Raw genomic sequence first — 72,089 nt, forward strand, 5'->3', positions numbered from 1 at the left:
AGTATGAGCATAGTAACAACGTTCGCTTGCGTTCTTCGCAGGAGGGAGTGATGTGGCTGTGGTTTGGTGGGGGTTCAAATCCATAACGAAAAGACAAAAATCAATCAATCAATCAATTGGGAAGCTTCAATCATGATAACTAATAGAACTCTCATCCATCCAAGAGCATTTAGCTATTCAATACATAACGAAAAGCAAAAATCAATCAATCAATCCATTGGGAAGCTTCGATCATGATAACTGATAGGATTCTGACCCGGCCGTTTTATCTTGCTTTTTACATCTGGTAGGCGTCCAAGACTATGAGCATAGCAACAGCAAAACAACATTTTCCCACGGGGCTTCTGTGGTAACCGTAAAAGGATATGTACATAGCAACTAAAGAGGAGTAGGGGGGTGTCGGTGTTCAAATAAACCAAAATTTTCCCACGCGCTTCTGTACTACCCGTAAAAGGCTATGAACATAGCAACTAAAGGCTTGTCGAAACTTGCCACCGAATTCCCGGAAATGATACCGAATTCTAAGAACGGGAGGGATCAAATTTCAGCCATAGTGGGGTACATCTACTGATGCAAACAATTTCTTTCGTGTGTCTGACTTCTTAGGACCCTTCTTCTCTTTTTCTTATCGAACAGTACGTAGCTCTTTTCGTAGTGTTTCTAATAGCAAAGGACAAATCTCTCTTAGCACCGATGAACCAAATGACTCCAAGAGCACTTTTCACACCTCAACAAATAGATTCAGCAATTCAAACAGGTATGTGTTAGCACTACTGACTATTAATCCTAGGGTCTGTTTACACCGCTGAAATGTGAGTAGTGCCCTTGGTGCCATCGGAACACTAACCAGTGTTGAGCGTGGCTTGCACAAATTCAAAGATCAAACTCCATACAGGCCTAAATAGCTTAAGTTAAGCTAAAGAAAGCCTACGTAGCAAACGAATTTAAATAGGTCTACTGTGAGAAACTGGAATTTAAATTTAAGAATAAAATTATTTACAAATTTGATAGCTGGGGCAAAAGTCCGCGTTCGGATTCTTGCCCCACAAAAAAATCGGACTTTTGCCTCATTCTGACTTGTTTTAATTACAATGAAATGCTGACGTAATAACTGTTACCGGGAAAAGGGAAGATAGTGTATATTGTTACTCAAGAAGTGTTTTCATATGAAACAGCAATAAAATAAGTCGTCATATGAAACAGCAATAAAAGACTTCTCCCACGGACTGTAGTAATATTTTCCATAAAAACAAAATATTACTTCAAAGTAAGACAAAATGTAATTTACCTCATTGTATTAACAAATTTCCCTGCACACCTTCACTAACATGGACAGTACACCGCCGCCAATAAATCTTTCTGCAGCACAAGCAGTGTTGCATAACTCCAACAAAAAGTACCCCAAAACCCGAAAAAGGACTTTTGACCCCTGCGAACTTTTGCCCCCGGACACACTACGCCAAGAGCTAAAAAACAAAGTTATAACATGCATCACAAATGGAACATATTTCATGTCACCACAATCCACTTTCAATATCATTACATAAATCCATTGCGTTCCAGATGCCATTTTCCTATGTTCGTGCTGTAATACCAGCTTTTCATTTACTGTTGAAAGTCTGTCTATACAGTTATATGAGGCATAATTGTTGTGCACGCGTGGGGTGAGGAGAGCATTTGCATTACTGATGCATTGTGGAACATTTGGATTGAAAAAGAGAAATTTTGATGTTCTGAAGAGATTTTATGCTGCTTCAGATTGGCAACACTGACCAGATATTAAAGAGTTTTTTTTTTTCGATCTCGAAAAACGATCACCAATTTGCTAATTGTTTATTATCAAAATAAAGACACGTGTGTCTAGGACTGGCATCTACTGAGACAAGACTTTTTTTTTCTGTCAGTAAGTTTCTGTCGCCTAAGGAAAAATAGTAGAACTAACCAAGCCCGGAGCTATGGAGGGCCTCCCGCCCTAAATTTTTCGTGGCCCCTTCAGACCTGAATATAAAAAACACAATTTACATATTTGTAAGAGAATTTTTGATGACTTGACCCCCCTAATATATTCATTGCCCCCCAACCTTTGTAGCTGGTTTCGGGCCTGGAACTAACTCATGCCTTGTATCCGCTAAAAAAAAAAAAAAAAAAAAAAAAAAACTCCGGGATTAATACAACCCTTAATAAAGGTTATCTTTTCATGACAGCCCCATGGATTCCACTGATGTTTTGCAACGGAGTATTTTATGGTACTCACATGGATGTCATTGGTCCGCAAAGTGGTAAGGGAAGACTTGGAGCCGTGCCAACCTAGGATTGCCAGATTTTGTAAATGAAAAACCGGGACACCAATCTTAGGCTATAAGTTCAGAGTTCTTACTTATTTGGTTAGAATAAATTAATAATCTGTGTTTTCCCGGTTACTACTCACTATTTTCAGTTATTTATGTACACAGTTAATATAAATGATCCCCCACAAGGAATGTATATAAAATGAGAAAAGGTAATGCAAGAAGAGCCACCTGGCGTTTCTTTTTCCGAATTACGATTTGTTGTATTTAACAGGTCGTAAATATTGCGCCAATTATGACACAACCATCTATTTATGATTGAAGAGATACCTTATTTTTTCTTTGTTGCGTCATTACCCGAGTCAGAAACACTACCCTAAAAGAAATACAAATAGGTCTATACCATTTAGCGAAAAAAATACATGTTCGCTAAATTCAGGGCGGACTCTCCAAAAGTTTGGCAGAAAAAAAATCAGTATCAAAATTAAACAAGACACAACCTTTATGTGTTTACTTCAACTTCTTGTGCTTGTGTTTACTTGTGCTTGTGCTTGGGTTTACTTCAACTTCAACTTCAACTTCTTGTTAAGGAATTTTATTACTGAAAATATTTACTTCACTTCATTTGCAAAGATATGTATAGTACACCCACTGGACTAGATAAAACGCTTGATTGTAAATTGTGGCTCAGAAGACGACAGACAGGACGAAAGAAACAGTTTAAATGCGGTTAACACGCAGCGGAAGTAGTTGTGCGCTGCCGATTGAAGTATAAAATAACTAGTTGTTGAAATTCTCATCCGGAAAAAGATATTGAATATTTTTTTAAAAATCTTTTTTCCCCTCTTGAAGCGAAACAACCCATAGAACGAAAGAATGGGTGTGATTTTTATACTCCCTGTTGTTTGTTTAGTAAAATTAGTTCGCTACACAAATCTTCCGGAAGCCTTATGTTCTACGTGACATATTTTACAAGATCTTGCAGCTTGAGTTTTTTTCTCAACCTGAAGAACGAAAATAGGGACAAACAGGCACGCCTTTTTCGCCTCAAGCCTTTTTCGTGAAAGTTAATTTTTTCATTGAAAACCGGGACTGTCTCGGAAAATCGGGACGTATGTCAACCCTCTGTCAACCCCTATCTACGCCACTCACTCTTAGTTATAGTGGAAACGTTCTAGGATAAGTGTTGGGATCCTACTGGCATTTTCCAATAACAGTTTGGCTCAATTAAACGCAAAATTTGCTATTTAGCTTTCGATAATAGATTTAGCTATAATGACTTTGTGTATTATTTGTGCTGCATTGCGATTAGCAAATTTTGGGAAGACTGGTACGGAATGAGCTATTTATTTGTACAGACCATGCAAAAGTTGTCTATCTTTAATTTTACTCCAAGGTTAATATGGAATGAGGTCCATTCTATGGTTGGCAACCTTGATTAGAAGGAGGATTTGATTACGTTTGGCAAGTAAAGGTTTGGTGATTGAGTTGTGTTTTTCTGCTTTCATAAAATCAGTAGTAAGTAGAGCGAAAGTATTAGGCTTCAGTTTTCTTTTAATTTGTTAACGTATCATGAAAGAATACAACTGGTTTTTGGTGGAAAATCAGCAGCTATTTTAGTTTGAAAGTAATAAGTCATATTCTTCGGAAGAACGACTACCGAATCAGGAAATCACAGCTTATTTTTAGGGCTGACTGAATATTAAGGCTTGATCGGGCGTTACTCGGAAAAGCCCGTAAGTGTATACGCAGAGCTTTGAATATCTTCCTAAAGATAGAGATCATCTCATGTTGAACAATAAGTCGAGTAGGCGTAATAGGTTTCGACGATTTGAAGTTAGTTGCTATTATTTACTGTTACGAATGTTAGTTCAAATGTTATGTAGGTCGTCTTAAATTTGTTTGGATAAACTTGACAAACACGACTCAAACTGTTTAATCTGTAAGTAGGACCACTTGAAAAGGGCATAGTGGAATAGGGTAGGGAATAGCAGTCAGATTAGCTTCGAGCTACGAAAATTTGGACCTGTTTTGTTGAAATTAATCGAGTGTAATATCCCATCTGCGTATGAATTGCAGCGGGTATTCGTGCAGTTTTACTATACGGATCCATAGTATAAGTAGTAGTAGTAGCAGGAACGGGTTAGAAGACCCGCAGCGGTTGGGTTCTGTTCTCAATATAAAATGGGAAAATTAAAGACCCCCAATTTTTTCCGTACATTTTACAATCTGTGGATCCATATCGTAAAACTGCACCAGGGTATTATCGAATAAGATAAGAGGGGAATAACAGTAGGCAATATATATTAGATAGACTGTTGAATCGTGCACTGATTATCTGTAGTTATTATTGTTAAAAATGATTTTGCGGTCGTCGATGTGAAGTCAAAACACATTTCATTAAGTTGAAGTTAATGGGGCGGAGTAACAAACTTCTTTTTCTAGTTTTTTTGAAACATGTATTGTATTACTAGTAGCGGCACGTTTTGGAAAGGTGACGTAAAGTTGTTAAAGTCCCCCACTTGATTGCGCATAAGTTAAGCACAAGGTTAGTGAAATAATCCAGTATTGAAAGTTGTTTGCATGTACTTAGACTACCACAAATTTCAGCACTTCATGTAGCACCTGCCTCTTTCCCTTCATCGTGTGTATTACTCATCTGCTTCGTCTTGCTGTCAATCTCTAGATAGTTATATCAGTCACCAAACAAATGCCTTCTTACGAACATACCTATTGAAATGGAAAGTCGCAAATGGAATACAGCCTTTGAGGCATTAAGTGACAAGTCTTGCAAAATTCTCTTGATAGCTACGCTTATGGTGGCGTGTCTTAGCTTCATATATGCCTTATGCGAAAAAAAAAAAGTGACGGATAGTGTGTTAGTTTGTAGAAGATTTGATGAAAATATTTGAAATATACATATATATCCTTCCCCCGTCCCTTCATTATCTGTGCCAAATAGAGGTAATGACATACCTCCGCTTGCAAAGAGATGAAGGAGTAGGTTTTGCTCTGCTCAAGGCAGCTCTGGATGATATCCGCATGAACCCGTTTTTAACGTTATATTACTCATTATTGCTGTTTTAAATATAGCTGCGTTACCTACAATTACTCTTGTTTCATTTCCATCTTTCACTTCCAACTCCTAACTTCTATTTTTTTTTTCTTTTTATTCTTTCTGTGCTTTTCCTTAAATATGTATGTGTCTATAGTGTATTACTGAGCAAAATTAGTACCTTTTGAAATGTTAAGTGGGCCTATGTTTAGCAGAAGGGGTCCAGCTCTTTTCTCTAAAAAATGTTACAATTTTGGTAATTTCTGTTCATATTTGGTTAGTTTAGGGTAGGGTTGGTTAGTTTAAGTTAGGTTAGGCTAGTTCAGGTTACGTAAGGTTAGTTTAGTTTATGTTATATTAGTGTAAGAGTCTCGCATAATTTTCCAAAAAAATGACAGCATTTCGCTTATTTCTACTAATATTACGTTAGTTTATGTTAGTTCAGGTTAGCTTACGTTAGTTTGTTAGGTTAGGTTAGATTTCGTTACGTTATGTTACGTCTAAGTACTTGCATCACTCATTTCTCCTGTAAATTTTGTGTTTCTTACTTGCTTCTGGACCCCTTGTACTAAACATACCCCGTTAAGTGTTGCAAACTACGCACTGTTGATAACTTACGAAAACAATGCGTCCTTACCTTCTCACTGCTTTGGAGGATATAGCTTCGATACTGCTACTAAAAGTTCGTGAACGCTGTCATTTTTTTTTTTATTATTTTTTATTTTTTAATTGTATAGATATTCTGCCTTTGAAGTGTTGGTTTGCTTGGGGATATAATTACGGTCGGTTCTTCACATTGATTCAGTTGACTTCAGTGTGTACTTGTATTCTTAGCAGGAAATATTCTTACTGCATTAGAAACAGGGTGGAAAAAATCCTGATTTTTTTTTTTTAATCATTTTTGTTATTTTGATTTTTTTAGAATTTAAATCAAATCTTTCTTCTCGCGTAATACAAGTCACGAACTGAAGTTAAAACATTAGGAATTAATATTAAATGTTAATCATGCCATTTAAGTGAAAGTATTGCGCTTGAATTTTCAATTGATTGCCAGTCCTTAACTTATTTCAATCCCAAATAGAGAAGCAAGGGTTCAGGAAAAAAAAGTATTTTTTTGGGGGGGAGAGGGGGAAACTCGGTTTTTTCTGCTTCGCTTTTTTGCTTGGGAAATTTTGGGCTTTTTTTTTTTTTCAAATTCTTATTTAAATTGATAAAGCAGGTTTTGTTTCAGTTTTCTACAATACAAAAACTCATTTAAGTAGTAGTGGATGCAGATAATAATACGAAACTTCGAAAATAAACATGAATTTCGAAAACATACTTCAAACAATTTTAATATTTATCATGAATCCCAAAAATTAATCCATGTATATAATAAGTTGCAGTTAAGTTTTAACTTTCATATGCATTATAAGCAATATTTTTTATTGTGAATTAAAAATACAAAAACAAGGAAAAACTGTTATATGACACAGAATTTATTGTACTATGTGTGTGAGTTCAAACAAATAACACATTGGGAAGATAATAATATATTTACTGAACAAACTCACAAAACAAATTTAAGTTGCGACGCCGTAACCTTCTAAAAAATAACATGTTTTTTTCTTTGTTCATTACGTATATCAAGTGGCTTAAGTGGTACAACGTTAGCTTCGCATTCGGGAGGTCATGGGTTCGATTCCCGCTGCCGACCATCCTGACGGGTTTTCCAATGTTTCCTTCAGTCCTACCAGGCAAATGCCGGAATGGTACCTACTAAAACAGGCCCTGACCGATACCTTCTCAAATCCTTTCCATGTTGTTAGATATCCAGTTTAAAATAGCCTCTGAGCTGCATCTGGTGATTGTTAAATAAATAAATAAATATTCCCTCGTCAATCTGTTATAGCCTATAAGTTTATTATGTCTGACTTCCTAGACTTTCATAAACATTCGTACTAGAGTAACAATGAAAAATAATTAATGTTTTATTACAATTCAACGTATTACTTTTAAAAGATTGAAAAAAGTGCCACATTTGTGTGGGAAGCTCAAAAATCACCTAATTTGTTAATGCACCTCTTGCTTCCGCCTTTGCTACCCCTACAGAAACTTCTTTGAAATGGAACAGAAATGTTGAAAATGTATTTTCTATTCATTTATTACATACGTAATAATCTGTTACCACCTATCAGGTGCTTCGGACCTGCAAAATCGGTAACGTCCCAAAATCTGTAATGCACTGACTGTTCCTTAAGCTTGTTTAGAGTCAGGAAAGTACTGAATTTTCTGTTCATGGATCATGCGTAATGTTGTTCATCTGAGCGTTTGGTTTTCAAGGCTTTGAAATATATAACCACCATCACGGTTTACCCAGTCCTGAAGGTTTCTGAATTTTCAACAGGAATTCAGCATGTCATTACTGAACTTTCCCTTTAAAAAAAAGGAGAGAGAGAGAGAGAGAGAGAAAAAAAAGAAAAACTACGAAATACATTTAAGTCAAGCACAACAAACATGAGTAAGTGGTTAGCTTTTCCGCTTCTATTGGGAAATCCGGGATTCAGTCCCGCATTCGACCATTCCGACAACTGCAAACACTTTTCTAAATCCGTACTGATTATTTGTATAAAATAGTATTCAAGGTTGCATCCGGAAGATTATTGCTACATCATTACATAGCTGCAGTATAACAGAAATGTGGAAGTATGCTCTGACGGATATATTGAAAAACATAAGTTTAACTATGTGCTAACTAGAATACTAAGCTCTAAGAAATGAAACACGAATAACTAAAAATGAAATGATCTAAAGACGAAAAAAATGTCGATAACTCAGAAGTTAAAATAAAGTTACTCTAAAATTGCTCTCAAATACTACGTACTTAATGCTTAATTCATAAAACATGTGCCCCATCCATCGTGATGGTGAATTCTAGAGGAAAATATGGCATTTAGGTCATGAAATCTTGTTTAACTATAGAGTATACTATAAGAAAGCTATTTAGCTAGAAAAATCATGAAAATGAAAAAAGCCAAAATTTACGTTTTTCTCCTAAGAAACCGGCTTTTTATCTAAAAAAAAAAAAAAAAAAAAGAATCATCAGTTAAAAAAAGCCGGCTATTTTGCATCTCTAATCCCAAACAATGTTTCTTAAGCACTAAGAAAAAAGTACGGCGACGTTTATCAACATGATACTTTTTTTTTCACAAAAGTTACTCATATTTGGCAGAGGCATACCTAAAAAAAAAATTGGAACTAGCTTGCGGCACGAAATACATATAAAATTTCCCTAAATCCCGCAAATTTCGCCTAAAGTTATAAAATCTAAAATAGATTTAAGTTTTGGAGAGGGAATCGGACCCCATTATAAATACGCCCCTATTGTCTGGGAACAAACATACGCGCGCACAAAAAATTTTCGTCGTAAATGTCCATGGTGATTTTCTCGTTGGAATAGTTAACGATTTAAAAACCTTATGTTACGAAGATAAGAAAGCAGAATTCCTCCGTTACCCGTTCAAAACGGGATTTTCCCTAATCATCCTCTGCATGAAACACTCGTTTTCATACTGTGCTGTACATACATTTGCATTTTATTGTATTATGATTATCTTCCATAATTGAAATAACACAACAGAGGCTGGATTTTACTTATTTTCACTTTAAATTAATTTATTTCGGAGTTTGATTTAAATCAACGATTTTTATTTAAAAAAATCAAGTGTTTTAAATCAGACTGATTTAAATTAATCCACCCTAATTAGAAAGTGTTTCTTAAGGTAAGAGTTGCATTAATGGATGCAAATTCACTTTAGGAAGACTGAGTATAAATACAGCGTGTGGACATACTGTATGGCATAAAATACAAACGAACATAAAAATACAAACCAAGTTGTGTTAGGTGGGCACTAAAAGGCACGAGTGCTATCTAACCAAATCAAGGCAAGTGCGTAGTAGAGAAAACCGCGCGGAGGTGCGTCCATAGGAAACAGCGACGGAGGGTATACGTATAAATGAGAATACTGGAAAAAATATTTAATATGGCATAAAACAACATAACCTACATGTGGCAAAGCTTTGCGACATTTCCAGTTTTAGTGCAAAGCTACATTGGGGTGGGGAATTCATTTTTTTTTTTTTAGTAGTTACCATATTAAGATATTAAGACATTAGGATTGAAACAGACACATTACGCTGCTTGCCATTTACTTAATATCGGATCAATATGCGAATTCTTATAGTCTGCAGTTTAACTTGATTTTTCTTCCTAATTACTCTACTTGCAATGATTATGTTTATTACCGTTTTTGTTAGTTTCATTCTAACATTTCGTCCGATTCTGTTCATCTTTTCATAAATTTTGTATTTCAGGGTCGCTACCTGCGACAGTAAACGCGAAATGCATTAGTAATTAACGAAAGAATATTAATCCTTAAGCAGTCATTTCTGTAGAGTATTTAAATTTATCCAACATGGAAGTTAGTATTTGGTGCAAATATATGTGATAATACACGTAGAATTTAATGTGCGATGGCAATAGCAAACCATTACGAAGGAAATTAATGCCACCAAACCATTCTTAAGAAAATTTTTGGAGTAAAATACGACACCGAAAGGAAAGAAGATAGTTAAGAAAGGTGTAAGATTTAAAACAATGAGATATAAACCATAATGGAAAAAGCAGAGAATCAACTTCTATGGAACTTGATTAGAGAAAAATGAGAAAAGTTTAAAGTAGGGAAAACGTACCAAAGAGGATAGAAGAAATTGAAGATAAGTTGTTAGTGTTTGTGAAAGAAGTGATGTTGAGGAGTATAAGTAAGGGAAATAACTTAGGTTCGAGGAGGAGTGTTGAAGGATAAAAAAAGAAAAGTACTTAGGAGGATAAGAAGTGAATAAAGTAGTAACAAGAGTAAATGCAATACGAAAGAAAGGAGAGTGCGTTCAGTTAGGATATAAGTTTAGAGTAAAGGAAGAAAAGTAGTTTTTCCGGTCAAACAAGCAATTGGAAGGGTCGTCCACGTATTGCGTAACGCGGCAAGGGAGGGAGTTTACGTCTTCGTTATGTAACTTTTTTTTCTGTATTTATTATTATTCTCAGATTTATTTGCGATCTTCTAAACAAGTAATTTTATTCAGTTCTTTTTTGTAAGTAAAGTAGAAGAATACTAATTTTTCGCACGGGGAAAATACGTTTCATTTTGAACATAAAGGGCACCAAAACGGTCACTATTCAACATAGGAACCCCCAAAAACTATGAATTCGATACTAATATCGGTCATTTTCATTTTTTTTTATATGTCACCATCCGCCCTTAGGACTACTAATGGGAGCTAAATTTGGATTTAAACGGCATAGGGAGTGTCACTGTTCACCTCAGCGACTGCGAAAGCTGTGGATTGACACTAATATTGGTCATTTTCGATCATTTTTGTGTATGTCCCCCTCGTCCAAGTTTAGGACCTGAATTTTGATTTAAACAGCATCGGAAGTGTCATTCCTCTCAGCGACACCGAAAATTGGAGTCGACATAAATATCGGTCATTTTCAAACATTTTTATATATATCCCCCTCCCCAAGGTTTCAGCTTCAAAATGAAATGATGAAAACCGTCACTGGCCCGAACTTCATCCATGTTGAAAATTTGATCAAGATCAGTCGGGCGGTTCAAGAGTTAAGTTACAGTTACAAGTTACATCGTCACTTTCCTTTATATATACGGGGTGTTAATGAACTATACCGACAAACTTTAAGAGGTGATTCCTCACATCAAAATAAGAGAAAAAGTTCATATGGACCTATGGTAAAAAGTGCATAGTTTCAGAGCTAGGGCTGTCCAAAATCGCGAAAAAGCCAAATTTCAGGAGGCCCTATTTCGAATTCGAGAGACTGTGGATGGTGGTCCTTATCAGCGCAAAGTAAGTCATGCACACACAATCCAAAAATGCATATTTCATTAATGTTCAATGAGTGTATTCCCAGCAGCGTGAACCAGACATGCCATCAACGAATTTTGAGATATGCTCTGACTTTATGATTGGTCCAAAGTAGGTAAACGATAAGCCTTGATAGCAATGAACACGGAATCCTTCAGCGCGATGTCGGAAGTGTTCAGGACCGTGCTGTCTCTCGTACTCGGGAAAACGTATGATGCCATGTTTTCTTTCACGCTTATAAGTGAAGAAATCGTGAAATATACCGTGCTGAAACAGATATCATCACACGTATTGCGAACACAAAGAAACATGGAGGTGCCAGTTCCTAGCACTTCCGCCTTCCCTCCGAAGCATTGGATTTTCCATTGTTGTTAAGGTTTTCGTCCTGCCTACTTTGGACCCTTCTTGAAATCAGGGTATATTTAAAAACTCTATTGAAAACATATCTGAGAATTACATCCTGTAGGAAATAACCTTTACACCTATGGACAATTGATGAAATATGCACTTTTGGATTGTGTATGCCTGACTTCCTATACGCTAATAAGGACCACCATCCACAGTCTCTTGAATTCGAAATAGGGCCTGTTGAAATTTGGCTTTTTCGCGATTTTGGACAGCCCTAGCTCTGAAACTATGCAATTTTCACTATATGTCCATATGAACTTTTTCTCTTTATTTTGATGTGAGGAATTTCCTCTTAAAGTTTGTCGGTATAGTTCATTAACACCCTATATATACACACACTGCGTTTTATTTCTAAAAATAAAGGTGCCGGTACGCTGGAGCTCAGGTTTATAATGTCGCATACCTTTCAGGGTGGTATTATTATTATTAACAATAAAAATAATGTCCAGTAGCATATCACTGCAGTCTTGTAATTAAAAACTTACGTACATACATATAAAGATACTTTAAAAATGTCTGATTCGTACATTTTAATTTTATAATACAATAAACGTATTGGTAATCAATATTTCTTAGTGATTTGTTTCTTGTTTTTTTGTTTTTTTTCTTTCTTTTAAACGGACGATAGTAAGGAGCAATTGTTTGTTTTAAAAGGCATACTGAATTTCAATAACAACACATTGTTCAAATGATGTTCTTCAGAATAATAATCATGCTACCAAAATGTTCTACAAACCTGTAGTAAATTAATGGATAAAGTTTGCGAAACAATCTATGAGATGTTTTAGCACTTAATCCTTTTTCTAATAATGAATAAAAACAATAAATTGGACACATTAAAGTAGGAATTGAGCAAAGGCTTCTCTGCGGGGAAAGTACAAAGGATGGTTCCAACAGAATTTTTGTAGTGGCTTTCAATTTAGTCGGACTTCAGCGACAGACAAATTTGTTGAAATTATTTCGTTGTGGTAGGTCAGTGTTTTCAGTAAAAAATCTGGTCGGTTCAGAGCCTTTATGGTTTATATTACCGTGCGAAAATGGAATGAAAAAGGGAGGCACGAGGATATACCAGCGAGCGAGAAACAGAAGGGCCCAAGTATATCTAGTCCTTGAATACATTTAACTGACTTCATGGAGGAACAGAGATTCGCACCGCTTTCTCTGGGGGGGGGGGGGGGGGGCAATGAAAACTGTGATTTTCAATAAAGCTATATATTTACTATTTGGGATTTTCAAATTTTCTCGTGAACCCCTTTTTAAGACAATAAGAGGAAATATTCCGTTCTCATTAAAAAGGTACCAGTATCTCGTACTGTTGCGTACCGCCAGAAATAAAACCGCGGCAGTAATATATACAAGGAGTATTTTAGAACAACAACGAAGACGTTTGGGAGGTGATTCCTGGCACCAAGATAAGATAGAAAGTATAGACCAACCTGGGTGCACAAATGCTTCCTTTCGGAGTTACAGGCTGCCGAAAACATAAAAAAATGAACTACAAAGGTTCATAGCGTAGTCGGGTCAAGACTTCACTTACGAACTAATATATGAGCTATCCAAAAATACATGTTCCAGAATCCCTACAAAAATTGTTGCGGAAGTACTGCATGATTCTGAAACTTCGATATTTGGATAGGGCACATACTAGTTTCTAAGTGAAGTCTTGATCCGACTACAGTAGGTCCCATAGTTTGGGAGCTATGGACCTTGTTTATTTTGTTATGTTTTCGGCAGCCTATAACTCCCAAAGGAAGCATTGGTGCACCCAGGTTGGTGTATACTTTTTGACTTATCTTGGTGTTAGGAATTACCTTCCAAACGTTATCGGTGTTGTTTTGAAACACTGTATATAGATAAATAAATATTTCTATTGTTTTGGAAGATTTCGAACTTCAGCCTGTATAAATTGAACTATATAAAAGGGATTCGAAGACGCACTAGACAGCAGCATGACTGGTGACGAACCCTGTTTGTATTACAATATAATGAAACTCCGTTTTGTGGCTACCTCAGCATTGCGTAGTTGTTGGTGATCATAACCACCGCTTGGAAATGCCGTCGCGTTTCCACTTTTATCGCTATTTCTGAGAATATCATTTATAACTTTTGATTTCAATCAGTACCCACTCTTTTCTCCTAAGGAGAAACAGAAACAGAAAACATTTTTTCGTGAAATAAAATTTTCCGTGAAGGAACAATCTACAATTTGCAGACCAAAATTAGATATTAAAAGTTTAGTTCTTCGGATATTCATCTCGTACTGAATTTTTTAATATTTGGATTTGAATATTTCTGAAAAGATCGAGTTTATTTGCATTCTCGCGCTGGTTAAGGACAAAAATTCGGAAAAGGGAAACTGAGGTCCAAAGATTTCGAAAACTTGTTCACAAACGAGATGTCCGTGCTCTTTCACGTGTGCAGCCACTTCGAATCTGTGGTCGACGAGGAAGAAAACTTTGCATCTTCAACATTGGTGAACTTGAAATGCACGAAGCATGCTGAATCGTGAAAAACTGGTGGATGTCAGTTCTTTAGACCCTGTTTCACCTGCGTCTTCCGGCAGTGTTTCCTCTTTGCCATCATCGGTGTCCTAAAAGGATGGGTGTGACCTCCTTTTGAAAACGACAGTATGCAGTTTTGAAGAATTAGGACTGGTTAATTAAACAACTTTATGGGTTTAAAATATTACTGCTCTGTCATTTTCTAATGCTTTGATTTGTTGTTGAAAAAACGCTACAAATATATTCAGAATACAAGCATTGTATAATAAAAAGTTCTACTATTAAAAACAGTTTTTATTGTAATAACTCCCAAAATAACCAAAATTGATGAAAAAACGAAAATCAAAAAGTGTTATAACAAAGGGAGAGGGGTTCGGTCTTGCGCTACAAAGTGTAACAAGGTAGAGGGAGGGGATAGAAATTGGTTAAAAATAGCGTTACTCATAGATGTGGATGGCCCCATAGACATAAAAGAAGAGGAAGAAAGAGACTAGACAGAAACAAAAGCAGTGTCAATAGTCAAGGAAAATATGAACAGAAATTAGGAAATCTTACAAAAGAAGAGTTGAAGAGCTTAAGAAGAAGACGTAGTAATCCAGTAATCTGACAAACTAGGAGTAGTGGTAGTGACGATTGCAGAAAAATGGTATAAAGAAATATTAGAAGAGTTGTGCGGCAAGTCATATGAGGTGATAAGTAGAGAAAGATGCAAGAAGTAGTCAAATAGAAGATAATAGAAATGGGAAGAAAACAGCTTTCTAGAAATTATTAACTGAAAAGGGCAGAAGTTAGAAGATGTAAAGTTTTCAAAAATATGTTTTAAAAAATGAAGCTGAGACGGATTATGGATTGCAGAAAGAATATTTTTGAACCTTTGGAAAGAGAAATAAAGAAGATAGCAGAAGAAATAAGGGGAGGACAAGTAAGTAGTAGGGCAAATTATACAGAAGAAGTTAAGATCATAGCAGAGCAAACTAAGAAAGAACGTTGATATTTAGTGTAGATTATTATGCTATGTTTCCCAGCTTAAAAAGGAATTTTGAATGTGGAGGAAGAAATGAAGGATAAGAAGAACAGTGCATATATGCAGGATGTCTCAAAAATCCCCTGACATAGGGTAACTCTGTTATCAGAGTTACAACAAAATGTAAGAGGGAAAATCATCTGCAAATACGATGTTTTCAATATAAAGTGAAGGATTTTTTTTTTTTTTTTTTTTTATCGGACAATCCGTTTGGGCTGCACACACTTTATGTGCCCCCGAATTTATTTGGGGACCAATTAAAAAAAGAATAGCGTATCATGTGGCACTATACAGCCTTTGCTGTCTGACCATGAAGGAGTATGGCTTTTGTTTCCAGTTAAATCACAAAAGACTCGAAACTACTGCGTTACCAAGAAAATTAGATTATTAGGTGAGACTGATGTAAAAAACTAAGGTCTAAGTTAAGAGAAACTGACTAGAATAATCTTCTTGTAGAAAGTAGTGACATCACAGAAGCCTTTAAAAACTTCCTAGGTACATTAAAAGAATATTTAAATGAGTGCTGTCCAGAAAAGAAAAAAAAATTGTTTAAATAAACCTACTAAGAGAACTCCAAAGTGGTATACGCGAGAGCTTGAAACACATAGGAATAGAGTAATTACTTTATATGACATAGCTAAGACGACAAGATCAACAAGAGATCAAGAAAAGTTTAAAGCTGCTAAAAGAATGTACAGAAAAGAAATCAAGGCTGCAAAGATTGCAGCAAATGAGAAATGGATAAATAGTTCAAAAAATAAATGCTCTGCAGCTTGGTCAATAATAAACAAAGAAATTAGAAACAATGTTACAAAAGATAGAATATCTATACCTCTAAGTGAATTTAATAAATCTATATTATAAAAGAGAACGTACAAATCCTTTGTTCCCTCATCACGCTAATACGGCTGAACCAATTTCTTTCATTTTTGGGGGGTTATTAGGATTTGGACCCTAGATGGTTTTTATCATATCACTTTAATTTTTAATTACCAGTGTCTTGAGATAATTGACCATTCAAGTGTCCATAACGTACAAATCCTTTGTTAGTTCATCATAGGTATAAAAATAAACGTATTTATATGCAACCCGCATGACCGTGTCACTCGGCGGGTTAACATAAATGACAGGCGATATAATGTTAACATTTACTGCAATCTTCTATGGTTTTTATCATATCACTTGAAAGCGAAAAAGTAAAAATTATCTAAGTAACAAAGTTTATTGCGTTCCGGGGTGACCGCAGCGAAGCGGGGTGAACGCTGCTAGTACTTTATAAATATTATGAGTAACTTTGTGATTAATGACGATTCCACGGAAAATACGGGTAACAAAATAGATTTTAGTAGTATGCTACCATTGCAATATAAAAACAAAATTAGATCTCACTTTCAGTGGAACTTCGTAAATGCCAGAACTGTTTATTCAGTTGTCAATAAATTGAAAGTGTCCAGTAGCGAAGACTGGTATGGACTTTCTAATAACTTATTGAAAAAAATTATTGACTTAATAATAGAACCCTTGGTTTACCTACTAAATTGGATGCTCTTTGAGGGAATTTTTCCAGATTGCCTAAAATATACTATAACTGTACCAGTACATAAGAAGGAGGATAAAAATGAGGTTAAAAACTATTGTACAATCTCTTTAATACCGAAAGTTTTTGAACAATGCATCAAAGATCAACTATCAACCTTCTTTGAAGAGAATGAGCTTTTCATTCCTCGCAATTTGGATTTAGAAAAAGTCGTTCCACAGTTAAAGCTGTAGTAATTGTTATATTCCCCATCATGATGGAATTTCCAATATTTATGCAGGTAAATGAGTTGTTCAGCGTCCTTATCGAAATACACACCATATATTCCGAATTTAGATAATATGTTATTATTAGAGATTTAACTCAATTCTTTGTTTACAGTTATTATCTTGAAGAGTAAACTATACTCTAAAAGATGGCGGTGGGAGACGAATTCCCGTCACAGTACACAACTACTACAACAGTAACGTCCTCAACTACTACTGTACAGCCAAACATTCGCTTCGACTCAGCGTATCTTCGCACGTTGCCTGGAATGTTGAAAGCGGGCCAGATTGTGAGTATTACGTTTCAGTTTCAGTATAAATAGATCTAAATGATAAGATGAACTTTCGTTGTTCTCTGTACTTTAGTTAAAAACTTACGTGTAAACGTTTTAGAAAATTTGTAGAAAGCTACAAATGGTTTCGTCTATTTACTGTCGACTTATTCTGTGTGATTGAAAACCTAAGGCTGCTTAATTCGTCATATTCTGTAGTTGCCTTCTACTAAGAAGAAATATATACGAATGGAATGGCAGCTGTTTTCCTTCGTAAGTGATTACTCATAATGTAAATGCAAGTATTTAATGCTATGCGTATGTACGCAACATTGTTACGGTACAAGTTTTCCAGTGGCACATGCAGCCATCGTTTCTTCGTGAAATAAATATTCCTTGTGCAAATTTAATCACACGTTCATTTTCTTTCAGTTTAAGGAATCAAGAAAGTAAACATTTTTGTCTGTATAGTTATCAAGGATTCATCCATTCCATTTGCATGTATTTTCTTACCTTACAGTTGGAGGAAACTACATCATTAACAGTACAGGTAGTATATTGTATAGTCGTGAATAACAGAAGGAACACGATTTTGCAAAGGAAAGAATACACAAAATACCAAATAATTGTGTTTGAATACAAAAGACAAACAGGAAAAGCGAAAGAGTCAGTGGTACGAGAGGCGGCACATGAGGGAAATCACATGGATATAAATTAAAATTTTATTGCTTGAAACTAAGGGAATAAAGGTACACTGATGTCCAAAATGATTGTCGCATATCTATAACTGTCTTCTTGTAAGAATATAATTTGATAATGATTTTGCAGGGTACTTTCAATACTGATACTATGTGTATAACCATGAAATGCATATTTGTGGTAAATTTTATAGGAAAAGAATTACAAATACGAAAATTAGAATGAGTAAAACGAAATGTTGCTAAATGGACAAGAAAGTTTTATTTTCGTTTTATTGTTCTTATTTACTGCTCATTTGACACGAAATTTGCCACATGCATGTCTTTTCCGATTATACACATACTAACATTATAAGAAATACCGGGCGAATTCGTTATCAAATTATATTCCTACAACAACATACTTATAGACATGCGACAATAATTTTGGACATGTCATTTAGATCATTATAAAACAATTAGTACATTAAGATAGTTTTCTTCTTTTAGTTTTAATTTTTTTTAGCGATGTGACTTACCTCACGAGCCACCTCTGGTGGGCATAATGATTGCAAAGAAGTGGAGAAAAATATAAATAAATAAAAAAATATAGTGAACAACTTAAAGGTAGGAAGGCTGTTTAGTGAAAATATTAATAATAATGATAATAATAATACTTCAGTTCATTGAAGATAGAGATGGGAGGTCATTTGTAGGAAAGAATTATATTCCGTAGCGATAGAAGGAACGTTCGGGAAGAAATTGATTGAAGAAGAAAATCAGCTTAGAGAGAGAGAGAGAGATGTAGGTTCAATTTTACACTGAAAGTTTACAATTTTACAAGAAATGGAGCAAAGGAAATTTCTAGAAATAGAACATATATCGGTGAACCATTAAAATTAATTATATATATAAAAAAAATGATCTAAACATTTATCAGAATATATTGAGTATATACATGTTAAAAGAATATAATAAGCATATACATACTAAATGTAAACGTAACTTGCTTTTAGCATGAAATAAAAGGGAATTAGCTTCGTTATTGTCTTGTATGCTTTCGATACAATGGTCGACATGTCTGCTGAATGATACCCAGTAGTGGTAGTGCCATCGCATGTTCGTCTGTCATAGTTTTCAGATGCTTGAAATTAGTAGATGGAGATTTTGTTTACTAAAAACAAGGACTGATGTTACTTCACTATTAGATATCGCCCTGCAAAGACTGATCGGCCATTTGCATCAAAAGGGTACATACATTTTCAGAATTCCTAACTGCATGATCATTCCCATTATATAGTATGATTTCGCTAAAATGTGTATTGTGTATAACACATTCCTTTTTTTCTATACTGATTATTGTTATTTTAGAAGAGTAGTTTTCTTATCCTAAATTTAATTAGCGTTTCAAATTATTTACCTGTATTTTTTCCTTCACTAGGCACTGAATCTGCTAGGCTTTATATGTATAGTCGTATCGAAATTTAAAGATCATTCCCGAGGAGGTTGGTTCAATACAGTTTCCATGACTGGCTTTTGGATTACGGGGATATTATTGGCAATGTACCTGTTCCATATAATAGAAAAACTGTACAAGATCCCGTGGCTGATGTTGGTAAGTGCTCATTAGCTTTAATGTTGGCCTCTAGTAGAAGTGTAAGGTGGTAAAAACGGTTTGATAGTGCAATTTTATGGATTTGTCTTCGTTACTAGTAATTATAAGGTATAAAAAGGCATCTAACATTTGTAATTTGTTTCAGTGTATTTTGCACAACATGTAATCCTAATTTTTTTATTTGTCTTATCTTCACTTGTATTGATTTCTAGTAGTTTACGTTTCACTTCTACGGGCTGCAAGCTAATAAAAATAACTCTTCTGAAAATCGAACCTATGCAGTTTTCAAAAAATAGGCACATGAACCGCTCGAAGTGCCTATAGTATGTATTCCGAGCACGTTGTTCGAACCAGAGTTTATATACAATATTACTCTTTGACAAGAGAAAGAAAAGAAAAATATACAAAATGCCAGGCAGCAGTTCTAGTCGCAGGTAGTATCTGAATATAATGGATGTCACAAAATCTCGTTACTGTTACAATCAAGTACAACTCCCAAGTCAAAACTACAATCTCTCTGTTGTTTTCAAAACGTATCACAGCTCTTAGATTTTATTCGTATATCACTTATTTCCAACGTTTGGCTTGTTGTAAATAAAATAAAATTATTCTACCAAAGACGGCTCAATATGTGCTGTGATATATGGAGTAGAGATTCAAGATTTTAGGAAAAAAATAAATAAAAGCGAAACTTCTTTTAAAATTACGTTTTGTCTCGAAAGCTGTCGGCTTTTTCTTCATAATTTCAATTTGAATTATGAACTAGCAGTGTGTTTCATCTTTCTTTCTGTATTATAACATGAAAAACATCTCGTTTTTGTATTCTGAAGAAAGAAAAAAAGAAAGATTTTCAGAGATCCTTATGGTTGGCGTTCCATAAGAGTAAGTCGTGTTTGTTGTGGGTTTTTCAGTTTCCAGTGAATAGTTTGTAGAACTCTCAATGATAAACATATTTTAATTTAAAAAAATAATAGTAATCACAGCATTGAAAGTGTAATTATTAGGTTCCCTCTCTTCGGAAATACTATTTTATAACTAAGTGTAAATTAAAGCAAATGTTTCATAAGCTAAAATTACGTTTTGCGAGAGAGAATAGGCCGAGTATGTATATATATCATGTCTATATATAGGGTCATCCCGTAAGTAATGTCGTTCGTTTTGATAAAAAGAACGAAAACTTACGTGGAACACTAGCATTAGTCAGGAAAATAGTCTACATCGGACTCCACAATATTCTGTCACCTGTCAGCCAGTTTTGAATCCAGCGCTGAAAGAAGTCACCTGTTTTGGAAAAGTATCCATTTTGACAAACATATATTTAATGTAAAAGCCGAGAAACTGTCTTCAGTCATGAAGAGAGATATTGCTGTTTTGATGCCAAGCGAGAGTGTATGGTAGCTGGGCGTAAAGAGATGCTTTGCGAAAGTCTTTCATTATATAAAAGGAAAAAGAAAAATGTCATTGCGCCAGTGCCAAAACATTTACACCATGACGAAAAAAGTCTCCATTCTGTTTCTTTAAAACTCGTCAAAAAATCGTGACAAGTAGTTCTGTGCGTATGAACCGTAGAATCCACTTATATTTTCCTAACATTTAAATGTAGTGAGTTATTAAATTTTTCAAATTTATTCTCTTGCGCTGTTTTAGCCTTACATAAACCATTACTATTGTTAATGTTTACGAGTCTATTTCCTTGGTGTGTTTAATATGCACTGTTACTTTAATTTAATCTATATATTCCGTGAAAAGTGTGTAGTTTGTTGTGGATATTATCTTAAAATCTATTTTTATCATTGTTTTAGGAGTTCATATATTGTGCCCTGTGGACGTTTTTCTACCTCATTGCTGCTTCGCTGGCTGCTGATTATGGCCGCTACAGTGAAGGCTTTGCAGCTGCCGCTGTGAGTATAGTAGTTGTTTAAAAATAAAGTGTGTTTATTTGGTATATGGGAACAGTAACTGAATGTCTCGTCTAGTAACATTGAAACACGATAAGTAATTTCCATTCTTAAAATGTGCTTCATTTGTACTATTTCCTATGATACGTTATGTTGCAATTAGTGATTGGACGCCACAAAGAACTTGTTCATCTTGCGCTGATAAAGAGTTAATATGCTGTCTTTCGGGGGAGGGAGGAAGGCTTGGCCATTAATCACAGTATAGTGTGGCTCAGTGGTTGTCAATTACTTCAGAGTTCGGAACATTTTCTAATTATAAGGCAAGCTACGGATCCTGCACCCTTAAAATTCTGTATTCTTTTTTAGTTGATGGGTAATTAGCAATATTAACAATTAAATACGAACCATTATTTATGTTATAAGCGTACGACATACGGTATATACCATAGTGTAGATGCGATGAGAAAAAAATCATCTCTCTTTTTGTCTCGTACAATTCTTTCCACATCTATGTTCAATATTTGCTATTTTTAGCTTTACATCAGATCCAAGATCGAGGCTGTTTATATGTTTGTCTTTCAGGAAACAAAATATTGATTTTTATTATTTTGAATGATATATACTACAAAATGGAACTAAATGTCTTTTCATGTATTTTCTTAAACTCAGAAAATCCCTTCACCCAAAACTGTTCTTTAAAAAATAGTAATATTTTAAATGAACCATTACAAGTAACATTAAAAAGTTCTTATTCCTCCAGTGTACCACACCTTACTCGAAAGCTTTTCTATCCATTAGTTTTCAGAATTTGATGAAGCAGGGTAGTCTCTAAAGCTAATTCTTGAATCATTCAGGTGCTCAACGATGGGCCTAATTCCCTTCCAATCTTCGCAAAAATTACGCAACGTAAAACATGATAAAATCAATTATAACTACTGTGCTTATGCAAATTAAGTCGCAGATTTTATTTTAAGTTACGGCAAACCGTTACGGAATGCAGTTCAATGACATGTTGAACATTTTGTGGCAATGCTTCATCGTGGACTCCAGAAATAACTTCAACGTTGGGAAAGTGCTGAGAATACCACGTTCAGCGCAGCTTGCTCACAGCCGTATTTTTATAATTGTTTCCTCAATCCTGTCTTCAGCGCCATTTTTTTTTATACAATTACCTTAAGATTATTCGTACTGAGTGTGTTCAAGTATGCTATACATAGCCAATAGAAGTTAATCAATTGATCACATGGAAAGTTAATATCACTCAGTCGTACTTCATCATTTATCATAAAAATTGCTGTAAAATATTTCCTCTGGATAACCAACGCACGTCTATATGCAAAAATAATTGAGTACATTGGCTTCCAATTTCTTCTCATCATTTTAGAAGATTCTATAATTCAAAAGTCGGGATTTAAAAAGAAAGAAGAAAAAACCGTCAAGTAACTCCTTTAATTTTTGAAGCATCTTCTTTGTAGCCAAGGCATCTTGATGAATACAGTAGTGGTTCCATTTCACCTTAGATGTCACATTCTTCACTCGAGGCATAAGTCCAGTTTTTATGTCTGACCAAAGTATATGGAAGTTGTAGAAATAATGATAACCCATTCTCCAATTGAGAATGGGATGGCCAATGAAATCACTGAAACAGACGATTAGCAATCAAGATATCCGAAACAATCCCCAGATCTCCCTAAATTGCTACTATGCCATAATTCATATTCTATTTACTCTATGCCTGACATAGCACACGCACATCTGTAATCAGTCCCATACATTTTCCACAGAAACAGAATTCTCAAGAAAATCATGCTAAAGGTAAAGATGTACTCCGCTGTACAATGTAGAAAATACTTGAAAACAAGAAATCTGTCATAATTTTGCCTTCCCATATGTAACGCGTGAAAACTAATATGACAGCTTTGTGATGTGGCTACTTTCGTCAATTTACATTGAAAAAATATTACAAGTCTGTATCCTTGAAATAAGAGATTTTATATCAACAGACATAACAGATCCTTCGCTTCACTGTGTTCTTTAATATAAGCACTTTGCTGATTTCGCTAGAAGCGCACTCGGTAAGTACTCGTTGCAAGAATAAGTAGGTCTGCTAGATGCACTGACGTTGAGACAAACAGCTCTCCGAATCAGCAATAACAGACACCCGTACAGAATCTTTTGTTTCCTGTTGTGGATAATTTTCTTTGTAACGAAATAATTTCTAAACCTTGATCTTATTTTAACAAGACGTTTAAAATTACTAGCTGTATAATGAATGTAATAAAAGCACGAAGAGGATACTGGCGTAAGGAGTAACAATACTGTAGTAATAGAACTGTCATAAGCGTTTCAAATTTAGACTTCACAAATAGCTACTAAGTTTGCCGAACTGGCTTGAACATTGACCTACTTAAGTAATTCAAGAACAGAGTTAATTATAAGGCAAGCAACATAGTACTTAAAGCGGCATCTGAACCACTACTCGGTTTCCAGGTAGGAAAAATGTTGTGCTCTCATTGGAATCCCTTAATTACAAGGCGAAAATTAGATTCAACGAACACAGATGATTCGACATATGTGAAAACGTCACCATGAAATTCACACGATTTGTGGCAATTTTGCTTTTTTGTTTACACTATTTTTTTAACACTTGGTTTAAACCAGCTAACCCTGTTGTTGTACAACGCTAGATGTATACTTTTTTACAGACTACTTTTATTTACAGTAACGTTTTTAATTGTGAAACTTTTATTAATATTACTTTATTAACTTTAATAAAACTAAAGTTCAAAAGTATCAGCACTTTACTTAGCATTAAGTTAAAGTTTTTACAGTATGAGCTAAAAGTATTGCCAGCAGATTACAAATATGTATGATATGTTTTAGAACCATTACTCTACTTTTCGTATTTATTCCCACAAGTAAAACAAATAACATTGAATACCTGTATTTTTCAGCTAGGTACATGGTATTAAGAAAACTTCAGTGTTAGTTTTTAATTTTTTAACATTGAACCCATTATCATCCCAAATTCATATTTTGCCAGGTGCTTTACAACAATATTATCTGTTCATGGAATTAATTTCAAAATTTTAAAATGTGTACTTTTTGAAAAATTTTGAAATAAAATTTTGATTTTGATTTTGAAAAAAAAATACTGTATTAGCCTATATGATGTTGTACACTACAGGTAAGGGCATGAATAATGCTGTAAAATGACACCTCAACCAACTCTCTAGCTCAATTAGGAGAGCCACAATTTCACTTCCGAACTACAATGAATATGCTATTTTGGGCAATTTTTTGAAACTTTATATAGTTTTATCTACAATACCGGTTGATATATAAAGATGAAATTTTGTAATTTTTCTGAGTCTATATGATAGTATCCCTATGCAAAATTTCATGACAATTTGAGATGGTAAGGTAAATTTGTTTTCAAATTGTGTTGATTTTACCTGGAACGGCTCATATATGAGATGGAAGAAAGACTACAAGGGCTCAATAGGAGCACCTTACGTTACACGGCGCACATCAAATCAATGTGTGCCAACATCAGTGTGATTGATATAATAATCAGCTAGACTCCGAGGTAGCATTGATGCATAAGTGAGATCTTTAAGATACCCCTCCAGAAAGAATCACATAGAATGATGTCGGGAGACCTTAAAGACAACTGGAAGATAGCCAGTCATTCGGGCTGTAGCGATCAATCCAACAGTGGGATACATTTCATTGAACCGTCCCCGAACTTTCGTAATAAATAAAGGGATTCGTCGCTTTGTTTCAAGGGGGGAATTCTGAATGTTTTTCACCACTATAAGCGATGGTGCCTATTGTTTGTGATCTTATAACGGGAAAACGGCAGAACAGTTCGAAATGAATTTTAGGACGTTATTTGTACCCATCTCGATCTAGGACTTTATCATATAACGTGGATTAGAGGGTGTATGCTAAGGGGATATGGGGGGGGGCTCAGTGGTAGAGCGTTCATCTCCGGTGCTTGGGGTCCCTGGTTCGATCCTAGCTCGCGCCGTGTGGAGTTTGTGGTGGACAAACATCGTGCTCGTGAGTTTTCTCGGGGTTGTCCTGTTTCCTCCCACTTCCTTCATTCCACCATTTCACTCATCTCTCATCACCACCGTCTCCTGTAGCCTAACCGGCATAACCATGGGACGTAAAACTTAAGAGATTTCATTTCATTTTTTCTAAGGGGATATGGAGGATTCAAAATTTAGGTGAAAAATAGAGAATCTCACGAGCCCCTAAAGTTAGAAAGATAAAACTCGGTATATAAACTCCTTATTGAAAATAAGCAGACAAGTGTTTAAGCAGCTTCGAAAATTTTGGTTTCAGGGAGGGGAAATGTGTATCTATATTTTAACCCTAGACATGGAATCGACGTTATCTGTTATGTTTAATCGCATCACGGTAAACCAAGTACTCATTTAAAATTAACTTTGGAACATAGTATCTATCTCAAACTGGATTTTTATCTTGTCACTTTGATTGAAGGGGGTGTATCATAAGGGAAGGTTCAAAATTTATGCCAAAGAAGAATATCTAATGGATTTTTATCATAACGCTTTCTTATCTTAAGAAGGAAAAAAAGGGGTTCAAATATTTTCCATAAATTTGTTCTTCCCATGTGAAGACGGCACCTCAACTAGTTAAAAATAATACGACTAAGGTATGCTGTTATGAAATAATTGAAGTGATAGTGATTTATTCCTGCACATTATTTATGTTGATTTGCGAAGATGTTTTCATAATTATGTTGAAGAGTACAGAATAATCTATATATACTTTAATTTCTTTATTATTTACATGATTTATCGTGTAATCTGTTACTGTTTCATGTTCCTGTATCATGATTTATATTTCTTTTAGTTCTTTGGATTTTGTGCCATGCTTGCATATGGAGTTGATGCATTTCTAAAATTCAAAGGCTGGCGAGCTGGTGATTTGGCCCAAGGAGAAAGATCAGTGGCAAAAACATCCAGTACTGTTACTTCACCAGCATACTGAGATGGCAAAGCGGACCATTGTATTTCATATATATACTTCAGAAAATCCATTGCTTTTCTGTTGCGTTGTCGTTTTCAATTTGATACCCTTGATGTTAATACTGTAACATATCCGTATGTCAAATGTAAAAATACCATTGATAAACATTTTTCACAAAATAATTTATATAACACATTTATTTTATAGGTAATTGAATTTGTATATAACTGCATTGACTCACCGTTATGATAAGCACTAATGAGATATATTTTATAATAAATATATTTATGCAAGTTACTGCTACCTTCTAACTTCCAAGTTAGCCTTTTTTCTTTCTTTCTGTAATAGCAGTTACACTGAACAATGTGTTCTAATGACACCAATAATAAATATTACACAAGGGAATGCTGATAAGTCATGAGATTTACTAAGAAATCAGTCATGAAACCATATAAACTTAAAAGCTATTGAAAAGCTGTTGTCTTAAAACTTTCTGCTGTTTTGTCACCTTTTTGTCAGCTTCTTCAGTCCTTTCGACAAACTTTGTAGTTGGGTTAAAACTATTGGTTTGTTGCTACTCTCGCATTACAAGAGAAAAGAAACTTCTTTCATTAACTTTCGTGCTTTTGTTGGGTGTTCAGATTTCCTGTCATGAATTTGAATTTTTCTGCCAGCTTTCCAAACCCGTGAACATATTCTTCCCCCCCAAAAATAATTCCCATAAGACCTCCCAGAAAGTCCTTCGTTGTCGATTTTGAAATAGTGTGTCTGAAATTGGACCAAGCCCCCCCCCCCCCCTCTTTTTTTTTTTAATGGTTCATATAAAGAACTTATCTGCAGGTGTAGCTTAACATTATGCCAAAGACATCGTTTGAAGTTTTCTTCCGGTCCACAGAAAAATTTAACCGCTTTGCGATATAAATTCTTTTGAAGTAAATTCCTCAGTGATCAGCAACAACTTTCCTGTGACTGAAAAAGGTTGATGGCATGCAACCCACTGTAATAGCGTATTTCTAATATAACACCTGAAGTTGTTGGAAGATAGGAAGAATGTAAAATTCAGGACTTATCATCAGCCCCTTACATGTTCTAAAGATTAGGTTAGAATAATATTGTTAACGGTTAGAGAATAACAGAGGACAATACTTATCAGAGACGCTAAATTTGTATGTATTCGGTGGTCCAATTTAAATTGTTAATGTATACTTTTCCCCCCTAGTTTGTTGAAATAGCTTAAGAAGTTTAGAATGTTGTAATATAAATTAATGAATTTAAACAAAGTTGTTGTATGTGGCTGTACCGTATTGTTGGTGTTGATTGTTATAGGGTTGTTGGACTTTCATGTCTAGAAGTTTTGCGTATGAAGTGTTTACTTTAGTTAGTTGCTGTACCCTGTAGAAGTGGAAAAAAGAAAGACCAACTTTTTTAAAAGAAATAATAATTTAATGTATTATAATAAGTTCTAATTATCTCATAAAAATGTTTATTTGTATGATTTAAGGTTATTGCATGTTTTTTTAAAGTTCTTTTGTGTATGATATGTTCAAAACAATTGCAATCTTTTCGGAAATTTAGAGAGACCTGTGTTTGTACCTTAATTAGAATCACAAGATTTAGAGTATTAATTTTTTTTCTCTCTCCGTCATTGTAATTTTTCAAGTCAAATTTTGCGGATTAGGAAAGAGAGAATTTCGTTAGTTTTGAATGCAGTTATGCATGAATTTGTCTCTTCGACAGAGAGGAATCCGAAATTGTTCGCAATCAGACCACTGTTGTTCATTGGTACGCGGTTCGTTCGTTCATATTGTCTCACAATAACAATAGCTTTGAGGATAAGATTCAAATAAAGCTATACTTTTTAGGGATGAGAAAAGGCAGATTAGTTTTCTTAATAGTTCTGAGGTACATCAACTTAAATATTCTATCTCACTTGATTTAAGCAATTTGTTCTCAGTTGTCTTTTCTGTTGTCAGTGTTCAAACAATTTTTTAGGATATGTTGTTCTCTTTTCAACAAGTATTTTGAATAATGTTATAGAAGTTTGTCTTAATTCTTGTACAAGAGCAACTCGAAATCTGCACATAAAGCATTTAATTCTACATATGCATTTTGTGTATTTATGTGTATTGTTTACATGTGTATGTTATTAATTTTTCGTCAAAACAATAAATCTCAGATTTTTTACACATTGGGAACCGTTGGGATTCCTCTCTGTATAATAATAAACTATTGACTGTTGTAAAAGATTAAGGAAACACTTGTTCTTAACATGCATTATTCTTTTTTTCATTATATTGATTTCCGATTATTTTGAACGGAAGAAAATGTATCCAGATTATTCCACATAGCCACATTTTATATATGTTCCGTATAATATAGCAGTAATTCTAAATTCTCCAGTTCAAATTACTACCACAAGCAAGAAGAAATTCACTCATATTTAGTAGCAGAGTTGGCTAGTTTAAACCATATTTTAAACGAAATTTTTGTTTCAAAAAACATTTTTTTTTCTTTTAAATGCCACAAATCGTGTGAACTTCATAATGAAATTTTCTCGTACTCAAACCATCTAGATCATCTACAAACCTAGGAAACATGAATATAAATGGCTAAGTGAAATCAAAAGAATTTTCTGCATATGCGTATGTATAAGTAGTGCAGAGCCAGATTGAACTCAAATGATTCGTATCTTTATTCACTTCTTTTAGCGATATAGAAATTTGAATTAAGTCGCTGTATTTCTACCTCAGTGAACTAACTTGGACTAAATTAGATCTTCTCTACTCTGTAGTCTTTGGAAATTATCCATTTATTTTAATAATGTATTTAACTCTGTGTATGATTTCACTTGTGCATTTATGTATCTTTTTTGTTTTTCTAAAGTGACTCTTAATATTCAGAAGTGTGCAAGATCAGTGACACGTATTTCTATCAGGTATCCTCCATGGATATGTCCGTAGCCTCGTCATTTTTGTAATCAAGGGGTTCCCCGTTCAAGACCCGATGAAGGGCAATTTCTCTCGGGTGCAAATCGAGTAGTGCGTTTGTCACTTTAAGCTCAGGATTGCCAGATTTTTCAAAGAGAAATAAGAAAGATTATCTTACATATGCTTTTACATTGTAAGACAGAATACCTTTGATTAGAAACCGGGGCAGTTTCATTACCATGCATAAAACAGAAAGTATATTACAATTTGCTGTGGGAGATCATGTAGCTCGGATTTCATGTTAACCTGTAAGTCCTCGTTTCATATAACCTTCGTGCTGAGAGAGACGCTACAATGAAACTCAAACAACCAAGTATATTTTGTGAATCTTTGTTGCCTTTATCTGTATTTTAGAAAAGATTACACATCCCAGATCCGTCTTTGTACGTTCAAAAAGTACAATGAAGTTCACAGTCATTTGTGGAGTTCAGCTTTTATTAGTTCTCAATAGCATCTGTTCTTGACATCAATGTATTACGATCGGTCGAAACTGCGATATGATGCAGACGATATTAACAGACGAAGGTTAAGATGCTAAACTTAATTATTCTTAATCATAAGGTTGGGAAGACGGCAAGATAGGAGGTAAAAATGCAAACACGACTTGTATTTTCTGTCTAAATCTTAAGTTATCGTTGGGTTACGTTTTTAACATATCACACTAACAAAATCGTATTAAAATATTCTAAAAATGTCCAGGATTGTGATTTCTTGTATTTATTAACAGACAGAAGAAATAGTTTTACGGGAAAAATAAAAACATATAACGTAAAACGTGCCAGAAAAACGTAAGATCTGGGAACCCTATTTAAGCTGTAACCCGTCCTTCATCCTTCACAACTCCGTTGTTGCATAAATACGTTAAGGCCAAACAAACTTATTTCCATCCATTTGTAATATAAATAAATAAAGGAAATTTATTTACCCCTTCTCCTTCCTCCCCCCAAAAAAAACTTTCTTTTATAACGTGGTTTTTGTCAACCCTGCTTGCTAGTGACTGATATCGGAATAAACTATACTTATGATAACACTTAAAAGGGAGGGATAGACCTAAGAAAAATTACTCTAAGATATTGAACGCAATGATATTAACTTACATCTTCATCTGTTCTGATTGGGTGCAAGTTTTTCCTTGTACATTAGAAAGTACAATTTACATTCAATAGTAGAGAGAGGAGTGATTTACAATCCTTATAATCTTACATAAAGAAATATTCGGATTTCCAGTGAATGTGGTGATTTTTTCTTTTTGCTTATCAAATGAGTTATTTTTTCTGCTATTGCAGAGCAAAATAAAAGTAACGGTATCGGTACGTATATAACTGTTATGAGGGGCCCCCGTGGCTTAGTGGTAGATCATTTACCTCTGGAATGTGAGGTCCCTGGTTCGATCCCAGCTCACGCCGAGTGAGTTTTGTGGTGAATAAACAGTGTGCATGAATTTTCAGAGGTTCTCCCGTTTCCTCCCACTTTCTGCATTTCACCAATTCACTCATACCCATCAACACAGTCTCCTGTAAGCTACACGGCATAATCGTGAAACAAAACTGGAAGATCCATTCCATTTATAAATAAGGGAACATTGAAAGAAGGCACTTCAAGATTAATGCCTCGAGAGTTAGGAGGGGGAGGGGAGATACAGGACAAAAAACATAAAAATGCTGGAGGCGGACACATTGAATGGTAAGCTGAAATGTTGCGATAGAAGAATGTACAGTTGTAATGTAAAGTGTGGAAGTAACGAGATACATAGAAAAAGATAAGTTCTCCTTGCTGGCCTAGTGGGTAGCGTGTTCTCTTTTGGTGCACGTGGTTCAGAGTTCGATTTTCGGTGGGAGAGCAGATTACGGTGATTCGAATTTCATCTTAACTACAGGTCCACGTCTCATATAGCCTTGCTGAAAATGGACGTGAAACTTCTATAAACAAGAAGCTAGAATGGAGCAGTGAAAAAGAAGGTAGAGACAAATACATATATGAAGTAAAGTGGGGAAAATAAAAATAATCTGAAACGTAACAAAGAGGAAAAAAGGTTACAGCTGGTTTAGTCTAGGCAGAGAGTTCAGTTACATTTATGCGTTCTATCTCTTTCTGAGAAAATAAAATTAATTTGGATCAAATACAGCCACGAAACATTTGGTCAAAAGTTGACTTGTAATGGTCTGTGTGTTAAGGTACAGGTAAGTAAGGAATCTGGGTTTTGCATGAGTAACGATATTGAAGATATGAGAGAAGTTCGCATTTCTGATATGGTTACAGGAATGGCAATAACCACTTAAATCTACTATTTTTAGATGAGACAGATTAAAACTGTTATAAAATCAACAAATTATTAAATTTATTTTGTGGAATTTACAAATAGACGGGCTGTTTACATATTAATTTATTATTCATGTTATCATGATGAGGCGTTCGTTAGAATATTTATGTATTTTGCTGTTTCTTGTATCTCCTCAGTATTAGTAATTTAAAAAGAAAACTCGAAAATATGACTACAATTCTGTTGATCACGAATTCTTTAAAGATCTCATTCGTGAAGTACATATTTACAAGCAGATGGTAAAGTGTTCATGTTTATATCGTACATAAGAATATACTGTCTATATTTCTGATAAGACTTCTTGATGTTATTGGAATGTAATCTGTATATTGTGCACGAAAAATAAAAAATAAATGTATAAAGTTTAACTGAAAACAATCGTATGACTATGTTTGTAGTGTACTCATATATATTTATCGATCTTATATATAATTGTGTGTGTGTGTGTGTGTAGATTTCGAAATTCGAGAATAAAAAAAGTACTTACATGATATTCATTACATTCGTGTTTGATGCCTTAAATGTTAGAATAATTCAAATTGTATTGTAGATGCAATCAACGAATTGCAACTGTATAAAAAATCTAAACTGAAAGTGTTCACTGTTTCTGTGTTCATAAAATAAAACAGTTGAGTATGATTTTTAAAGAAATACCAGTGCGTATCACTGAAACCTGAGTACGATTTTTTTTTGTTAGGTATTAAAAATACATTAAAAGCCTTTTAATTGTAAGTTTATTTATTTTGAAATGTCTTGGAAGTATTTGTTTTTATTATTTTTAATGTTTGTACTTTTTATATTTTTAATGTGCACTTTGTTCTGCCTAAACATGTATGCGATCGTACAATTGTAAATTTTTTGTTTTTGAAGGAATGTTTTTTTTTTTCACGTTTTTGTGAAGCGAGGTACGCAGGTAAGTTATTTTTGCATATTTTTTCTTTTGTTGTTTTTGTGTTGTATTGCACTGAAAATTTTAGAAACTCAGGCAGTTGATCGTTTAAAATGTCAAATAGTAATCTGTTTAGTTTGGTACCAAGTAAATCATTATTGGATTATTCTATTGCGCAAACTGTTGCTCTGATTATCTATACTTATTTATACTCCGTCGTGACTAAGTAATTAACATTCCCTTCTTGCTGGAGATGTGGGTTTAATACCCAGAAAGAGCTCGCGTGGTTCTCATCCCTCGTTCAGTCCTAGTTAGGTCTAATCTAACTTCGTTTGTTGCAAAAAGAAAAAAGAAACCGATAGTCTGTATCTAATGCTTATTTGAGCATGATTGTATAAGCTAAGTTATAGCATAATATAACCATAAAATATTTTTATAACATTTCTGTACAGCACACGAGTGCGAACTTCTTTTCAGTGTAGTTCCGATTTGTTAATTTCAACTTAATTTGAAATGTTTATTAGTTTCGCTACTTAAGTCTATTCTACATATATTTTAACTTCATTGTTGTAATGAACGAATTATCAAGCCATAAGTTCAGTAAGTAAAACAGCTGCTAGGCAGTAACATCGTAAATCTGATGTGTTTTAGTAGTAATACGTGTGAGAATCTTATACAATAAGTTAAGACAACGAATTATATACATTTGTATTATATGTGTATGTGTCTTGTTCGTGTGTATAAATATTGAGAGAATATTATAGATAATTTCAAAATTAAGGTTTCCGAATTCAAGCAGTCAAATATTTTGGTTTTAATTTAGTGTTGTACATATCTAGCACAATCTATTTGTGAAACAAAACTGAAATATCTCTCTTGTAATATATCGAATATATCATTCTGTTGATTGGCTTGTGCAACATAATTATTTGTATATAATAAAGCAAGTATAAAACAAGATTCAGCATTTGTACAAAATAAACAGGATTTTACTATAATAAAGCCAGTTAAGTGGATAAGAGAGAGATATAATCTGTGAATAATCTCATTTGAGAATTATAAAAGATCGGATTATATATATTTTTTTAAAAATATTTTTACGTGGTCATCTGATCTTGTCCTGTATGTTCATAGTCTTCCCCTTAGCCAAAATTGAGCGATGTAAAACTGTTTATCACATATTATATGTTGCCTCAAACCAACATTAAATGCTATTTTCACTTATATCGAAAGTACCTGTTTGAAGACTACTAACGTAAAAGAATTTATTTCATGAGTCGAACTGTTTTCTTACTCTGTAATTTGTGATTGCTATTAATTTGTTTTATGGTTATAATCTTACCTGTTTAGTTTTATTGTGGTTCATTAATAAGATCCAAAATACTTTTTTTTTCGTGTAATGTTTGATTGGCTTGATAAATTTCTTCAGAGTTGAAGTTAATTTATATTATTTTCTTGGATTTTTTAAAATCGCGTTTTGAATTATTCAGTAAACAAGTGTATTAGTTCCAGCATTATCTAGTATCATTTCATGTTCACTGCCAAATTAGATTGGTGCATTTACTATTTTATGTCCCCTGTTGTAATATTACTAAGATAATTACTGCTTATGTAAGCTGCACTGGCTTTATATTGAAACATAAAAATATTATTTCTTCGAACACATTTGTCAATATTTACACTGGTGCTATCTGTTATCTTGTTAAATCCATTTTTGATATTTTGATTATTGTGTTTTTAAGTAACATTCGATTTCAATTTACTTCAATAGTTGAAAGTTTCTCTCTCTCTCCTTATATTTTGTTCGCATTTTGTATATTATAATCATAGAGGAAACTTAATTTAAAAGTAGAAAGAGACATTGTATGTTGTTCTGTTTTGAACATCTGAAATAATAATAATAATAATTCTTATGTCATTTTCTAGTGAAAAGTGAAGCCCTATTTTTCTTTCTTAAACGTATAACAGTTATAATGTATTCATATTGAAAAACTACATGATTTTCAGCTCCTAAGTAGTAAGTTTTGAAACAATTTTCAAATCACAAGAATAGTATTCGCTTATAAAGAATTGAAACATTGTTTACGGATACGTTTGTGTGTCGGAGGTTCTAGTTGGAGTTATTTATCAATAGGATTTAACAAATCAACCTATATATGTCATTCAATATAAGTAAGTTTTAGTGTAAATATACCAGATTCAGAAAAATACTAAAATATTGCAACACGTAATAATAATAATCATGTCTGTGCTCATTTTCTTTATTCAGTTACTTTGTGTTTTCTGCAGACCGTGTCATATCAGAAGAGAAAATAGTGAACGATTGCTGGTTCAAAATTGAATGATCATATATTATTTTTATAAAGTATAAAATAAAAGAGTATAGTTATCTATAACGTATTCAGTTAACTGCATCATTGGCTTTCCAGTTGTTTGAATATTACTTGTATAATTCCTTTAAGACAAGTAACATTGCACTCTGTTTGGTACTTCAAAGTAAACATTATATATATATATATATATATATATATATATATATATATACTGTTTATTGAAATATTCATTATTTTTGAACCAGTTTTATGATTAAGGGTCCAAAAATTGAATATCAATATTTTCTAATTGCATTATGAAGTGCTTATATAATTAAACTTGATTTGTATAGTAAACTTTTTAGTTGAAGATAAATTGGCAATCGAACTATATGTAAGTAATATGCATCACAGATTACGCTTATTCCTTTGTTCGTTTTTCGTTGGAGTGTAGTGTTCTTCTCTTTAAGTATCCATATAATCTATTTAGCATTATAATTGCTGTGAGATTAGGGATCATCTGAGAGGTGTGTTTAATTACAAATGATTTGTACATAATGAATAGTATATTTTCGTATGTAATCACATATACAGCTCTGTAAATATATATGCCACTTTACGTTTGAGTTGAGATTGGTATCATTGAAATATAAACATGGGATAAATGAATATTTGTCTATTTCGTATTAGTTGTAGCTCATTTAGCTTCATTATATGCTGTACAATTCTTAAGAATAACTACCGTTATATGTTCGTCTTTTGTATATGTATAATGTCTTCATCATCATCGTTTACCAATTTGCTTATGTCTGGATTTTGAGAGAACATCGTAGGAATACAAATAATTGAAGAAGCAATTGATTGGATAAATTTAAGCCTTTTTTTAAAAAAATACCAAAATGGCATGTTAGTTTACAATCACTATTGGAGATAAGTATTTCCCTACTGTAGAGCAATACTTCTGACAGTATAGTTAAAAATTGCATAAAGAGAATTAAGCAGACGTGAGCGTTAATCACAGTGAAGCAAATGACAGCAGATACCTTGTTTTCATACAATTCTTTCCGACAGTTACTTAAATTAGTTGTATCGCAATTCACAGCGTGCTCCTAAGTGATGCATTACGTTTTCAGTAAGCGTGACATATTGATGTGCATTCAAGGTATTATGATCTGAATACCTGGTTAGGATCGCGTATATTCGTATTGAGGATAAACAGTTTCTTGCGGCATATTTCAGTAAAAATTCAGTTGCTCCATCCAGCTATGAATAAGTAGGTGCTACTCAAACTGTATAACTGGAGATTTCAATCAACGTAACACGCTAACGGAAATAGGACTCGCTTTTTAGGGAAACTAAGTGTAATATAATTTAAGCTTCAAGCGTACTATAAAACAAAGTTGTCATTGTATTTGAATTGTTGTTTAATCCTGCGTAATATAACTGCCCATTTATGAACATGTAAATTATGCAATGTTAATCCTAACTCAGATACCGAACACTCATTTTTGGCAGCGCTAAAGCACTAAGAAGCTCAGCTTTTCATATTTTTGTTTTCCTCAATGTCTTGAAAATTGTAAGAACAAACAAAAACGAATCCACAGAATTGATATAGTTATACAGTACAGTTCAATTTTCCAATTTCCTTATCAAATGCCGTATTGGTCCTGCAAGCAGCTTTATACGATTCTTCTTGCCTGGATCGGACAGGATTGTAGAAATAAGGCATCATTGTTAATCAGTATGTCATCAGTATTGTATTGGAATTGATTTTTTTTTTAAATGTATATTTTTATCAATACATAGTTTTAAATGATACATACTATATTGTTACAAACATCAATATCAGTTTAGCCAAATTGTGATAAATTCATTGATCATTAGTTTCTCCCACGAGTACACATGATTCGAATATCACGGATTAAACTGTATATCCACTTCTCATGTAGCATTGGAAACAAAAAGGTGCAGTTAATCAATCGTTAATGGTGAGTTTTACGACAAAAAGCTTAGTGGTTGTGAACAAAATACATACCTAAGTTAAACGTAAGGCTTGTTTATTTTATGTAATCTTCGGTGTTCATTTATCTCTATTAGAAACTATATTTGGCTGCGTATCATCGTGGTTAACTTCACACATTTTAACATATAATTTCATGCCTGTCATAGGTTTCATTGTCCTAATTCTCATGTATTCAATTCAAATAATGTACTGAAATTAAATTTTATAATTATGTAGCTTTGATATAAATAAAATCGGACCTTCAGATTTTAAAAACGTATGATTGAATAGTAATACCAGCTGTCACATTGAAAACAAAATTGGTCACTACATATCTGTTAAAGAGCTTTCGCTACAGTAAATATAATTAAATCTTAAATCCATAATAAGGAACTGAAAAATACAAGAAAATTGAGGCTCACGTTTAATTCTGTGTCGTGTATAGAAAACAGTACAGTATTTTTCAAAGAAACTTGGATAATCAGGGCTTCAGCAGGACTGCACATTAATGAAAGCCCTAAATTTAGCAGTTAAATTTGTTTAATGATGATTATTATTATTGAAATAGTTAATATAATATTGTAACAGATGTGAGACAGTTAAATCTACAGTATGAGAAGGTGCAAATTATTCAGATTTCTATATTTGGATACCTTTTAATGTATAATGAATTTTTATGTTTATTAAAAGATGTATTTTTATATCATAAAGTATCTTTTTGGCTTTGTATGTTGTGCAACTTACACCATACCACAGACAAGTATGTGGAAGTAATATGTATTATTCCATATACGCATAATAATTGTTAAATATATTTCCTGTGTAATAAACATGTTCTTTCTTTTCTTTTGAATCTCCTCGCCAGACACGATTTCATGATAATTGTGACGGAAACAAGTAATTAATTGAGAATTGAGAAGTTTTTAATTAAATAGCGCATAATTTACGTTCTAAATACTTCAACTGTATTGCTGTTTTGAGAGTAGGTACAAAAAATTTTGAAATGAGATCATCACCTTAATTTAAAGTTACTATCCCTACAATTTCGTTGTGTATGCTGAGGAGATACGAGGTAATTCCAGACGTTTCAGTAGAAAATTAGAAAAGTAAGTTAATAGATGGATCCCAGTTTTAAGATCCCTGGCTTCACTTGTAACCACAGATGGAAAAGCTTCAGTACACTTAACTTAAGAATTATCTTTCATTCAACGACCATGAACTACATTCGTCTACCCTGTAATAATTCCTTCAACAATGCTTGTTGCAACGGTTTGGAATGTTCGGCCATTTTCTTTTATTTCTTTCCATTCTTATGGTGCTCTATTGTGATAGTTGCACTACCTTTCTAATTAGTTGATGAATCACATATTCGTATCTTCTTCAAAGCACATGCTCAAATACAATTTTTGGTTATGGATGCGTTAAAATGTTAAATAATACTTTTGATAAAGTGGATAGTTCCAAATATCTAGGATCAATATTAACACAGGAAAATCATATTCACGAAGAAATTAAATGTCGACTAAAAGCAGGGAATTCTTGTTACTATTCGGTTCAAAATCTCTTGTCGCGAATTCTGTCGAGGAATTTGAAGTTTAAAATATATAAAACGATGATTATGCCTGTTGTTCTGTATGGTTGCGAAACATGGTCGCTTACTCTAAGGGAAGAACATAGACTACAAGATTATGAGACAAATATTCGGACCGAAGAGGAATGGGAATGGGGAATGGCGGAAACTTCATAACGAGGAACTACATAATTTATACGGTTTACCCAACATTGTTAGGGTTGTCAAGTGTAGGAGGCTTAGATAAGCAGGTTATGTAGGTAGAATGGAAGAAAGTAGAAACGCTTTCAAAGTCTTGACTGGAAGACCATTGGGAAGACCTAGGCGCTATTTTGCCTAATATCCGTCTAGTAATAACTGAGACGAATTTGCTCTAATTTCAGTAATAAATATTTCAGTAGTAACCTTATAATATGGTATAACTTGCTTGTCCCGAAAAGAAAAATCCAAAAGAGGTTTACTTTGATAGTGAATTTCTTCCCAACGATTTACTTAAAAGGAGTCGAGCTACTTGGTACGGATTTCATAAATCTATCCTCAAAATTACAGATAGAATAGTTTACCTTTGGATGTAAGTTTTTCCCGATAACCTTCGCAAAAACAACTCAGGAGATGTTTGTTGTTCATATTTAATAAATAAATGTAACATAAATAACCTAATGGCATAATTCCATCATCCTGAAAATTTAGGAGTGGTATGTCACTTTTGGGAATAAGTTTTACCCTGCGACTTTCTCAAGAACAACTCAGGCGATTTTGTTCATATTTAATAAAAAATATTTCATGAAAACAGTAACAACATAGCACAACTCGTTTGTTCTGAAAAGATCCACAAGCGATAGTTTATTCTTGGGGGTGACGTTTTCGACGACTGTCTCAGAAATTATTCAGACGCTTTTGCTCATAGTTCACATACAATTATTTCCTTAATAATTGTATTATATGGCATAAGTTATTAGTAACGGAAATATGACTAATGGGTACTTTACTTTTGGGCCTAAAATTTCTTCGAACAATTTTTTCCAAAAACCATTTTATTCGTATTTTCCAAATAAATGTTTTAGTAACAGCTGCAGCCTAACACGAGTCAGTTTAAGAAATTCGAGAGAGAAAGTTGAGTGTGTATGTTCCGTACCCTTTCTTAAATATATTTTTAAATGTTACACCTAATCACAATCTTCCTAACAAAATTGAAACTTCTTTTTAAATGTGCCTTGTGACCAAATGATTCAAGTGCGTTGGTTCTGGATTTGATTCCCGGTTAGAGCTAGTGTATTTTCATCCAACGTTAAGGCATAGATGACACGTTGGTGGAAAAAAAAGAAGTGTTAAGTAAGTCTAACCAAGGGAATAATACAATGTTACGAAATTATCGAAGAAACGTTGCTAATATTAGGTAGGTGCAACTTGAATGTCCAACCGATGATTATCACTTGCAAAGGTAAAAAGGGAAAAATACAATACCAGATTAATCAGTGGTCTCTAGGTAAAGCTATCTTACTAAGAATTGATTTTATCCAAAAAATGTTGTAATCGCTGGGCGACGTGTTAGGAAAATACAGTGGGTGAGAGAGAGGCTCCCTACCCTTCGATTTAGAAATACGGTTCGCGAGAATTTTATTTTAAAAAATAATACTCCAAATCATGTATAGTCCTTCCTTTGAGGGCGAGAAGAAGTTCGTATGTAGGTTTGCATTGAAATGAACATTAGAACACAATATTTGTTGAACATTGCTGAGGGCTTGCGAACAGGTTTGCAGTGCAGTTCACAGGGTTCGATATTGTAACGATTCTAGTGAACTCCTGAGCCTTCGCCACTGTACACTATGAGTTAAATTCGTGCTTAATTTAAACTCTATTTGTTTAAATTTAAAGACCGTTATCACCTGTGCACCACGGGCAACACTCGCCAGCAATACTTTTATTTTCGCCTTTGTTTAAGCCTCATAAATGTCTTTGTTCATAAATTTCTGTGTGTATAGTTTTGCATATACGTGGCATGGAAATTAAATATGACTTCTACGCCATACGTATCTAATTACATACACACCTATAGAATGAACAGAACAAACTTGGAATATATTTTTTGTGTATTAAAAATTACACACGCAGTGCTGCACGGGAGAGCCGTATGTATGGAATTCCATACACATGGCAGTCAACGTGTTAAGACATGTATAAAAACTACTGTATACAGACAGCTGATCTATGGAAGAATCGTTGATAATAATAATAATAAACAGAAAACGAAACGATCATTTACATAATTTATAAACATAAGTTAACATTTATTAACGCATGTAAGTGCAATGGACTTAAGTTATTTCTCTCTCTCTCTGAACGCAACAGCTCCTATTGTGCCAAGGCGTAGAAGAGAACTTGTGGCACTCATAACTTTGGGGTGGTGTGCGGTCAGCACTGTTGTAGGTATATGCTCAATACCAAACTGCACCTACATCTGTAAAAATCATACTTTGAGCAAAATCTGCACATGGAGCTTTTTGAAGGCTCAACGGTATGCACTTCAATGTAACTCCTCAAAGGATGATATATACTATCTATGATTTGAAGTATAAAACCCTTCCCTACTTACAATATTATCCTAATTTCTATCGTCGATTACTGTCTTTTCTTGTATTTCAGTAACTTCTTGGCAGGGTAACTCTAGCCAGAGACTGCTGACTAAACCTGGTATTGTAGATTTCATTTTTTTATCCTTTGAAAGTGATTTATTAAGATGGACATTTCAGTCGCTCCAACCTCTTTTAAATAATATATCCTTAATATCTTCCTAAGATATTAATATCCTTAATATCTTCTATGCTTTGTTTGAGTGATTGATTCATTTGGTTTGGTTTATATAACACTCCTTTTATACGCCGATTTGTTATCTATACTTTAACGTGGGAATCGGATTTCGGACTATGTACTTAAGCCGCTTTGCTACAAGAGGCACATGGGAGTTTTTCTTTCGATTTCCTTAGGAATATTGCGAATGATATGACTTTTAAAACAATGTTTAAAAAATAATACACATCGACACACAAGATGATATCTAGGAAATATATTGAATTGTTTTTAATTTGTTCTCACGCTACCAAAACAGTACTTATGTTTTTCTTTTCCACCCTTTTAATATAAGCATTTCATACTATTGTCTGTTCTAGGATGATACAATTCTAATTCATGTATATGCTATCTTTGAAAATATAGTAGAGTTTCGCTTATCCGACATAAACAGGCAGGCAGAACGCCGGATAATATGGATGTGTTAAGAAAAGACCTATTAAAAGTAAAACTATGATATAGAATAATTTTACATATTACGCATCTAATAATCATGTTTTATAACATATAAATGCACTGCACTGAATCATGAGGTCCTGGGCGCTTTCCCCTTCCCAAACTTAAGCACTTTTTAATAAACTTGCTTTTACCCTTTTGAGGTTCTTTTATATCAATTTACTTCGAGTCAATGTCCAAACTTCGGGCAATGTGTTGTTGTCTTGTTATAATTCTAAGAACATACCGTAATGCCATGATTCCAGCTGGAATTAAAGAACACTTTTAAATAGGATTAACATTTCGTTTCCGTTTTGTTTATAGCTTTAATGTATTAGAACGAAACACTAATTGCCGTCTTTCTATTTTTATGTGATACGTAGCAGACAGTTTTCCTTAGTTATAGTATGTCTCTCAAATATGTTTTATTTTGTTTGTGCTACAATGCAGTTTGTTCAAAGTAAACCGGTTTATAAATGAAAATTATGAAAAGTTTAAGAGAAATACAGAACTATTGCATTATTATTATTATTATTATTATTATTATTATTATTATTAGTAGTAGTAGTAGTAGTGATATTTTATTGATATTTTAAAACATTAGAATTACGTGCTTACGAGGATTCGTATGGGGACTCCTCCGAAAAGAACACCTGGATACTTGTCTGCACTGAATGATAGACATACAAGGCATAGGGTAAACGGGCGCGCTAGGCGATAGATTCCAGAGCATCAAAAAATAGATTAAGACCACAACTTGCAGTTCTTCTTACCGATTGATGCTATTTTTTATCTGCAATGATATGTCAGATAATACGGTATGTGCAATAAACGAAGGTCGGATAAGCGAGACCATGGTGTATTGGTGTTTCACGCACCTAAACCTGTAAAATATTTGTATAAAAAATAACTCACTCCCTAGCTAAATTTATGAGTATGGTCGCACACCTTACCTTATAAAGTATAGTCTTATAAAGAAAATATATATTTTAGCTAAAAGCTAAAGAGAAACCAATTTCAATAATTTGCTAAAGTTTTTTTTTTAATGATGGCAAACTTGCCATTTCATCACCATAAATCACGTTTAATAGTAAGATGTCTTTTTCTGTCTGCATATTTCCTTCACTTTCATTTTCAAAAGAGGATGAGAGAAGAAGTTATACAACAGCATAAATTGAAAACAATAGCTATTAACAATAGTACTCTAATCCTGGATAAATACGTCACTAAAGGAAAATATCAATAAGTTATTTCCTTATTATATTGCTTTGCTTCTTATTAACATGAAAATTATACACTTCTCTTTATGTTTTGTAAAAAAAAAAGGGGGAGGGAATGGGATTCGTTCTGGTGTCAAAATAGTATAAGAACTACTAGTCCACCACGCTACCCACCTAACCACGGGAACTGCTTTTCGCTTGTTCCCTTTTTCTTAACAAATAAATGCTAATAGCCATGGCCCATGTCACTTCCAATCTCAAGACAAGACATTACCTGTTTGTTTCTATATTTCCGTATGACATCTTGGTTACAGAAGCTAATTTATATTTTGCAGACAATCTAGACACTAGGTTTAAGCCAATAAATGCAATATTTTACTCCACTTCCCAGTTCGTTCATTCAACTCCCCGACTGCCAATTTGAAATTCCCTGCGCAATCGTGCTGTGCTACTGCAAAAATCCCTCGAAAGCATGATTGCCAGTATACGCAAAACTGAGCATAATTTTGTTTTTGGCTTATATTTTTATTATTTTATTATACTATTTGGAAATGTCTCCTTAGATGGATTGCTTTCTATTATCTCCACTTACTAATAACATAATTTTATCCATAAATGTAATGAAAATGGAGTAAAGGCGAAAATTCGTGAGTTACAGTATACGCGCTTTTTTTTTTTTTTTTTTTTTTTTTAGCATGGGGGTACATCATATGAAAGTACTTCAGTAGAAAGTGTAACTAGAAGAAACAAGTAATAATTAAAGATAGTGAATTGAATCGCTATCCCAGCGCAGTGAAAACGACGTTGGATAGATTGTTACGTTAACGCGCGCGCGGCGCTTCTGTGTATTGGGACGTTAATATGAACGATGGGCTGCGAGCTTTTACTTAATAACAATGAATACAGCCAAATTCACCATAGGATTAGATAAAGTTACTCGACTGTTATCACTAATGAGTTAAAAAAAACTCTACAGGAGAACCAGACAGTTATGGAAGTATAGTAACACGGAGCACATTGGCATACAATGAGTTTATCATGTGCAACCTAACCACTATTTCTTCCGACACAGCATTACATTTTGCACACGGGGCACGTGCCCTGTTTGTCTAGAATGCGATAAGAAACTTATTTCGGCGTTAAGGGTACATATATATTTTTCAGGGGTGGATTCCTTATGGGTAGACAAGCAAAAAAAATTCACATGACTATATGCCGGGAAATGCTGAGCCACCTGACGGTGTGAAATAGTTACATTATGGTCACCCATCAATGTGACCCAATTTAAACCTCAATAACTCAGCCCCTAATTAAGCTATGAAGATAATTTTAGTATCAATACGTTACTGAAGGACGACACTTTTCGCCGATATGCATTTTATGTATGTGAAAGGTACCACGGCGACCGGGTAAAGGTAAAGTACGTAATTTTTCGTTTTTTGCATCAGAATTTTGGGGATGGCATTCATTTTCCCTTAGGGGTACACTCATAAAAATTGGTATGTGAACCAATGAAGTAGTTTACTATATGAAAATACCCTGTGTGTACTTGTTGTGTAGAAGTCTTATATGAAGCCGTCCTGAAAATAAATGTAATTTTCAAACTGAGACTCAAAAAATTGGCCATCTTTGCCCTCCCCCTCCTTCCTCATATAAGCAACAAGTACACATACAGGCTATTACCATATAGTGGACTACTTCGTTGCTTCACATACCATTTTTTGTGAGTGTACCCCCAAGGGGGAAGGAATGTTATCAAAATCCTGATGTAAAAAACAAAAAACACGTACTTTATCCTCTCCCATCCGCCGTGGTATCCCCCACGTACACCAAATGCATATCTGGGAAAAGCTTCGTCCTTCAGGAACACATTGATACCAAAGTTACCTTCCTAGTTTAATTAGAGTCTGTTATTGAGGTTTAAATTGAGTCAATTTTATGAGTGACCAAAATGTGACTATTTCACACCTTCAGGCGGCTCGTTGGCCGTAACTCTGTAACGATGCATTTCTCGGCATATGGTCAATATGAATTTTTTTTGCTTGTCTACTCATAAGGAATGTACCCTTGAAATTTTGCCGTACTTTTTTGTTACACCCTGCATATATATATAAGTATATATATATACCGGTACCGTATATCTTTCTTTAAGTAATAAGTAAAAACTGTTGTGGCTCCTATTGAAACGTTTGAATTGCGAGCGGTGTGGGCAAAAAAATTTTTAACAAATTACTTTTTTTTCTTTCTTTCAAATCGACAACACTATTGATTTAATAGGGCGACGCGTCGTTTATTTATTTCCAACACTTTCCTTTCTTCTTGTTCTTCGGCGCCCTCTTGCTATCAGCGCCCTGGGCAATCGCCCCGCTCCCCCCCCTAGCTACGACTCTGCTTATGGTATACTCACACCTTGATCAACGTTGTGACTTTGCATACAAAAAGTTTATAAATAAAATGTTAAATGGTCTTCTGAATGATAGTGAAATTTTCTGTTACGTTGGTAAGATGTAGCTATAGTGTAATACACCTGCTATATTAATTTTCAAATTTCCAACTCAACTATGAACTTAACTTGTCCGTCGATTTCCGGAGTCTTTCGTGTTCTTGATTGATATAATATCAGTGACGACGCCAGAGGGGGGGCAAGGGGGGCGAGCGCCCCCCTAGTAGCTACTTCTGCCCCCCTGACTGTCACCTAGACTGCCCCCCCAGACTTCCACAATCTTTAAACATTCTATATGCAGTATTTTATATCAGTATCATAACCAATCTCATTGTCAAATTGTAGTCTTAACTTTCCATGCATTTACTATGTGGCAGATTAGTCTTCAAGCTTTCTTCTTTGAGCATCTGGGTATGCACGCATATTTCTGTTTTCTAATTTAGCGCTTTTTGAGGTAAATTTTAGTTATACTTCCTTCTTATGATTTTTAATTATTGTGCCTAGCGAACAATAGTAGATTTGGTCGACTTGTTTTCTTCTCATTGGATCAACTTCGATTGGAAACAACAGAAAGGTAAAACCAGTTACGTAACTTGTTTGTATTTATCCAGGTTTGAAGTTTTCAGTTTCATATTTTGTTTTATTTAAAGGTTCTATACTTCTTTTTTCTGAAACATTATTCTTGGCTTTCAATATTCAGAGGATGTGCTTATAACAGCTTAGTTTACAACTACCAGGACTTAATTTTTGAAGGGGATAAAAAGAGTTTTGTTTTCCCTTCCTGCAAATGATAATAATAAATTTATGGAATTAAATTGATTCCCAATAAAACGTATTCTCAGAGTGCTAATCTTTAGTTAGTAATTGGTTTATTCTAGTGCTCCCTTACTTATTTTGTTTCAAAGTACTCACGTGATGTCTACCATATTGACTAGGAACTGCTAAAAAATTCGTAGCCCAACCCAGGAGTGCACGTGGAATTGTGAAGCTTTACTTCGTCTACACTTCCCCCGCGAGTCAATATACTACCTTGTACAGTGCTCCAGTTTTTGCAGAAAAGTTTAAAAAAATCTGGAGATTTCCTCACACCAAAGCTCGTAGTACTACCCCTATCAAATCTAAAATGGCGTCCTTTCAAGTGTTATTTAAGTTTGGGAAATAAGTACACGTAATAGTTAGACGGAGCTAAATCTGCGGAATAAGAATGATCTAAACATTGAAATCCTAGGTTATGCAATGTCAGTTGTGTTCGCAGGGGGCTTGATGGACAGGTGTATTCTCCTGAAGGAACATAATTCCTTTCTTTTCATTTTCCGCAGCGTTGAACTTTGAATTTTTCTTTCAGTTTTGTAAGTATTGTAGAGATTCTGGATTAAATATCTGACCATTGCGGAGGTAGCCTATGAGTACGACCCCATACTTATCCCAGAAGAATGTTGCAAACAGTTTCTCAATCTACTTCTGTGTCTTGAACTTCTTGGGGCGATGGAGAAATGAGTGCTACTACTCCATTGACTGTTGTTTCGATTCTGGATCATACTGGTACAACCATATTTCATCTATGGTTACTATTCATCAGCGAAATTGATCAGCATTACGGTCAAATTGGAAGAAGACTTCTCTTAATGCCGTTACTCTTTTATTCTTCTGACATATTTTGGGAACCCTTTATGTCGAGAACTTGAGCATACCCAAGCCATTCTGAATTATGCCACCGACGAGTTCCAAAGAAATGCCCACACAAGTTTTGCTGAGAAGGTAAAAACTGAGAAAGCGGGATGCAGCCAGACCTGAGACTATAATATGTATATCGTGCGTTTACTATACACTTTAAAAACTATAGAAATAATAGCTTAAATTATTTTTGTCATTCAAAAACTGGGGTGGCCGAGGCCCTCCGGCCCCGGGCTATATCCACCACTGGCTGAAATGTTGCAATTTTCAAGAATAATGTCACAAATTACATCCGTGATTTCGGGAAGAGTCATTGCTTTTAATCATCCTGGATGTAAAGCATAATTTGTTGAGAAATCGCCACGTTTATACTAAGCCATTTACCTCTTCACCACTGTATATAAGGAGGAGAGTCCCGTGGTGTTTCACTGATATCCTAATTATACTTCGGTGACTTTCCTTGGTGACACAAAAATGTTATAACAGTTAGGATCTGGATGTTCGTGAAATTATCTGTTTGGCACACATAATCACTTCAGAGGCCTGAGAAACAATAAGAATTTCATTATTAATATGAAAATTTGTATTTGTACATACAGAGATATGTTTTTCTAAACTACGGTTTCATTTTTCTACCTAGTACCTACATTCCTTCTGGATTGGACTAAGACATTTTCAGCAGTTCCTCGTAAATTCTTTCTCTCTCTCTCTCTCTCTCTCTCTCTCTATATATATATATATATATATATATATATATATATATATATATATAGAGAGAGAGAGAGAGAGAGATACGTAGCATATAGTACTAGACGAATGTGTTGCTTGTAGCATATACGAAAGTAATTCAATGTATGTTTAGGCTTCAAAAGTTTCATTCAAAAATATTTCATGTGCAGACGTTACTTATTTGTTAGTTACAAATTTTACTTGAAATAACTTTAATTTATAATCATATAGGTCTTATATAAAAACAGCAACGAAATTACACAATGTAATGTAAAATAAGTCAAACGTAATAAATATGTCATTTTTGGTATGGCAAATAGCCGCCCCCCCTAAAACGTATCTGCCCCTCCTTTGCCCCCCTAAGAACTTAGAGCTGGCGTCGTCACTGTATAATATGCATGGCCTTGACCCTGCGTTTGCAATATCAACATCAAACATGTTCATCGCATGACTCATACTGTCTAAACTAAACAAAACGTTGTTATTGGTTTCCCCATAATTCTTGACACTTTTTATCGTGGGTCAACAAACCTATCGTTTAACTTTTTAAATCTTTTTTTTTTTTTTTTTTTTAAATGTAACTCGCTTCCGCTAAAGTTACTTTCCTTCCGGCAGAGATAATAGAATGAAATCATTTGACTTTCATAACATGTCCTGAAGCATAACCAAGGCCATCTTCAACTACAGGTCACGGGAACAAAGCCATTCAAATCAGGTGTGTTTATATAGTTGTATATACCCGTAAGCATAAGTCAACTTGTTGATTAATCAGTGGCGGCTCCAAAGTTATACAAGAGGAAAGTCACTTCATCAGTGGCGGCGAACTTTCTACACACAGATCCCTCCCGGCTTTGGAGCGTCCAGTGATTTTATTTATTTATTTTTTTACTTTAGAGACATTCTTTAAATTCTGATGTCTATAAATATTACAGGAAAATTATTTTTTCCATGACATAATCATACTGTATATTCAGTATATGTCCTACATATGGAATTGTTGAACCTAATTTCTCAATCGATTCTGTAAAAGTCATTCGGACATACCTGTTAGCACTCCGTGTTTGTCCACCACAAAGTCCACTTGGGGCAAGCTGGGATCGAACCAGGGACCCTATGCAAAGAGGTGAACTCTACCACTGAGCCACTGCAGCACCATACTTATTAACAGCATAATTTGAAAGGAAACAAAAATTAGATAATGGTGAAAAGTTAACTAGTTTCATTTCTTACAACTTCTAAAATATGGACACAATATCTTCATGATGCATTGAAATTCAAGAATTCACTCAATTTGAATCGTTTCTAAGGTAAATGAGATTCATTCGATCATTCATTTTCAGCATCAAGACATTGATCTACTGTTTAACGTCGAATCTGAAATACACGTGCTCCTAACGTGAATCAGACCCTCTTACATTGTGCCGAAGATTGTTTGAAACTAAGGCCCGGGTTTGTGTGTACAAACATATTTTTGTTGCAAACCCGTGCAACCCCAAAACAAAGTTTATTATCCCAATTAAGAGTCTGCAAGTATAAATTACAATTTTGATTTCACATAAAAATACATATTTTCTGAAAAAAGTTATATAAATAATATTTTTGATATTTTTGTAATAAATACATATTTTAAATAATTTTCCGTTATTTTATTCTAAATTTCACAAAGAATTGTTTTTTTTTCGAAAGAAATTAACATTGGGAGAAAATAGGCTACATAAATATATCCATCGTATTTACAAGTAATTTCCTCCCTGCAAAAACAGCGTCGTCATGAATTCTGCATATCGTGCTGGGGCAACTTGTGCCAAACAAAGAGGTTCTAAGCGAGCGCTTTGTACTTTGAAGCCAAAACTGAGGGGAGGACTAGTGACCGTCGGTGAAGGAGAGGTAATCTTACTTACAGGATTATATTTTATATTACTAAAGAAGAGTTTCGTTGCAATGCATTATTATTGCCTTCACCACCCGTGATTCTGTTAGCGTTAGAAAAGGGGGAAATGTTATAGTAGGTGTACTGAAAAATGATGAAATAATTTCCAAACAACGTTTCTTGCTAGCCTCTAAAGAACTTTCAGCTACGAATCACGTGACAATTGTCAGGTTGTTCAATGCATCTGTGCAAATTTTGTCCGAATGGTGTGTAATATGACAGTTTTGCATTTTCTGACTGATGGTGCTCCTTATGAGGAAAGTTGGTGAAGCTCTTTCTGTATGCTATCCTAATATGATTCATGTGACATGTGTCGTACATCGATTGCCAAAAAAAAATTCGAACCCTTTATCCTAAAGTGGATAAGTTAGTGTCAAAGGAGAAAAAAATCGTTAAATCGCCAACTGGAATTGAACTTTTCAAAGAAACAAATCCCGATCTTTCACTTCCTCCAACACCCTTATTCACGCGGTGGGGTACCTGACTTAATGCAGTACTATATTTTGTGTAGAATTTTGAAGCATTTGTATCTGTAGTAACTAAACTAAACACAGACGATGCTTCATCGATTGAAATAGTTCAAAATTTAGTGACAGTGGCTTGAAATGTGACTTGGCTTTCATATCTGCCAATTTCGGTTTCTTGACTGACTCTATAAAGAAACTAGAAACTACGGGAGATTTATTGAGTACTTCGGTTAAGGAAGTAGAGTGAGTTGAAAGAAAATGAATGTTCTTACTGCTTCGAAAGCTGAAGTCGTTAGCAAAATTTTAAGGTTTGTTTGAGAAAAACATTGGTTATAAAACCGTATGTAAAATATCTGAAATATTGGAAGGCCAAAACACAAGTGAAGTTGATGGTATGAATATTCGTGATATGTGCCGTTTCAAATTACGCGAAGTTAACATCGTGTGATGTAGAACGTTCCTTTTCGCAATATAAGACATTATTCCGTGACAATAGACATGGCTTTACGATGGACAACTTGGAAAACAGGTTCGTTACTCGCTGCAACTTTCATGGAATTTCAGCATCTGATGAATAGGAGCTATTAGTGAATACCAGTATTTATTTTTCTTTTGTTGGGCGTTTTCCCACACTTTTCCTTGTTAATTTTTATTAAATATTTTTTCATTTTTTAGCAGATAAAAATAAATATTTTACAATTTTTTAGCACATAAAAATCCGGACCCTAGTTATCCATTGGTTATGCTTTCCGTCGAAAATAACTAGATAATGGGAATACCAAGAGTTCAACTAGCAGTTCATGTATTAGACAAATTTCCTCCAATCAAAGAGAAGAGAATGGACTTACTAATTAAATAAGGTGACTAACCGAATAAAATGTTCTGCATTGTTTTTTTTTTTTTATTTTAAAAAATAGAATTTTATTTATTTTCACATGTCACATAGCATTTGCATCTAAAGTTATGCTGATTAGTCAATGAGTCCAGTTTACATCTTCTTTCTCCGATCGTTCATACTGCAACACCCGAAACCACAATCCAACGGTCGCCACTGATATGAGTTTATCAACTACGTGATTCCATCCATAGTTACGAGTTTGTAGTCCGTCAATGGCGGCTTTTGAGGGAAGTTACATCCTAAAAATTTTAATTTTATCGCTACGATCTTCAGAAAGGGAGTTTATTGAATATACTAATTATTTCTGAAGCTTTCTTCTCTTAGAATTCCATACTTAAACGCCTTTTAACTTAAAGGAAGCGGATAATTAATGGAAGTCTATGATTGCGTAATTAAATATTTGTGTTCTCCCATCGGAAATCGAATCCGGGACCTAAGGCACATCGCACTAGCAACTAGACCAGCGAAGAGGGATTTTCTTCCCCTAGCTCGTAGTTATAAAATATACAATTTTTAGTAATGTGACTTCTTTCAACACCCGCCACCGAGTCATCACACCATTTTTTCCCATAGCTTCTGATCGAATTGGCCAAATGAAATAGTTTTTAGTATAGCACCAAGAAATGGCGTATACAAGGGGTTCCGGGTTTTAACCACCTCTTGAGTAAAGATATAATACAAAAATAAAAACTTATCTAATAAAAATCTGTATACAATCACCTGAAATTATATCAAAGTGGGAGTTTGAATTCCTCCACCTTAATGCAATTCTGCTTATGCTAGGGTGGCACAGAGAATTACCTTCTTTCTAGTGCAAAGAAAAAAAAAATCCAAAGTGACGGAGTGGTTCCAAAGTTCGAACAAATCTTTCTGTACAGTAATCCTTATTTTATAGCTGAGTTAGCAAATATTTGAATTTGAAAGCATGAGTCCATCCCGAAAAATGTATTTTTATATTGAGTAAGAATTGCACCAAAGGAAGATTGGATGATTGGGATAATACAATAATACGCAGCCCAAAGCAAGGAAGTCCAAAGCAACAAGCAAGTAAGCTTTAGAGGGAGGAAATACATGTAGAACATTTAGTAGAGCAGTTGTGTCTTTCAAATGAAAATGAAATGAAATTTCCAGCTTTTTCGTCCGACCGTTATGCCCTTTAGGCTAAAATAGATGGGTGATTACTGAAAGTGAATAACATAATTGATGGAATGATAATGTAGGACGAAACTGAAGAACGCACGGATGTAGTGTTGTCCTGCACAAATTCATATGACCTTGAATTGTACCCGAGTGAGCTCTCTACTACTGAACTACCGTGCCCCCAATCATACCCTCAGTTCAGTTAATATAGGCATTTTGGCACATGTTTCTTGGCTCAGGGAACATTTTAGGGACCTCAGACTGCCCCTGACTCCGATGACGACACACCTGTGAGTCATGATAGTTTTAGTAAGTTATCAACAGAAAATTTTCTTTTAATGACCAAGTACAAGAATGGAGACTGACTCAGTCCCAATGATGGATGACTATGATTTACGCAAAATTTCAACATGTTTGTTGCTGTTCTTAAACAGTGATAAAAAGAAAGAAAGAAAGAAAAAGAACATGTAGCTGCATTTCCTTTTTCACGCTCTCTTCCAGCTGCAACTCATCTGACTGTCTTCTTCTTTTCCCCGTGATTACGCAACAAGTTCTCTACCGAAATCTGTGAAAATGATAGATAAGGGTTTCTCTCTCACAACGAATTCTTTAGATGAGCTCATCTCTAAGATCATCGCGGTGAAGTCATGGATACTGGTGCCCATCCACTCTTTCGAAACGAGAAAGCTGTTCGAAGTTGCTCACTCGTTTGAAGAAGGTCAGGTGAACGGACTCGCCTGTCTTCTAACGAACTTTTTCCTCAGTGGATTATAAAACATCAATACAGGTATCTATAGGCTATATGCTGAACCGGTGGAACGAATTTTTATATTATTATATCATCTTTTTTAATATGATGTGTCTCCGTCAAGGACGCGCTATAAGGTGCAGAAAGAGTGAAGCCCACAAAGTGGGTTTAGTCGTACTGCAAATCCCTAGCTCGCATGCACCAGAATATTTTGAGCTACTTTCTAATTTGCATTGCTTTTGAGCATTGCAATATATATATATATATATATATATATATATATATACAGTGGCGGCGATTGGACGTTAAAAGTGGGGGGGCAAGACATTATCTGAATATTTTTATATCAATCTTAGTTTCCCTGGGTGTCTAAGCTTTGTTTGACGAGAGGTTGTATAACTAATAGGATACTATATTTTTCGGTTAAAATGCCGTTTAATTCGTATTTTATATTTTATTAAGTAAATTGACAAAAGCAACGGAGGTAGATACTAGCCTTTTGTACTCTTAAAACAACGAAAGTGTAAGAAGAGATTTGATACCTTGCTCATGAACATCTTAAAATTCTGTCTGGGAAGTTGTGTAATCAGATTATTTAATAACAAATCTACAAATCAAATAAATAGAAAGGATAATACTTGTATTAATCATAGCAATGAATAACGAGTCTTGTTTGTAGAAGTTATATTGAAACTGGGGATTAATGAGCAACTTAATTTTTAATTCCACAGATGCTATTAAATGTATGTTATTACTCTTACAAAATGAAAGACAGTAAATACTACAAACATATGCTACGACATTTAAAGAAATATTTGCTTTTGCAGCTTCCCAAAACGTGTTCGTTGCCATTAGGGGCAGTTTTCACTTTCTTGGAACTATCAAAACACAATATTTAAAATCACTTCACACTCCACTTATACAAAATAATCCTAAAACCTAGAATTATGTTGAATTTACTAAATTTAATTGTATATACACTCGTACATCCCTAAACACACCATTTCACTCGTATATTACACTACAAAACAATGGAAAAGGTAGAAGCTGTTTCTTAATACGCTCTTTTTAATCAATATTCATTACTTTAGAAAGAAGAAAAGACATTTTAGGAACTGTCAATTTTTTGTGGAATTAAAGAATAACTTATGAAATACTTCCTTTTTTGCGAAATGTTCTCTCAATTAGTTTCAAAGCGGCTGACTACATATAGAGCCCTTGTAAGAAGGGGGTAAATCCATTTTTTAATTTTGTCAGGGAACGAACAAAAAAAGACGCCCTCATGTTTTCACAATTGTTGAACAACTTTTTTGTTTAGTGGTTGATTTCATTCATTTGTATTAAGTAGTGACCACTAAACAAAAGAAAATGTTCAACAATTCTGAAACATAAGGGCGTTACTTTTCCTTCGTTTCCTGACAAAATTGAAAAATGGATTTAGCAGGTTTTGCTTCTATACCCCTAAATTGAAAGTATCTGGAATTGTTGTGCTCCAATAGGTTAATTTTTGGGTTATTTTCCGTGGCAATTAAAACGCAATTCCTGTAGCTTTCTTAACTTCATGGAAGGCAACCAATACGTAGTCATGCAACGGCAAATACTATATGGCACCATTTTTTCCTATGAAACAGTAATACATACAAAACTTTACATTTCCAAATGAAACTATATACATTAATGTGTTACTTCAAAAAAGTGGGGGGGCAACTGCCCCCCTAATCGCCGCCCATGTATATATATATATATATATATATATATATATATATATATATATATATAACCCTTCTGTGAAGGTTCTGGCCCCTTGACATTGTAAGAAGTCAGAAATCTTTATATTGTAGGAATATCAATTGACGTATACAAGTGACTGATTTCCTATATAATGAGAAAATGAAAACAAAATCTTTCAGTTTAACATCCCACGACTACGTCCTTTACGCCAAGGGAGATGGATAATTAAGGCAAGTAAATGATGATGGAAGAATTGGTGAAATGAGATTGTGGGAGGAAACGGGGGCACCCCGAGAAAACCCATGGATACGGTGTTGTCTACCATAAATGTACTTGGCTGGAGATCGAACCAGGGACCCCACCCAGCAGAGGTAAGTGTTCTACCACTGAGCCACCGTGCCCCCTCCTATGTAATGAAACATAATATCTACAATACTTGTACACGTAGTTTCCCTAATTCTAATTCGGTAACGTGCGGTTTCTCACGGTAAAATTTCACACGGTGCTCATTATCGAACAATTTCACACGGTCCTGTTTATCGGATTAATCATTCTGCAGGTGTCGTGCATTTTCACACGATCCACCTGTAATATTTTCCGTAAGTAGAAGCTTTGCTTTGTATATACTTAAACACAAACAATTTGCTGAGCAAAACAATATATTCACATAAAAAACTACTTCTTGTTAATTACGTGATTGATCCTGAATACGCTTTCACTATAGGGGAAGGATTGATACAGAACGAATACGAACTAACTAAGAACAGAATAAGAACAAATACAACTTAAAATATATTATTACAAGAGAAGAAGAGCTTAGAAAATGTTTCACTTTCACAAAAAGAATAATAAAGAAAATAATCGGAAATTAAAATAAGAATGAACAGGACAAAGAACAAAAAATGAGCCAACAAATGTTATAGTAAAGAAGAGAAAAATAATAACATAATGAATGGGAAATTGATATAAATAAGTGAAAAATGATAACCAAAACTATTGCAAATTGAAATAAATAAGAAAGAATAGCAAATGAAAATAAATAAGAACAGAAAAAGAATAATTTAAAATAAAATAATTAGGAATAGAAGATAGAATAATCACAAATTAAAATAAAATAAGGAATAAAATAAGCTGCACGTCAGAGAATTCAGTCAGGAAGTTTAAAAATCGAATAAAAATATGCCCGCTTCAGAGCATAAACAAACGTTGTGATTTGTGAAAAACAACATTAGCTCCATAATCCAAGGCGGCTGTAAAAAGAACCTTGTCATCTTGTTATTTTCCGAGAGAATAGCACGTCATTATAATGGAACCTTCATACTTCTATACATTGTGAATCCAGTTTATGCAATTGATAGCTCACTATTCCAGCTTTTGGATAAAACTAACGCTTCTCAAGCAAGGGCGCCTATTTCTCTGTAAATTTGGGGGGCCCATCCAGATGCAGAAGGGATATATGAGGATTTTAAGACAAATTGAGTTCAAATTATACCAAATACTGCATATTCATAAATACAATGTGAGGGGGCTCACATGAGCTTTGGGGGGCTCCGTCCCCCTAGGCCAGGCAGGATCGGCGCTCTTGTTCTCAAGCATTTTTTTTAAAGTTTCCGCCATTTCCAAGTTTTTCCAGGACTAGTTGCAATCGTCCGTCAAGACGGATGAAGTGGATTTCCTACAATTTTCCGGATTGCAATCCAAGCCCAGTCTCGTAAAGGAATGAAAACTAAATTTAACTAGTGGTGGGCACAAAAACCGGTTTTTCGGTTTTCGGTTTTTAGAAAAACCGAAACCGGTTTTTAAAATTTTCAAAAAACCAATTTTCGGTTTTCTTCAAAACCGGTTTGGTTTTCTCCGAAACCGGTTTCGGTTTTCTTCAAAGCCGGTTCGGTTTTCTCCGAAACCGGTTTTCGGTTTTCTCCAAAACCGGTTCGGTTTTTCACCTGATCCGGTTTCGGTTTTCTTCAAAACCGATTCCGGTTTTTCTCCAAAATTTGTTCTATTTCTGACCAGAATGGTGTTTCGTTGTTCTCCGGAAACCGAACCCATTTCCACAGAAATAGTTTTATGTGTTTTAGAAAAGTTTTCACCGAAACTAGTTTTGGAGAAAACCGAAACCGGTTTTCGGTGAAAAACCGAACCGGTTTCGGTGATAAACCGAACCGGTTTTGGAGAAAACCGAAATGTCGGTTTTTCGGGTTTCGGTTTTTATAGAAACCGGTTTTCGGTTTTTATAAAAACCGGTTTTGCCCATCCCTAAACTTAACATATGCTTTTTGTACACTCACAAGCTTCAAGATATGTGGTGTCCTCTGCGGTTTAAATTATTGTGCCAACCGTCCACTGGGTTGTTCTGTGCCGTTTGACCATTGCAGTTCCATATTTCTCTTGGAATGTTTGGACTGTCTATCCATTGTTCAATGAAATAATCGTTGAACTCTTCGATTTTCTGACCAGATTGACAGTCCTCCATGACGATGAACCAACTTTCATCGATCCTGCTTGCTGGTATTAATTAGGGTTGCCATATATCCGTATTTTGTATGGACTGTTTGTATTTTTAGGTCCGTGTCCGTGTCCATGTCGTATAAAGCATGAAATAGGAAAATATCCGTATTTGGCAGTTTTTGGAGCTGCCGAAAATTCCCGAGTCGGAAATCGCTCAAATTGGGGGTGAAATCAGTTTTTTTGCTATTGATGTTGGTAGCAACACTATTTCCGTGACAGATCAGAATCGTGTATAATAATAAGTTATAAGTCTCATTTTTCCATTCCAGGGTTCTTTTGGTTAATATACGTAATCTAATGGCATGATTTATTACATTTGTGTTAAAGAAAAAATATATAACATGTTAGTTTCCAATAGTGTTTTAATTATTACAGTAAACAATTGTGTGACAACCTAAAAATGTTATTTTTAGGTAAAAATATTTCTTGCAAAATATTTATTCAGTGTTTGGCCACCATATCTTTGATGGGTCGTCATTTTAAGGCTTGTCTGTATTTTGGATCAAGAAATTATGGCAACCCTAGTATTAATGCTAATGCACTATACAAACGAACATGATGACGTGCTTCATTGTGGAGGCATTCTTCGACGACAACTATACTCTGAACCTTCACCAGATGCTCTGGTTGAAATGGTAATGGCAGCCGGAAACCTGTGAATTCGGAAACACCACTAGCAACACTGTAGCTAGCAATGCATTGATTGCAGGAAGCTCGAAATCCACTTTCAACACTCGAGGTTCGTTCTGTCCGGAGCACATTTTAAGAAATGTAAACAATTACTCGTATGTTCGCTCTGTTTTATCTGGCAGCAATACAGACAAGATTGGTATAACCAATGTCTTATCGAATGTAGGACAAAATCCCCCCTGGACATAATCTCCCCCGGTTATAATCCCCCTGGACATATTCTCCCCCGGACATAATCCCCCTTCAGCGAGCATAATTCCCCTTGACTGAACATAATTCTCCTTACATTTACTAGATTAAAAATAAATCTTACTTGGACAAAACTTGAGCATAGCGCAAATACACTAATTGCAAGAAATGGTTACATAATTTATTATATAAGCAAATGACAATCAAAAATATAAAATTCAATTACGTTATTTCGCTTACCTTAATAATCGAAGACAGAACTAACTTTCTTTTAGATGAGGAATGTTAGGCATTATGATATACCAGAAATTTTGGAGCTTTTAAAAATACCTGACCATTTTCGAAACAGACTAAATTAATTTTCAGAGCCTGTCAAATAAATACTCAGGCATTACTTTTATTTCACCATTAGTCCACTCTACTCGCCATCCAAATCTACTCGTCATTAATCACATCAAATATATATAGGCCTATATATTATTTTTTACAATAACCCACCATTAATCCTCTAAACAGAGGTCACAATCTGAACGTTCATACTTAACACATTTTCTTACAAGCAAATTCTACAGACTGTAACAATCAGCTTTCATTACACTAAAAAGATGTTTAGAATTTTACATTTAAAAATATCTCGTATAATGAGCACAATACACATTGTTTACAATACGAATACATATACATATGAACAGACTAGCATAACACAGTTCATCATATAATACCAGAACTAATTTTCTTAATCTGTTATGATTTGAACCCGGGAAACATATTCGAAGTCAAACATAGAGCAAAGTAAACCTATATTAAACCCAAATCTATTCGTCATTAATCACACCAATACTTAATACATACTTTTTACAATATCCGACCATTAATCATCTAAACAAAAATCACAATCTGAACGTTCATACTTAACACATTCCTTTCTTACATGCGAATTCTACAGACTGTAACAATCAGCATCCGTTACACTGAAGAAATGTTTAGAAATGTACATTTAAAAAGGTTCTATACCTTGTATACTTTTGGTAAATCATGAATAATGAGTTAATTAGCTAATTAGTTGCTGTACAGTTTTGATAACATAAAAAGCAAAACATTCAATCATTATCACGATACAACATAAGCTGACACACTATCTCAAAAATTCCCGACAATATGGTCTACAGCTTCGAGAAACTCTTTACGCCTATATCTCTTTACCCCTACCTGTTGCAAACTTCGACTAACTGCCGTTGATAAGGAAGTTCCTTCTTTACAGCAGCATTCCTTGCACAGTTGTTTTGATAGCAAACTACGGACGCAGCCTCTGCGTCGCATTGGAGCACATCGATTAATCTCCATATACTTGGCTGAGAATACCGATTTGTCTTTTTTATTTTATTATTCCAGTCTTCGCTGATGTTGTTTCTCCTGCTTTCCCCGTTGATTGTAGAATCATGCACATTCCATATCAGGGCTCATAGCAATTAACTTTTTTTCTTTTAACTAAAAGTTACTTTTTTTTTTCAAGTTGGTCACTAAAAGTTACTTTTTTTTTTTCAAATTTGTCACTAAAAGTTACTTTTTTGGGAGGTAAAGTGACTTTTTCGTGTGATTTATGTTTTGCATTGGCAGTTTTCTAAGAAAAATATAAAAATAAATGGAAAAAGGCAGAAACTTGTTACTCATTTCAGTACTTGCTGCCACATGTGAAACAGTCAGCTTTATACTCACTTCAGCTTTTATTCTTTCTAAAGCACAGTGGATGGTTGGTGGATGCTTAAGCTCTCAAGATGGAGTTGAGATTCCTTCTATGTCTATTCTTTCTTCTATCATAATAGTCTTTTAGTTTTCTCTCGTAATAGTTAACGCTCCGCTTAATGTTGTGTGTGTGGTGGTGGTGGGGGGGGGGGTTCATCATGTTCATCTTGTGTTATGCTTCTTGTATGTTCTTATGAGTAGGTGATGAATTTGAATATTTCACGGCTTTGAGAACTCTCAATGCTAAGTTAAATGTAATGTCTGGGATGAAGAAATTCGGAAATAGACCAGAATTGGTTCCACTTACTCCAAGGTGATCAGAAGTACCGTTTTAGCCGGGACAGTTCCTTTTTTGGAACCGTTGTCCCGGTCTTTTCTGATTCTCAAACGGGACGCCTAAATGTCCCGTTTTTAAGCAAAAATGACCCAAGTGTCCCGTAATTATTATTCTAAATATAAATAGTCAATGCAAATTCTATACTCTTCCATACCAACACTCATTGGGAAGGTTCAGCCGTGTCTGGAACTTCTGAATGTTCAAGTGGGAATTGAGTGTTCTGTGGTTCAAGTAGGAATTGAGTGGGGATTCTGAGTGTTCCAAGTAGTTAAAAGTATTGTTGGGTAGTACTTAAGTTAGAAACGCTGTGTTATCACTTTTACCTGTGTATTTTATAAATTAAAACCATTACTCAGTCCCAAAATGCAATCTGAAAATCAGATATTCTGAAAATGCAAGTGCAGAAGAGCGAGAAACTCTTGGATTCATTTCAATCACAACAAGGCTTCCATCTTCTTTAGGATTAACTGCAAATTGGACATTTGCGCCCCCCCCTCCCCCGCCTCCGATTCGTATGCGTCCCGTTTTTGCAAGTAAAAATCCTGGTCACTTTGACTTACTCAGATGCTTCTTACATCTGCTAGGTCTGCTTACCGTAACTACAAAGCATATTTAGAAAACCTAAGAAAGGAGGAAGCTCAAAAAGAGGAAGTAAAGAAGAAAAGATGAAACAAAACAACAAAGAGAGAGGTGATGGAGAAATTGACAAAGGAAAAAAGGGGTATGATGAGATTTTGGTCACTTTTTCGTGTGCTTTTGGTCACTTTTCAACTATTTACAAGAGACCAGACCACTATGAGCCCTGCATATACATGGAGGGAACTTTGGAGGTATTCTCTGCAATCGGATAGTATCCTCTGTTGGGATGTGGCGGAACGATCCAGTTACGTACGTTACATCAAAATGCTGTAGTAGCTCTTGTCCCTCTTCTGGAGAAGTTTCGATTAAGTGTCTCATTCCAATCCCAACATCATCCTCTGGCAAAAACGCAAGGGCATCGACTTTCCCAACAAACAACCTAAACTCCACATCATTCTTATAATGGTTCACCAATCCTAATTCTTGCACTGCGCCAAATAGATTGTCGTAAATGAAAAAAAGCACCCATGAATTCTTACGTTTTATAATTTTGACTGTCAGGGGGGATAATGTCCTAGTACAATTTTCTGGTAGGGGGCATTATGTCCTACAAGAATTTTTTTGTAGGGAGGATTTTGTCCTATCTGAACGAGAAACCTTAGGGAGGATTATGTCAGGGCGGGATTTTGTCCGAATACCGTCTTATCATGTGTACTTCATCTGCATGTATGGTGTACAATTGGGAAAATACTTGCAGCAACTCTCAAAGAAGAAACCATTACTCGCTGTCCTTAAGAGTGCAGAGCGAACTAACTACGAACAGAAAGAGAACAATCACAAAATAAAAGTTTATTTAATTCATCTTCCTATTTTTTAAACAATGGGCTCAGATTTGATTTACAAAGTGCTTATGCTTATTCTTTGCTATTGAGAATGACTTTATTGTTGACATACGTTAATTTCCGAAAATACAAGGCCCCCTTTATATAAGATGTCCTACGAAATATCATATTATATTTCTTTTAATTTTATTCTTCTAAATCTCAGTTTTGTATTATAAATTCATACAGTTTCTATTGTCAGAGAACAGGTAAAGAGTATTATCACTTACAAAAATATAAAGTTACGTACCTATAAAACGAAACAATGTGATATATCAAGAATAGTTCGGATAGTCAAACGTACGATGTATTCATGAAATACTACATTGACACTAGTCTCTAATTTACGATTTTTACGGCATCGAAGCTTTCACAGTCTTAATATGCATCCATATATCCGAGCATATTGATTGTTCCTGTGTGTTTTAAAGCAGTGTTCAATACCTATTGTATTTCTAAAATATAGCTATATTAATTTCCATGAAATGTGGTCTTTCTGTCACCACGGCATGGCGTGTCCTCAGGTTGTGGATCGAGGAGAAGGCCTCTAGATATAGTGGTTAGCTGCGAATATACTGAATAAGCAGACTCGGACAGACGACAAGGGGTGATCCTCCAGCTTGGGGATTTGGTGTGGGCTAACAACCTCATACTGTAAAAGAAAGAAAAAAAGGATTGTTCAGATATATTCGCAGAATCCTCGGATTAGAACTGATTACTTGGCACGAACTCAGCAAAGTAAAATCGACATGAGATTTGGAACATGGTACCTAGAAGTCTCTATTGGGCAAGCGCGTTAAAATTTGTAACAAATGAGTTTAGAAATAGAGAACAGACCTAGTGGGATATCAGGAAGTTAGATGAGAAAGAAATGGAGGAGTCTAGTCGGGAAATTTTACGCTCTTTTACGGGGAACGAATTAAAAATTACCAACTAGGAACAGGACTTTTCGTTCACAAACGAATAATATAAGCAATTACATGGGTTGAATTTGTTAATGATAGATTTTCTTTTACTTCTCTTAAGGGTCGGTGGTGTAATACTATTGTTTTAAATGCATGTCCCAACAGAAAATAAGGATAATGACATAAAAGACAAATTTTACGAAAGAATAGAAAGGGTATTTGATCATCTCCCGCAATACCATACGAAAATTCTGTTATTCGGTGTAAATGCGAAGGTAGGACGAGAGGTTATTTTCAAACCGATTATGGAGAATAAATGTATGCATAAGGAAGGTTGTGGCAACGGCGTTAGACTCATGAACTTTGCAATATTCACAAACTTTATCGTAAAGATTACAAAATTCCCACATCGCGACATTCATAAATATACTTCGATTTCATCAGATGAGAAAACATAATCAAATTGATCACGTTTTAGTAGACAGAAGAAATCAGTCTAACACAACTGATGTTCGGTCATTCAGAGTAGCTAATTGTGATACTGATTATCACCTGGTAGCAGCGATAATAAGAGAGAGACTATCGTTAAATAAAGGAAATATCCAATATCTGAAAACGGAACGGTTTAATTTTTTTTAAAAAAAATGAGGAGAGTCAGGTGAAAGTGTCGAACAGATTCTCGCTTTTAGAAGGTTCGGAGTGCACTAGTGTTCAGGATACTTGGTTGAAATTAGAGATAATATTAAAATTTCATTAAAAGAAATATTGGAGCACGCAGAAATGCATAGGAACAAAACATGGTTTGACCAGAAATGCATTAAACTAGTAGAGAAACAGAAGAAACAGCGTTGGCTACAAAATCCGAACGAAATAACTACATAAAATTTCATTGTCATTTGGCGGAAAACTTCGAAAACTTTTAGAACAAAGAAACGCGATTTTTGAAAGCTAAAATTAATTAACTTGAAGATAATAGTGAAAACAAAAACATTCTGGACACGTATAAATGCATCAACGAACTTAAGAAAGGCTATCAACTTCGTGCTTTTATATTAAAGAAAGCCAACGGAACCGTTCTCACTGATCAGGATAGCATCTTAAATAGATGAAAAGATTTCTTTGACGATTTGCTTAACACAAAGCCAAAAACTAATGTTCGTGGAGAAAGTGAAATGCATACAGTATAACCGTATATTCCAGAACCTAACCAGACAGAAATAGAAATCGCTTTCAAAATATTTAAGAAACACATCTCCAGATGTAGACAAAATTCTGGATGACTTAATTTCAGCTGGAGGGGAAAAATTGTAGAGGAAGATACACAAACTCATTATCCTTATCTGGAACAAGGAGAAATTACCACAAGAGTGAAAAGAATCAATCATTGTTTCAGTGCAGAAGAAAAGCAACAAAAGTGATTGTAAGCATTATTGAGGCATTTCCACTCTCCTGTCAACTTCCAATAAATCCTCTTAAAGTTTCTATTAGCAAGATTGACTCCATACGGAGATTAAATTATTGTAGATTATCAGAGCGGATTTAGGTAAAACCGATCAACTATCGACCAGATATTTACCATTCGATTAATACTTGAAAAGAAATGGAAATACAATATCTGGTACATCAATTATTGACTTTAGACTCTGGTAGGAGGGAAACATTGTACAACATGCTTACAGAATTTGTAATACCGAAAAGTTAGATTAATAATATTAAGACATGTTTAAATGAATCCTAATTGACCTAATGAATGAATCCTAATAATGAATTATTATTGACCTTTGTTCTGGAGAACACTATAAGGAAAATCAAAGACAGCAATCAGGTCCTAGAGCTGAATTGTATTTACCAAGTTATGCTGATGATGTAAATTTAATAGCGATTGATAGAACAATAGAAAGAAATGCAGAAATCTTAATTACCGCTTGCAGGGATATGGACTTAGAAGTAAATGCAGAGAAAACTAAATACATGGAAGTTTGTGGGATCGTAATACTGCATTTTATGGATGCGTTAAAATACCAAATAATATTTACTTTCGACAAAGTGGATACTTTCAAATATCTAGGGTCATTATTATCAGCCCAAAACCATAACAACTAAGAATGGGAAACGAGAATGGGGAATGGCGGAAACTTCATAACAAGGAAGTGGATAATTTATACGTTCACTAGACATCATTAGGGTCATCATGTCTAGGAGGTTCAAATGGGCAGGTCATGTAGCCAGAATGGAAGAAATTAGAAACGCTTGCAAAGCTCTAACTGGAAATCCAAATAGGAAAACGACCATTAGGAAGACTGAGGCGCAGATGGAAGGACAATATTAAAATGGTTCTGGGTCTGGGAGAGATTGGAATATAAAGTAGAAACTGGGTCTAGTTGGATAAGGACAGAAATCAATGGAGAGGTTTTGTAATCAGTGGAGAGCACTGAACCTCTTTTGTCCATAGGTCATAGAGCTATATTAAATTATTGATATATTTAGTTTTTTTTTATTATTATTTGACAGAAATGTTATTAGAAGAACTAAAAAACTTTCTCTAGTAAAGAAGATTTCGATTCGAGGTTGAAACAAAATAGCTATTTACGTTAATACTGAAACAAATTTGGTGGCGATTTTGATTTTAAATTTCACTCATACTTTCTTTCAAAGTATATATATATATTCTCGTTTGTATGGGCGCCCTTTAAGTAGACTTGTCCACCGCCCTCATTGATAGCCCAGCACGGGCCTGCTTGAAAGTCGACCTGTAGAAACTATATCAATTTTCGAAAACACTGGAGTGCAAACCAGTAACACATTTTAGTCTGTTTTCGCAAGATTACCTCCTTTTCTGAATTTTATTTTTTTTTATTTTCATCTACTTTAATTTGCTATTACTTTTGTTATTAGTTTTAAGTGAAATTTGTAATTATTTTCCCCTTTATTATGAGTTGTGTTTGCTATTTTTTGTTTTCCCTAGCTTCTCAAGTATTAATTGCAATTGTTCGTATTTATTTTAACTTGTGTTTGCTCTTTTTCTGTTCGTACTTAATTCATATTTGCTCTGCCCTCCCTCCCCTTATAGTGAAAGCAGTTTCAGGGTGAATCACGTGATTAACAGGTGGACCGTGTGAAAATGCACCATACCTGCAGAATGATTAATCCGATAAACAGGGCCGTGTGAAATTGTTCGATAATGAGCACCGTGCGAAATTGCACCGTGTGAAATTGCACGGAATCTCTAATTCTCAGCATGTCCCTCTAATCCAGCTCTTAATTTCCAGCCTGCTTTATACTTTTTTTTTTTTTTTTTTTTTTTTAACCACAAGGGTGAAAGAAATTGGCCGCCCTACCCTCCGCTCTATTGGGTTAGTGGCCTCACCTAGCTGTTACAGGGCGGCTATTTGAAGCGATCGCAACGCGTTTTTATTGCTCATGCGTACGCTTGGAATACGCTGACCATGTATTTAAATATGGATGGCTAATCACAAACGCGAAAGCAATAAAAATGCGGAGAAAACGTCAGCTCGAGCGTATTTGGTGCGTTTCGGAACAATAGACTACCTGCTGTTTAAAATATGTCAAAAGGAAGGGTAAAAAAGGAAAGACGTGTTGCCAGGCAAGGGATTTTAACAAGAAACAGCTGCTTTGAATATGCTTTGTGCAGAGTACTGGAACTCTGCTATTATAGACCTGGACTTGGCAAGAAAGATCTGGAAACCCTGACTGGCTCACAATATGGTTTATAACTCTGGCAAAAGTAAAGTTACCAAATAACCACCTTGGTCGCGTTCGCTCTAGGGGTAACGCTTCGAAAATGCATTCTCAAATAGACACAGACTTAGAGTAAGTGGGCTAGAACCAGTATTCGGGTCGTATACTCAGACACATGCTTACGAAAGCGGCTCGATACCATAATCTGAGGTAGTTCTGCACAGTGTTTTTTTTTTATATATATATATATATATTAAATTTCCCGTTTGCAGTAATTAAGTATAAAATCTACACGAACTGCATATCTTTTAGCACTCTAATCGTTATACGTAAATGACAATTATAATTGAAGTCAACCGCAACCAAAACACTATTGTTTTGCTTATTGGGTGTCAGTGGCGTATTTAGGATTTTGTTCCGGGAGGAGCTATGCACAGCATATGAATAAGCACTTAATTTTTCCTTTGGGATGCCTACAAGTTTAAATGAATTTCGGGGGATCTTGAGCCTTATAGCTCCTCTCTAAATACGCCACCGTTGCGTGTAACAAACTTTAAAAATACCATACCCATATCGTAAGAAACACTGTTTTCAGATACCATAACAATTTCGGATTCACGTAATGTCTACAGGTAGAAATTGTATTAATACTACTGAATTAAAAATATTTTATCGTTTCGAATAGTCTATCCGACGTGTCGTCTGCTGTACAAAATGTCCTACTACTCTATCATTAAAGTTAGGCATGATGGATATGAAATCACGCTCGATTGATAAGGCAGCCAAAGCATTGATTCTTTCCTGACATATTGTGCTTCCCGAAAATGTTTTAACTATTTTAAAATTAGAGAAGTAACGTTCTACTTCAGCTATTGTCGTTGGGATAATTGAAGAATTTCCAAAAGGTTTACGGTTTCCTTAAAATTGTCACACAAATTGTGTTTGTTCAGAAAATTTGCACAAACTTGAACATGGAATACTATTACTTTCAAAGCGCACAACAATTACACTGAACACCGTTATCAAAAAGAGCCTCATGTACATCACGTCTTGTGTCTTCGGCTTCTTCGGAAGTATTCGTGAGTTCTGAGCTGCTGGGAGTGCAGCTCTAGTAAATCCTATCTAAGAGACAAGGAAAACGTAATACAGTGCGGCTGGTGATTTTGGTTTCAATGCTAAAGCATAGGGCAATCCGTGCACAGCTCTGCAATATCCGTGCAATCCGTGCAATATTATTAAGCTTCAGAAGGTGTTTCCAGTAATACTACGATATGTAGCATATCCAGCAGTACAATTTCAGGACACCGTTAGACCAAATATCATCATTACATGCTATTACCTTGATTAAATTAAACACAATTCAACTCAATTGAAAATACATTTGTGCCACTAAAATAGCCGGTAGTTCTGCAGCTCTGCAGCACTTATAGGCAAGCCGCCCCTGGAAGATATATATATATCAATTTGCAAGTAAGTCGAGAGAAGCCTCATAGTGTAAAGTTTTTTCCTTGGGGAGGTAGGATGTACACTTGAAAATGCAGGGCATTCGCGTTTTGAAATCCTGGTGTTCACCTTTTCACTAGTTGGTATATAGGCCATTTTGTCAGATGGGTGTGGTATAAACTCAAGGGCACATTACCCTCAGCTATGGATTCGAATGTGGCCTCAATCGATTAAATTTATTACTCAGTGTGCTTATTTATTTAATAAACTCCCAAACATGTACGACTGCATCCTGCAAAGCTCCGCGGTATCTCAGTGGTAGAGCGTTCACCTCTGATGCATGAGGACCTTGGTTCGATCCCAGCATACACCAAGTTAGCTCTGTTGTGGGCAAACACAGTGTGCGTGGGTTTTCTCGGGGTTCTTCCGTTTCCTCTCACTTTCTTCATTTCACCATTTCATTCATTTCTCATCATCATCGTCTCCTTTAGCGTAGCAGGCATAACCGTGGCACGTAAACCTTAAAGGATTTTTTCTGCAAAGCTAATTTACGCTTGAATAATTAACAATCAACCATTTCAACAAATCTATTAACAACAACGACAAAGTAAGCTAACGAGGCCTATGTAGAAAGGTACCATCCGGTATTCAGGTAATGAAACAGGAAATTATGGAAAACATTGTCCTGGATGGCCACCGAGGGATTGGAGCACGGAATTGCCGATTGCGAAGCAAAAACATTAATCACTAGCCCACAAACAAGTGTTAAAAGAAAGTAAAGAAAAGCTGGTTAAGATTCAGGGTGCATTCAATAAATTCCGGGACCACATCTAAATAAAATACTTAATGATGCCAGAGAAATGTATTATCACGTTAGATTTCTACATGCATCTCATCTCGTGCCACATACTTGCGGATTTATTGAACGCATTGTGTATGAATGCGGAGCTGCAAGTCTTAAGTTAACACGATTCATTTCAAGTAACAGACAAGTCATCGCTTGAGAACCAGAGGAAGGTAACTCCAAAAAATGCGGTTTTAGTTTTCTTCATGTTTGGTCACATTTGAAAGCCCCACTTGGTTTAAATGGAACGTAACGCCATCTGTTGTCCTTGTCGAATATCTGTTGTAATGTAGCTCAATTACCATCTTATTAAATAAACATCTTTCCAAGAAAATAATTTTTGTCCTCTCGCCTGTAAACCTACGAAAATGGAGTTACGTTTCTCTGGTTCTTATGCGACGAAGTAACTTTTTAAATAAAAATAGTAAAGTTCATTTTAATATAAACATACAAATGTTAAAAATGAAAACTGGCAAACCACTAAAGAAAATTGAAAAATTCCTTTTTTAAAAAATAAAAGTTCTTGATTTTCGCAAAAATTCTAAAGATTTCAAATTTTGGTTGTTTGAATGATTTGTAGTTTAGCGTCGGTTTCAACACAAAGACTTATGTAAGGCGTGGACCTACAACTTCATGTGGAATCTAAATGACATGAGCTCTCCAACCTTTAATATTTATTAATTTGCAGAGTTTCCGTTTAGAGGTACAAATAATATTTTCGTGATTATAAGTGAAGTAAGATTTTTTTTCTTTGTAGACTTTTACTTTTGTTCGTTTCTCAAAACACATTTTTGATTTCGTTGAAGTGAAATTGGTCACAAAGTTAAAAATACATATTGTATTAAAAGTGAAATTATTGATAGTTACATATGATTCTTTCATGTATGTTTTTGTAGTGTAGATAGTACTTGGATTGATCACACACACACACACACACACACACACACACATATATATATATATATATATATATATATATATATATATATATATATATATATATATATATATATATATATATATATATATATATAAGAGAAAGTAAGACGAAATTCCATGAATATATTTTTTAGCGACTTTTCATCCAAAATTGGAGTCATTTCATCATCTCCTATTTAGCGACTTTTTGTATCAACTTGTTGGCAACACTATTCTTTATATCGTTACATCACCCTCATAGAAAATTATTGTCTGTCAATATTAAATCACAGGCTGCTTTCACATAATCACTTCTTGTTCCATGTCTAGCAGCATGCACTTCAATACTTTTATCTCTCAGGATGGTATACAATTTATTGTATCTTATCAGTCTGTTCATAACATATGCCACTCTTATTATCTTTCTTGTTGTTATCAGTTTGAAGTTTAGAGTCCCTTTCAACACCGACGCTAAATGAGATGGGGTCTACAGATTAACGTGGAATCCGAATTACAGAAGTTCCCACCAGGAATCAAACCCAAATCTCCAGCGTTGAAGGTATTTTTACTAATAGCCACAAGGGATCCCATTTGCCTTTATTATTTGTTTTGTTTTAAGTTAAAAGTCCTTTTCAGCACCTAAACTATACAAAACGTGGAAATACAGCTTGACACATGAAACGCTAGCTCCCGCCTACAATTGAACCTGAATCTTCCGCCCTAAAGGCGCGTATGCTAACACTTTAACTGCGTAGGAGCTTTTGTCGTCTGCTTGATTCATGGAATTATTTTGTTCCAGAATCGAACTTCGACTTTTTTCATCGATAGTGCAAACGCCAACCATTAGGGATGGGAAAACTTTGTCATCTTCCTGATTAATGGAATTATTTTGTTACATTTGCAAGTTATTCCTTACGTACATGTTTTGTAATATAGTTTTTATGCAATATTTATTTAAAATTTTATTTATTTATTTTAGTACTCATGTTTACTAATCAAACTTTTACAGCGTTTCAATATTTTCTTTTTTAGACACATTGGCATTTTGTCTTATAAAATGCATTTTAACGTACTTTGATGATGATGCATTAATAAGTTTCTCATGGCACTCTTCATTCCATGATTTGGTACATCCAGATAACGTTCTTTGATTCAGGCAAAAAGGAAGAACAGAGGCATTTTACGTACAATTTCAGAAGTACGACAAAGTGAATTTGACATTGAACATAACATACCCAGTTTATGCAAGAAAGAAACGAAAAACAACACGGATAATTCCAACAGTCACCATTATTCTCTGAACATAAAAATGTTTGATGCATCCCGCTAATTAAATTGATTTGTATAGCTTGGACCAAAAATAGTGGCAGCACTGTTCTCGTGTCAGAGGTCTGTGTTCTCAGCACTACAAGAGTTCCGTAGGTGATAAGGGATGTGACGCAATGAAGTGTGGCGAGTGGTAACGATTGTGTGTTATTCAGTCAACAGCAATACTGCCGTAAAGTAGAGGATGAAAGTGGAAGAGTAATAACAATATGTTTCGGAAAGACGAACAACGTGTGTGGATCAAGATTAAAGTAGCACATGACCACTACTACTCGTGCACAAAAATGTTTCAGGGACTTCATGACAACGTTTTCACAAAAATGAAGGAACTACTTCATGGCAAGCACGACGACGTAAGAGAAGCCATTTTCAGTCATAGGGCGACCCTTGCGGGACTTCGACAAAGATTAAAGTGTTGACAGCGGACGACACCTTGCATAAGTGTGGTAAAAGGTGATAGAGATGGGAGGTGATTACATTGAATTAATATAACAGGTGTTCTTCTGTTTTAAAGCCAGGTATGAATTATAACCATGTTGCCAACCCATTTAAACCCAGATGGGAACACTTTATTTTTTTTTATCCCTTTTTGTTAGTGGATTATTTGTTATGGATTTACTTCGTCTTTTACAATAAGGACTTGATACCAGGCCATCTGCTACCATTAAAATCAACAAAATATATTAAATGAGGTCAGAATCAATGAATTTAGGAACAATTACGAAATTCTGAAACAAAAATAAGTTAGGATTAAATGGGTTAACCCTTGTATTTTTTTAAAAAAAAATTGCAGTCATATCATTTTCAATATTATAAAGTTTATTGTCCTTTGAGGTAGGTCCCTGAATTTGGGATATTAGTGAGTGAAATATTCCTGAAACTTATACAACCAAAGATACGTGTAATTTTGTTAAATTGTATAACTCATGGGATGAATTACCTTAAGGATTGTTTAAGGCAGCGTTTCCCAACCTTTTTCAACTTGCGGCACACTACGGGTGTTACTTGGATTCTCGCGGCACACTTATAGATATTATTATTTCTAATATAAAACACAGTGATTTCTTCTGTGATTATTGATCTCCTCACAGAGAAGAAAGCTTGATCCCTGGTTTTCCCCCATGGTAAATCATTATGCTTATTTTTCATTCTAATTTGAAAATAGAAAACAATTGCAATGAAATATTGGACTCAGGTTTTTAAAAATACGCTTTCTTTTTT

General features: G+C 34.6%; 1 protein-coding gene across 5 annotated transcripts; it reads left to right on the forward strand.

Annotated features, from left to right (window-relative positions):
* Positions 1-3,655: 3,655 nt before the first annotated feature.
* On the forward strand, positions 3,656-37,806 carry LOC145685234 (plasmolipin-like). Of its 5 annotated transcripts, none has more exons than XM_081757609.1 (5): positions 3,656-3,762; positions 17,114-17,288; positions 19,389-19,562; positions 21,365-21,463; positions 26,348-37,806. In XM_081757609.1, the coding sequence occupies exons 2-5, from the start codon at positions 17,148-17,150 to the stop codon at positions 26,483-26,485; spliced, it is 552 nt and encodes a 183-aa protein (XP_081613735.1). In that variant the 5' UTR covers positions 3,656-3,762; positions 17,114-17,147; the 3' UTR covers positions 26,486-37,806. The 5 variants fall into 5 exon arrangements, with proteins under 5 accessions (XP_081613735.1, XP_081613724.1, XP_081613727.1 ...); XM_081757598.1 differs by having other exon boundaries at positions 3,701-3,806; XM_081757601.1 differs by lacking the exon at positions 3,656-3,762 and adding an exon at positions 3,813-4,024.
* The last annotated feature ends 34,283 nt before the right edge of the window (positions 37,807-72,089 follow it).

This window comes from Thermobia domestica, chromosome 1 (genome assembly GCF_964235325.1).
Source record: "Thermobia domestica chromosome 1, izTheDome1.hap1.1, whole genome shotgun sequence".
Classification (NCBI taxonomy): domain Eukaryota; kingdom Metazoa; phylum Arthropoda; class Insecta; order Zygentoma; family Lepismatidae; genus Thermobia; species Thermobia domestica.

Bases quoted from the DNA above. Each gene is read 5' to 3' on its own strand.
- LOC145685234 (XM_081757609.1), top strand. From the start codon at position 17,148: ATGGCGGTGGGAGACGAATTCCCGTCACAGTACACAACTACTACAACA. The intron at 19,563-21,364 runs GTAAGTGCTCAT...TCATTGTTTTAG, and splicing joins AGATCCCGTGGCTGATGTTG to GAGTTCATATATTGTGCCCT. The intron at 21,464-26,347 runs GTGAGTATAGTA...TATTTCTTTTAG, and splicing joins AAGGCTTTGCAGCTGCCGCT to TTCTTTGGATTTTGTGCCAT.